Source organism: Hibiscus syriacus, unplaced genomic scaffold (assembly GCF_006381635.1).
Source record: "Hibiscus syriacus cultivar Baekdansim isolate YM2019G1 unplaced genomic scaffold, ASM638163v2 tig00109926_pilon, whole genome shotgun sequence".
Taxonomy (NCBI): domain Eukaryota; kingdom Viridiplantae; phylum Streptophyta; class Magnoliopsida; order Malvales; family Malvaceae; genus Hibiscus; species Hibiscus syriacus.
The window spans coordinates 1,243,973-1,298,862 of NW_024062532.1; the positions used below are offsets into that span (position 1 = coordinate 1,243,973).

A 54,890-nucleotide genomic window follows, 5' to 3' on the forward strand; every position below is an offset into this window, starting at 1 on the left:
CTAGATTAGAGCCAATGCGATAATTATGTTTTTTCTCTCGTAGTTTATATTTCTTCTTTGTTATGTATAGACTTATTAATTATTAAGTTGAATCTTTTTTATGTTTTATTTATATTATGGATTATTGAATTTTATATTTTGAACTTTTAAATTCTATGTTTGGAAGTTGGACTATGTAATTAGACATTTAAATTTGTGTTTTTTAATTAATATTTTCAAAATTGAAAACAAAAGGAACCGGGTATCCGGGTACCCACATTACCCGGGTCGGGATACTATCCGAAAATTTTAGTACCCGAAGACCCGGGTATCCGGATTTGAACACCCCTACTAACAATGGCACAAAACGACCTGTTTCACTTTTATTTGGAAAAAACAAAGGCTAAGTGTTGTTAAAATAATTACTATAATACCCCAAATTTTGACTACCGACTAAATTGTAAGTTTTGAAAGTTTATTGATCAAAGTATAAAATTGGAAACGTTCAAGGACTAAAGAGATAATTTTCCCAAAAAATTATTTCATAAATGAATAGTTTATCCTTAAATATGGAGTTTTCATGAAATTCAGATTTCGATTCTGGATGAGTAGAAAAAATTATAAAGAAATAAAGTTCGGTAAGGGAATCAAATAATCGGATCGAGTCGGAATTTCACGAAAATTTGAAGGATGTTATAAAATGATTGAAAATATTATTTCCATATTTTATATCAGATAAATTTAGCTCAAATTAGTGTAATTTTATAGATTTGGCCGAACAGTGGAATTTTAGTGACTAAAATGCAATTTTTGAAAATTGTATTTCCAAAGTGGAAAAACAAGCCAAGTTAATATATTTTTTACTAAGGAATATTTTAATGGGGAAAATGGAAATGTCAAATGGTAATATTTAGGATTCATTAATGGCCAAAATGGAATTTCTCAAAAGTTGAATTAAAAATTCAATTAAATTAGTTTTTAAGCCAAGTGTAAGATTAAATTACACTAGAATATTGAGAAATCTTTACAATTTCAGCTACCTTTCTCTCTATGGCCGAAAGCTCTGTTGTTCAAGGTGAGAAAACTTTGTTTTAATTTTTAAAGCTTTTTGAATGATTTTTGGACTATATTGTGAAATAGAGAATTATTTTACATGAAATTTTCTATCAATCAGTATAAATATTGCTTGATAAAGATGCTTGTGTGTTGAGATTTGGGTCATTAGGGTTTATGTAGGGTCGGTGGTTTTGAATAATTGATTAAAGATTTTTATGTTTTTAAGGTTGGAGATCAATTCTAAAGCATGTATGATGATTATAATTATTTGTACAAACTTATACAAGGTTTGGCCATACTTCGGGTTTTAGAAGATTGTTTGGTTTTGGTTTATTTTGATGTTGTGATGATTGGAAATGCATGAATTTAATCATAGGAGGTTGAATTCATGCTTAGAATTGAACAAAAAGTCACCATGGGAAACTTGGAGCATTTGGCCATAGGGGATTAATTAGGAGGAAAATATTGAAAAAATTTCCTATGGTCTAGAATGAATATTTGAAGTGTTTTATGTGACTTGACGATCATTTTGGAAGCTTGAATAATGAAAAGGGCTAATATACAAGTTTTTCAATTATTTCTAAACGATTATATATTTAAACCTAGAAGAACTTGTTACCGAGATTCAATTTTTTTCATTTTTTATTTCAAGTAAATAACTGTTAAAAATAATATTATTTTAATAAAACTCGTTACCTTGAGGTGACGAGTTCCTTAGAAATTAATTAAATAATAATCACATAATATAAAAACAATATCATTCAAAACTCGTCACCTCGAGATGACGAGTTCCATGTGTATTATAGAAATTCTCGTAGATCCCAAAATAATTTTTTTTTCATTTTTCATTTTATCTTCAAAATTTATTGTTTTCCATCTTAATCTTTCCTTATTAGACCAGCCTATACATTGGGTGGCTTACCCAAAATTTTGTACAAATATGATTTAAATAAATTTGGGCCTGAAAATCAGATCATAATTTGGGCCTGAGTGAGTTAGATTTTTTTTAAATCAGACTTTCCATGAAAATCTATAGTCCAAATAAAATATAAAACTTTTATTTATTAATTTAGAGTGTTACAAGTAATAATATACGTTTAAAAGACTCTTAACCATCTGACAATGAACGCTCAAATATCATATACAATGTTCGATGCTCTAACCAAAACCTTCAAAATTTACAATCATTCTTTTGACCACAGAAATCGCTTAATTTATGCAAATAAAATACAAAACTTAAAAAATCCCATTTTATGTTTTTACACATTTGTTTTATAATATTTGTGCAAATATTATAACTGAAATATATTTGTAAATACTATTATTTGATAAATTTCATTTCTTTTATTTAGTAACATATAGAAGTTGGACTCCTTAAATTAACCTTTCCTCAATATGTAAGGCTTCTCTCTTTTTCTTTAATTTAAATTTTCTCACTATTTTTTTTGTCTCGTTCCTCTCTTTTTTTTTGATTTTATTTAGCCATCAATAATATTAATTTTAATATTAGTTATCGACCACCGATGATTATTATTTTTGATTCTATGTCATTTGTTTTCTTTTTATTTCTCTTGAGTTTTTTTTTAAATTTTAAATAAGAATTTTTGTCCTTGTTACACACTTTTCTTTGCTCTTGTGGCACGTTTTTTCTCTACTTTTGTGGCACGTTCCTTATAGCTTTCGATAAGCTTTTCGAATACATATGTGGTCATTTGGTGCTTGCACAAAGATTCTCACGACATTTGTTTTATAATTGGTTTGTATGTGGTCACGTATTGTCAGATCCCTTCTTTGGTAAAAGGTTATTTGTTGATATGAACAGAATTGTGTAGCGAAACAGTCTGTCAAGTGGTTTGGTTAGCTCAGCACTCATTTATCATTTCGTAAAGCATCTCGTTCAACAGAGATAAGAAGTTTTATAAAGGTTATTGAGTTCTTTTGATGTTGGACATTCTCAATGGAAGGTTTCGTTTTTTTTCGTATCTTTGTGTTTAATATTTTTTGTTTTATTATGAGTTTTCTGATGACTATTGTCTTTAATTTTCTCTCTAGATGCATTATAATTTTGATTCCTTCCATTATGTTAATAATAAAATTCAGTTCCCATTGTTCGGAAAAAAAAATCATTCCTCAAACCAAAGAAATTAAATTTAAAACCAGCATGCATGTGCCCAGGAAACAAAGCTCTACTCAACTAGCATTACCCCATTTCTTAATTATTCTCCTTTTTGTCACTAAACATAATTTAAAACCACTAATCCATGTTGGCATTTTAAAACCCCATTAACCAAATGCCAAGGTTTCTAGACATGTTGCCCTACGAATATTACCTCAAATGTCTTCACATGATCCCATAAAACATATATTTATTATTTTTCAAATAAACTATCGGGTAAACTATGTATCTAGTCTTTCACATATTCTCACAGTTTCGTTTTAATTATTCAACTATTTTTTTTAAAAACATGACATAACAATTATATTTTACTTTCATTTGTCACCCGTCGTTAAATTTTTAATGGCGGGTGAATAAAACGGGAAAATATAATCAAGAGAATATGCAGGTAACTTACCCTAAACTATTTTAAAAGTAAAGAGTTTTCTACATATCTAATTGGATTATTGGCTAATTGTAGCCCCAAAATCCAAGTTTATTTGCATGATTTTCTGATCCATCTGTAAACGTATTTGTTTATGGAGTCCACCAAATGAAATTACATTGATTAATATCCACAGCTAATCTGCATTATAGGTTTTTAACTTATATAAATACAAAGGAAATGATCCTATGCAAGGGTGGGCTAGCAAGCAAGAACAGAAACCCTAGTTGCACTTTGCTTGTTTCCATGTGTACATTGTGGGCAACCCCAAATAATATATATATATAAATCATTTGTTTAATATGACTGTAGTAGCCTGACATATACAGATCATCCATCCTATTCCATCGGCACTAACTTATAAAAACCGTGTCCAAATCACAAACTGAAAGCAATGGGACTGTACAGTGACAAACTCCAACAAGTTATCTTTTCCACATATAATATATATACACACATACATATATAAATTAGAGTTTGGATGTAGTTTGACTAACCAGTGACATTCTTCGTGGTTAAACTCCGAACTTCAAGGAATAACAACAATTGTTTTAATGCTGAGATCGCTTGATTCGTGTTGATATTCTTTGTTTTATAATTATTTTATATTCATGGTATTTGAACTCAGAACCTAATTAGGTGGTAAACACATGGACTAGACTGTAAATGAACATTATTGATTTGGATGAAATTAGCTGGAAAAAAAAAGTGATTCAATTGAACAAATACTTTGCATCTGTCACTGAAAATTAAAGAAGAAAATGAAAGTAGTAGAACGTAAAATAAGAAAAGCAAAGGAAGAAAAAAGGAGAATCATGAAAGTGGAGGTAAAGGAGGACTGTGTTGGATTGTAGGGGGGGGGTAACAGTGAGTGGGTTACATGACTCAAATTATTATTATTTATTAGGGTAAATTATGCGTTTAATATCTAAATTATCAGTTTTTGTCTATTTTAGTACTTAAACTTTTATCTTTTTTAAAATCATACTTAATGTTTAGTTTTATTTTATTTTAGTACATGCGGTTAAAGCTTAATGGATGTGCAGGCCTGTTGACCACTGCGTTTACAGTCGTCGCCCGTCATATTTGTCGGTAGATGAAGCCCGAACTTTTTCATCCCACACCTTTTTGACCCCTGAATGTGATTCAAGTCTTCATTTCACCGGGAAACGTCTCAAACTCTCCAAATCGATGATGGACTCTTCGATTTCTTCATCCTCCGATCTCCATGGTCCATTGTCTGATGGGCCTGAAACTAGACTATGTTGGTCGACTCATAATTCTCTCGTGGTCCACCACTCGGATTGGTCATCTGTCGACCAAAACTATGCCACGTCAACTCATCTATTAAATTTTTAGCGGTGGAGTACAAAAATGAAATATAAACCAAACCAGATATGTTTAAAAAAAAGTTGAGATAAAACGGATAGTTTAGATTATTTTGGTTTGCTGCAGCAATCAAACGCTCAAAAAAGTATGGCATTTGGATGCCATTCCCCTTGTTTGCCAGCACAGGATTTGCCCTTGCCTACGTCCCCTTCACGAGGATGCACCATTTTCCAACTTGTTTTTTTTCTTCTCTTCATCTCTTTGTCTTCTTCTCCCCTTGAAATGTGTGTAGGATACGCTCTTTCTTCTTCATTTCCCACCCCTTTTCTTAACAATGAAAAGGGATATAATAGTTTGATATAATTAACTTTTGGGTATATATTTTGTTCACTGAAGGATGAAATCTGTAAAACCATCACGAAGGGCTCTCTTTCAATGCAAATCTCAAACATTTTTATTCCTTCCATAACTATCTTTTCACACCAAAAGTTTTTAACTGGATATAATTCAAGTTTTATACACCACTCTCAAGGTACCAAAACATCGATATTATAACTATATAGGGCAGGCACCATGATCAATTGAAATGTTGTTGCTCAAGCCATGGCCAAAACCCGGTTTGATCTTCAATGTTGCAGAACATGTTGCTGAGGCTTTCTTCTTTAACCATTTGATCCATTCTCGACGACGAGGTCTGAATAGTTGTGCACCACCGCCGCCGCCGCCGCCTGCCGGTCTAACATTGGATGTGGGGAAGAAGGTTATGCTTGTCGGATGAGTCGATAAAGGGCTGTCAATAGCCGGTGTCCTAGAGATATCCAGCTTTATATCTGAGCTGTTTTCACTTCTGTTACTGCAAGAACCTTCGGTTTCTTTGTTGAGGTTGATAGACTCAGTTGGTTCCCTGCTTTTCAGTGCCATTATCTGCATCCAATCAAAGATGAAGACTTTTTCTCAACATAAAACAAAGACTTTTGGTTAAGATTAATAATACCTGATCATGGAGCTTTTGGTTCTGAGCTTGGAGTGCATAATTATCAGCCTTGATGGCTTCGTACTGTCTCTTGAGGAGATCATAGTCTTTCTCAAGTTGCTTGGTTTTCCACCTAGCTCTTCTGTTTTGGAACCAAATGGCTATCTGCCTCGGGTGCAGCCCAAGGGCTCGAGCCAGCTGCATTTTTCTCTCGGGTTCAAGCTTGTTCCCCAGCTCAAAGTTCTTCTCAAGTGTCTTCACCTGTTCCATGTTCAGCCTCCTCTTCTTTTCTCCCGCCTGTGAACCCTCATCTGACAGATCCTCCTCCTCATTTGCTTCTTCACACACTTCTATCCCTGAAAACGACATTGATCTCTTCCCCAGAAACGATGACACTCCTTAAACCAAATCAAAACCACATCATCAATCATATACATGCATACATACATACATACACACATACATAGTTTCATCAGTATCAGATGAAAGATGTATACAAATACCATGGAAGTCTTGGGGAGGGCAAGAAGGGAGCATTTGATTGATAGAAGTTGAGGGTTGATGATCTTCGTCCCGAGGGGTTTGGAGCATGAAATTTGCTGGGAAAAAAGCCATCCCACCATTGCAAGACATGAACAAGCAGGCGGGGGTTCTAATAAGCCTTTTCCAATACTATTAACAGAACTGTATATTCATCCTCGGATTGGACACGGAGTTTAATGCAAGAAAAGCAAAACATAGATTTGATTTTGATGTTAAGGGGGAAAAAGGAACTGGAAATTCTTGAATTGGAAGGGTGATGCAGTGATTTGTTAAAAGGGGATAGCTTATATACCTTATCAAAGGGAAAAGAAACTCTCTTTCTTATATGCTGAGAGAGAGAGAGAGAGATGCATGAATGATTAATAGTTCACTTCTCTTTATATGAGGATCGATTCATTTGATTTAAAAGGAAAAAAAAATACTTTTAATTTATATGTTTATTACTTAAATTATTACTTTATGTTCCATTTTAGTACCTAAATTTTATTTTATTTTAAATAATGCCTAATATTTATTTGGGTAAAGTATACAAATGATCCTTTAACTATAGGGTACCGCTTTATCAAGTTCTTTTACTATTAAAAGTTATAAAATGATCCTCCAATTAAAGAACGTTGCTTTGTTGAGTCCTTCGACTATTAAAAGCTATAAAATTGTCATCTGATTATTCATTTTGTTCCAAACTCATCCTTTTCCGTTAAAAAATTGACGATATTCTGAGCTGAACATTAACCTACTGACTGTTATATGATAAAATCAAATCCCAAAATCTGAAAAACTATCATATCCCATTCATTATGTTAACATCCAACTCAGACGACCGCCAATTTCTTAACGAAAAAGGACGAGTTTGGATTATAATGAATAGTCGGGTGACCATTTTGTAACTTTTAATAGTCGAGGGATCCAATAAAGCAACACTCTATAGTAGGAAGATCATTTTTTAACTTTTCATAATCGAGAGATTTAATAAAGCAATAATGCATAGCCGAGAGACCATTTATGTACTTTACCCCATTTATTTTAGGTTTCAATTTGGTACCTCACTGTTAAAAAGTTAGCAGATCTGCTGATGTGAATTTTTTTTATTTTTCTCAATGATGATGTGACATTATCACTAGTGCATGCCAATATTACTGTTAAGTTTTTAACGGTAAGATACCAAAACGAAATACAAACTAAATGTTAGGTATGATTTTGAAATAAAATAAAGTTTAGATATCAAATGGAATAAAAGTAATACCCTTAAGTTTATTTTCTTTATAGATATACGACTTTGCTGGGAGAAGCTAACTTTTTTAGCACAAGAGAGAGGAGGGGAAGTCTAACGTGGTAGCTTTAATATATGGTTAAAGAAATGCGTTATCGATTTTATTATTATTTTTTTAAAATTTCAAGTAAAAAATTACCTAAAACATTATTATTTCTACCGGTTTTGTTATTATTGGGTGCTTTACCGGTTTTGTTAACATATCCGGTAAAGTGTTACCTAAAACATTATTTTTTTTCTACCGATTTTGTTATTATTGGACACTTTACCGAAAATGTTAAAAAACATTAATGTTTTACGTATAAATAATAATGTTTTAGATATTTTTTTACAGGAAACGTTAAAAAATAATAATAAAACTGGTAACACCTTTCTTTAACCGTATATTAAGATTATCGCACGGTATAATTTCTCGAGAGAGGAAGGATGGTTAAATTTTTTTAACTTTTTCTTTTCCCACAATTGGGAGACAAACAGTGGAGTTTTCTTAAGCAAGACAGCTGTCTTGAAATACAAGGAAATGTTAAAATTTTCAAGAAGCTTGATTCCATCCATAGCTATATGGCGTATTTCATACTTTAATAATGTGAAGTGGGTGACTTTGAGGGAGAAAGAGGAATATTGTAATAATATACATGGGCTAAACGGATCTGATTTTATATTGTTTAACCAAATGAAGTAGGGTGTTCATACGGGTAACAAGCGTTTAGGGTTTTGTAATGTTTAGGGGTCGAAGGATGTCGGGAACATAATACGTCTTTGGGAAGACACGACGATCACAATGCGTCTTCTGCTTTGTTCTTATGGTAATCTTAGGCATTTTAGCTGCGTGAAAAATGGAAAAGGATGAGGCGTCTTCTCCAACATTATAGTGATCACACCATCTCAATAAATAATTCCGACGAGATCCTATACTAGTCAATTATTTTTTTCCAACACCCCATGCGAGTAATTTAATCGGGTTTAGGGTTACTCAAGAGAGAATAGAACGGACTAAAGTTAAAAACAAAGATAAGGTTTTATGTTAAGAGGACGAACTTATAAAATTTTAATAAAATAAAATAAAAATTAATAAAATATATAATAATTTTAAATTTTTAAGAAAACAACTCATACCCGTAGGGTAATCCATTCCGGACCGTAGGTAAAGGAATCTAGGGAATGGGACCAAGGGAGGGCAGGGACTGAGACTGCCACCTAACCACCAACAGGGATCATGGCATCATCAGGGCCTCTTTCCCCCCAATTTCAGTCCTCTGTATGTGAATGCGTATCCATTCCAAACTATATTATATATTGTTTTATTAAATATTGAACTCTTCGATTGAGAATTTTCACATCATTCAAAATTGAAAAGCCGAAACAAAAATGGACCCAACAAGAGCTGGTCTGTTTTGTCTTTGAGCCCTCGTCTCTATCCCAATCCTCATTTCATGTCCTGTCGTCGTCTTCCCTTTCTCCATTCCATTTATTTCGTTCCACCATCTTTTTCATGTGTCACATGGGTTATATACGATTCATCTTTTTTAATTTGAACATAGAATCATAATTAACGATGATACGATAACATTAACGATAAAGAAATAAAGGAGAATCTTCAGAAAAAGAGTCCAAATGTAACATCTCAGTTTTCCATGTCATAAGGGTTTATGCACTGATCTATTAGGAATTTGTAACCTGAAAAAAAATCAAGCGATATTAACGTAAAAAAGATCACCCGTCTGTTAATCCGGTCGCGTTGCGTTTATCGTGATTACAACAATAGTGGATGTTATTGTGGTCGTTACGAGTATCACGGTTGTAAAATAACGGTTCCAAATGACATATTTATCTCTACATAACGGTCACTATTCTGACAGCGAAAAATTTAAATCTCTGATCTATCTATACACTTTTTTGTAAGCCTTATACCTTCTTTAACATAGTTTATCACCTCAACTTCACCTTCACTTATAGGGGTGACCCGCATCATTTATGATGTCAAAATAAGTAGTTTTAATCCCAATAAAATGAATAAGAATAAGTAGAATAGTCAGAGTAAGGGTCGATCCATAAGGACTAGAAGTTTGATGATTTCTTCGCTTTTGATCTGACTTTAGGCGTGATTTGTAAAAGAAATTAGAGTGGGAATTTTGCAGAATTAAAGCGAAATAATAAAATTGATCGAAATAAAACAAAATAGTAAATAAAGAAAATAAAATTCAATTGGTAAAAATCAGCCTTTAACTAAAGCTTTTGCCTAACCCCTATAACTTTTTTTTCTCCCAAATGAATCGAGAGTTGAAATGAAATCGCCTTGATTATAAAAAGATGATCAATTATTGATCTTTGATTTTCGAAAACTAAAAATGTAACCCTTTAGGGTATGAAGCGCTTTTCGATTTTCACGACTTAGAATCAAGTATTGGCTATAGAAAATTTAGCTAAGCATGGTAGAAAAAAAAATTAAAGTAACTTGAAATGTAAAAAGAAAGAAAAACTTTTATAAATTTAAAGGAAGGAAGAAACAAGAGTTGAATGAATTCTGAACGAAAATCGATGCATTGAGGTTTACCCAATGGGGTATTTATAGTCTTAAAAAATCTAGAAAACAACTTAAAAAAAGATAACTCCTAAAGATAATTCTTAAAAATAAAAATAAGATAAATTCTAATTTAGAATTAAAATTCGGCTAAGTCTCCTTTTCCATGACACTATTGATTGGATCATCTAGAAGCCGCTACCTGGGTCTTCTAAAAACTGTTGACTGAGCACCACGTCACCTGCCACGCCAGCTACCACGTCATCGCCACATTAGCTAACACATCATCGCCACATTAGCTACAACATCAGCCGCTGACTAGATGCTATGTCGGGTGTGTCATGTCCCAAGTCGTGTCCACTAATCCGACCATGAATCCAAAAAAAAAAATTATACGATTTTGTTGTTCTTAGCATAATTTCTGGAATTCAATGTTTTGCATCGAAAATGAATGAAAATACCCAAATTAGCAACTAAAATTATCTAATCAATGAATAATTAATCATAAAATAATATATAATTTAAACACTAATCAAGGGGCAAACTCGCATTTATTTTACGGGGATAATCTAAAGCAACAAAAACAATGATTGCCTCACTTTTCATTTTTAACAGCTTTTCGAAACACCACTCATATGAGGTCTGAGGGCTTTCCCTTGCAAGTGTATTTTGTATAAACAAAACTAGAGAAGCCTTGTTCCGACAATGAATGTAAACACTAGATGTTTAAACCAATAGTTTACAATGCTAAAAACTACTGAATGAACAAGCCTTAATATGCCAGCATGAACTAGTTGTGTGTTGGACCAATGCATTATCCTTGAATCTTTTCAAGAATATAGGGTACCTTATACTTACTCATGATGAGTTAAGGATATGAAAGATATGAAGGATTTGACTTGGTTAGGGTGTGTTTTCAGGTCCATATAGACAGAGACGGTCACAAGATTTTATATTAAAGGGAACTTATAAAATTTTAGTACGGAGTGAATATTTTTATCCGTTCCATTCGATCCATTCATAAAGAGGGATATGTGCGTAAGGAGATAGGGATGCCATTGCCAATCAATCTGCATATTGGTGATGGTTTGATTGGGTCCATTGCTTGCCTTTAAATGACTTAGCATTCCAATGCTTTCTCTCTCCAAGGGAGAATTAATATACTAAAAAAGTTTGGGGGGAGGGGGACAGAAGAGGAGGCCATGTGATATGCAACTTGATGCACTACTTCCCTTCCCTTACTCTTCACTTTTGCATTTCCTGTGCTTAACTTTTTTCTCATAACGATAGATCCAGGGATGGACCAAGGGGTGGATTGGGACTGTCGTCCGAATTTTAAAATTACTATATATTTTAGATTTTTTTATTTTTTTATTAAAAATATGTTTTCGTACCCCCCTAGAATTTTACAAGTTCAAGTTCGTCCCCTTAAAATTTTAAAAGTTCAAATTCGTTTCCACATAAAATCTTACGTTTACGTCCATCTCTAGGTGCATGGTCGCAACCGTCCGGATTCGCTGCAAATCACATGAGCCTTTTTTATTTGGAGTTTATAATGGAATAAATATACTACAGTAACAACGGGAAACAAAATAGTATCGGGTGTTTTGTTTTTGGAACAAATTTGTTGATGGGTAATAACGAGAGACGAATGCAAGATTTTATGTAATAAAGTGTGAACTTAAAATTTATTGATGGAAACAAGTTTGTTTCTCGACTGTTGGAGGTTTACCCCTTCTGATTTAGATGGAGAGTCGTGATCGATGAGAAGATGATCATTGGTAAGTGTTTTTATCTTAAAGAGAGTCGGTCATGGAAGATGAAAAAGATAATACATATGTTGTGATGGTTTTAACCTTTCTCTCGAAAGTGTTGAGGGGTATAGTAACCTTATAGTAAACTTAGTCTGGCGTTGTCGGATAAAGGATAATTATAACTATATGTTGGTTAACAGAGTGAATAGATGTGATTATCAGATTTTGAATTTCACTCTGGTCAATCTAATGGATTTGTCAGAAATCTTGTCTATATACTATGTTTGACATGAGGGCCTATACCCAAAGGATGTGGGTCAATGTGAAAACCTTGAGTGACGGAGAATTGGCAAATCTGTAGGTTATGTCGAGAGGAGGCTTCGAAGGTTTCAAAGGTATAACAAGTCCCCTGTTATTCAAGGGAATGTCATAAACTGGTTTGACTCGGAACTTGTTCAATATCGGGGGCATCTTGGCGCCAGTAGAGGAGTAGGAGCAACTCTTATGAGAACGAAAGAGATATTTTTGGAAGCATTGGTTCATTCGGAGGATTAAGGGCATATCCACATTTCGACACTTCGTTAGATTGGAGACTCCATCTTTCGGTTGGTTTCGGGACGTAAGAGAGACGTCTCGACACTTTTTGAACAGGTAGAGGATGTTACCCTGTTTGCCGTGATAGCTGCGGAAGCATTAGCAGACATTACAGTACAGTCGAACCATAGAAATAGGAATCACCTACTTGAGTGATGGACAATGAAGGCATCATCCGACCCTAATCAAACCCACAGTTTCTGCACATCATCACATGCCATCCAGAAATACCAACCCCAAAACAGCTATGCTGCCCACTTATACTGAAACAAGAGTTGCTTCGAAACTACTAACGCCAATGGATGCTCACCGAAGTAACACCCAACAAGCTATATACTAATGCTGCTAAATCATCCATGTCATTAAATACCAAATGCTTGATGTTAATGAGAATTGATCTTTATAACGGTAGATATTCTACAAATTGAGTTCTCAAAGTAAATTAGACACCAATCACGCTGTGAATGTGTATATCCTTTTCAATATAGTGATTGGAAATTTACACTCTACATGCAGTACGTGTATCCACAAAAAGTGGGTTGGGGGGGGGGATGAATGAAAATGGATATGTAATGCTCATCTTCTTTATGATAAGAAAATTATACATACCAATGACGATAGCCATCTTCTGAAACTAAACGGTAACATTTCAACGTTTCTGAGCATCTTATACAGAGTGGTTGTCGCCGTTTTACTCTTCAGCCAAAATGATGACTTATCAAATTCCATACCCGTGGAAGAACAATTGCAAGGTTCAGAACTCCAATTGCCAATCCTGCACAAACATACAAATTGTTACAATTTTCTGAATTTGACAACTGTGGTAAGAAGCACTTGCTATAGACAACAAATGACTTACGAACCTTGGCCACCACCAGAATCGGCAGTCAACTCTGCTGTAACAGAAAATGGAACACTATAGGTAATCTGCAAGAATAGAACAAATAAATGAGCAAAAATACAACATTTTTAAACAAACACTTGAGCATATAGAAATTTACTGCGAGTCATTTGAAACATACAGCTAGAGGAAAGCCAAGAAGTGCAAATATAATCAAAGCGGCAATCTTGATTGCTCCACTTCCTCCTAATACGTGTTCAATCCCTTGAGAATATTCTCTTACAGACACCAAACTAATGATAGCTGTAACACTCACACAGACAAAGACTGTATAGTTGCTCATCGCCCAAACAAGTCTCGACCCCATCTTTTGACACATTGGTTGAATAAAGAAAGAACCTATGGAAGATGAGCAGAATTTTTGTAGGACTTTATTTAATTATTGTAGTCTCTGCTAGAAGGGACCTATGGAAGATGAGCAGAATTTTTATCAAAATCCTAAAAATGAATTTCTTAAACAATAAGCATAAACACACGTGGATAAGTGAAGAACTCTACGTGTGCTATATTTACTTGAAGCAGGAGCATAATTGAACGGTTTATTAGCCGCCATATTTTCTAATAGTCTCTTAACATGTACCTTTGGTCGTTTGGATTTGACACGGTAGCAAATAGCTGCAATTGTTGTATTTTCTTGACCCTTCACGTTAATTGCGTCTTTTATTTTTTTCCGTCAATTTAATTTAAAGTTAAAAATAAAAAAAATAGACGTAATAAAAAATGGTAACTTCTTCCTAACATTTTTTTTAATAATCGAGAATATTTATTTTTCATAACATTTTCAATTCAACCGTAGATATTAGAAAAATATATATATATTTTAGGTTACGTCAATCAAAAATATTATACTTTCTTTAATATTTTCAGTTAAATTTATTACATATCGTTCCTCGACCTTAAATTAAGTTATCTTATCACAAAATTATGCGAATTTTTCGTTTGTCAAAGTTTTTAAAGTTCCAAAAAGTTATAAAATTTCATATCCTTTAATCGGTTTTCATTCTTTGATAGGATCATTAATTAATTTATGTGACCTATTAGAATTAAATTTATTATATGACAGGTCTATTTAGTTTGTTAATTTATAAATAATCATTGTTATTACAATAAATCTAACACCTAAAAACGGTAAATTATGCTTTTAATACCTAAATTATCAATTTTGATCTATTTAGTACCTAAACTTTAATTTTTTTAAACCATACCTAAATTTAATTTTTTGTTTCATTTTAATACCTCATTTAAAATTTAAAGTTAAATATTAAAAAATTGAAAATTTAGATATTAAAACGGTCCAAAACTATAATTTAGATACTATATACGTTAAGTTTTTAACGATGGGTCTAAAATAAAATAAAAACTTAACATTATATATGATTTTGAAAAAATTAAAAGTTTAGAATAAATACGTAGTTTATCCTATTAAAAACTTATATAAACCATCATACAAAGTTAGGAAAAAAGAATTAGACTCACAATTTCTCTCAACATATCTCAATATTGTTTTTTTCAAAGCGTCTATTCTTTATTTTCTTCACAAATTCAACAGCTACAGAACAAATAAATCATAATTAAATACTTTGAACACCAGCTAAAGCTTAAGCATTTTAACAATAAAGTAAATGATAGGTTATCCACATCAATCTCAAACTATAGTGGAATTCCATTTCCTCCGTAATCCATCCTGTCGTCCACTACATAGCAAGGGATTTGTGAATCGTAAGTGCAAATCCACTCGCATTTGATACGATACCCACCAAAGCATATATATTTTCAAACTTTCAAATGGATATTATACATGTACAGCTCTCTCCATTCCTTTTTAATGTCCTGTTTTCAGAAAATATATATATATATATGCATGTATGTATGCATGTATGCAAAGGTGCTTATCTACAATACCAAGACCTGTATGCATGTATTGCTATCAAAAAATTACTGATGAACACTGTGATTACCCAAGTCAGCTGCTGCTTTAGCTGCCCGTTCTAATGCACCCGACACCCAAAGAGCTCCCTGGGAAAGTAGCTGCTGCTGACTACAGTTTTTCCAGCGGCTGCAGCGGTTCTTCCTGCAGCAGAAATGGCGGATTTGGTGTTCTCTGATACATGGTATTTCTCATCCACAGATCTAACAGTGCCAACACCCGCACGAAGTTTATCTGTGAGGCCAATCCTCTCACTTAATTCAGCAACTTTAGCTGCAGCGGTTTCCGAAACTTGATGAGATTCATCAAAGGCTTTGGCTTTGCTTAAAGCATCTTTGCCTAACACATATCCATTGGCCAACATGGCTTTCACAGCATCCTGAGCGAATGAAACAGCTTCTCCAGCATGAGATACAAATTGGCTTCTCAGTGGAGGTTGCTACAAAAGGGGGCAAAAAAATGAGAAGATAGAATACCATTTACTAAAGTAAAATTTCCACAAGGATCAATTCAGGAGCACAAAAAAGATAAGTCACGTACCCATGAATTTGCTTCCTCTTCTTGGCTTCTTGAAGGGCCACTAAAATCAAACTCCTCTTCATATTGCCCCCAGCGAGATATGAATACGCGTTGATCAAGAAGTGTCGCACCCTAAAATGATAAGATATTTTAAGAGCAAAAATACAAACAGATTATACAATCATCGTGATGGAGTGGTAATCATAATTCATGAATTAGATTCATATTGAACACATATAGTAGCATAGGAAAAGTAATGGAACTAAATAGATAAATGAGATATACTTCATTCAAAAGTTTAATTGATGCTGTTATAGGTAAAAATGCCCAAAGATTGATATAACAAAAAAATACAGAAATAAAGAGATCAAAAGAGAGAACACATCAACAGGATAATTGTCAGTTTTAAAAAGAACACCATGATCATAACTGCAGGAAAAAACTGTACCTATATCAATCCAATATGAAGTTATGAACCCCCCAAATACAATTTCCTCAAAACATGAATGGACATATATTCTGAGTTCAAGGTAATACTCCCACTATTGAACCAAAGTAGAATACTTCTTCCCTTTTGGTATTATCACCTGTATCTGATATATTGGCCAACTAATCCAGATTGGGTATTGAAGAGACTCATTATAAGCGACCCTCTAAACCCAGTTTGTTCCATTCTCAATGCCAGGATTACAACTATTGAGTATTGACCGGGACCTAACGCCTCATCCTCCTATACCAACTTGTAGTTGGTAAAGTAGAATACTTCTTTTAATTGTTTATATTCACTTATTATCCATTTGCCATGTAATATCGATTTTTAAAACTACAATTATAAGTTCAATACTTTAAAACGCCTCCCATAAAGTGCTCATATATTCTCTTGAATTCACTTCATATATAATCAATTCAATAGTATCCATTTCATACACAATTAATCTACACCAGTCAGTCAAATAAAGTTAAACTTTACCTATACCAGAAAAGTGATGTCGGCAGCAATACATTTCATGATAAAATAGGTAGATTTATAGATGCAAAGATGAAAGCTGCCGTGAAGGCAAGAATCTAAAAGGCAATCTAAAGCTTCTGAATGAAATTATCGGAATGCATACACTAAGCAAGATGGCAGTCTCCTGAGAATAAGCATTCCCGAATGTCACATAGGCAGTACTCGCATATTCACCAGACCTGCTTTCATCCATAAAAACATCCAAATGAAAACATTCAAGAAGATGCAAATGGGAAGGATAAATATAACAACACGGTTAAATATGATTCAATAATCCAAGGACCTAACAATTTCAACATGTTCAATGGCACCAGAGAAGGCGAAAAAATCATAAACATCTTTCTCAGTAGCTTTGGGAGACAGGCCAGTCACTTCTACAGTATATCCAAAATCATTCATTTCTACAAGAAAGACAGCTGATCCAGGATTTCAACCTAGTCAAAAAGATCACCAAAATTGAGCTTTAAAACAAGACAATTGATTTCGTAAATAATTGAGGGAAAAAATCGAACCTGATGATATGAGAGATTGAGATTTCGAATGAGGAGGAAGAAAGGGGAAGCGCGTGGACTCGGGTTTTACTAATCAGAAGAATGAAGAAGCCGGTTTGGTGATTGCTTCAGTTTTGAAGGCGGTTTTTAGCCCCTTCTTACTTTCATATCTAATTTGGGTAGTTTTGGCCCCTTTTATTAGAATTAAAAAAGCGTAAATTACGTATTTAATATCTAACCTATCAGTTTTGATCTATTTTAACACTTAAATTTTCAATTTTTTTAAACCATACTTAATATTAGTTTTTTTTTCATTTTAGTACTTCGTCATTAAAATTTTAACAGGTGATTCGCACATGACACCTTTTATATGGAAAAATTACATCATTCATCACTCAACTATCTTCTAATTTCTATTTTGGTCACTAAAATTTACTTTTTAATTTAATTACTTAACTTTCAAATTACTCCTAGTTTAATAACTCTTACTTTCAAATTTATTTTTTATTGTTAATTATATATCAATAAAATAATTAGAAATGTCTTGTCATAAAAACTATTAATAAAATAAATTAGAGTGATTAAAATAGGAGCAATCTGAAAGTTGAGTGGTTAAATTGAAATTTTTTAAACTTTAATATCAAAATAGGAGTGAGAATATAGTTGAGATATTAATGATGTGATTTACCCATAAAAATATTGTGTCAGATTTTACCTTTTAACGACGAGGTACTAAAAAGAAACAAAAACTAAAAATTAAGTATGATTTAAAAAATTAAAAGTTTAGATATTAAAATAGACCAAAACTGATAGTTTATATAATAAACATGTAATTTACCTTAAAATAAAGAAAAAAAAAACTATTTTATATCATTGAAATTGAACTTTGTCCGTTGACTCGTGTACATCATTGAATTTAAATTTTAATAATTATAAAATTAAAATTTAGTTTTATATTTTTTTATTAAATTAAGGTGATTACAAAGTAATATTTATTTTAAATATTTTCTACCATTGGACAATGAACGCTCAATCACCTTACTGCAACTGCTCAAATCCATGAGCTTTAGAAATAACAACAATTTATTGTAACCACTGAGGTAAATTGGTTTATGCTACATTCAATTATATCAATTTATCATTAAATAAGTAAAAGAAGATGACATGACTAACAATTACTGACGTTACTTATCATACCCCAAACGACATCATTTTGATGTGATTGTTTTGATGTCTAAAATAACATCGTTTTGTAAACTAAACTTTATATGTGTATCAAATTTACCATAATTTGTAAATAATTTTCTTTTCTAAATTTTATATGTATTGATTTTTAGCATAATATTTATATAATTTTATTTTTTAATATTTTGTTTTTTGTTCGTCGTCGGCAATCAAACATTATCTTTCATCGATCATATTTTGCGATAAAATTAATATTAGAATATCCATATCTCATTCTTTTTTTTCTTTTTTAAAATTGATTTTTCATGAAATTCAATTTTAATCGAGGGATGAACATAGGTCCCGTTTGGTGTGACTTTTTAAAAGGACTTTTAGCTAAAAAGTCTGTTTTGATAGCAAAATCAATGTCAAACGGATAAAAAAAGGGAAAAAATTATGATGGAAACGGTAGGTTCAAACCAACCGTAAAAGCTAGAATTTATAGCCTTTTCATTTTAACTTTGTGTTTAGGAACAAATTATAATTTTACCCTTATTAATGCATGAGCTCCACTTACATTTTATTTTAATAATTTAATATTAACATCCTTAAAAAATAATTTATTACTTAATAATTTATTTTAATTATTTAAAAGTAAATAAAATTCATGGTTTATATATTGAAATATTAATAAAATATTTTATATCCATGTGTTAAAAAGTATTGATAATATATTTTTCTTAATAAATATTTTATTTATAAAAATGTTATTAATGAGTTATCTTAAAATATTTTTTTATATTTTTATTATAGTTTGAGTGATGTATTTTATATATCATAGTATTAATAAGTGTAAATATAATTTAAATTTTATATTTTTAATTTACAACATAATATTTAAAATGAACATTTTATCTTTTCAAACTCATTTTTTTACAATAATCTCAAACACTTAAATTTTAAACAACACATGTAAAAATTATTTTCTGTCGTACTTTTAAAAATCACTTTTCAAAAACCCGACAAATTGGTCCATAATCTTACCCTTACCAACCCTTAAATAGAAAAGGCACCTTGGGCCTTTCAAATAAAGCAAGTCACAATTGTGTAGGAAAAGAAGAATGTTGAGTGAAGCCCACCTTAACAGATAGAGAGGACATCCTTAACTGAAGTGCCCTAAAACAAAAACAGCAAACACCCTTTCACAATTTAGAGAAAATTACAAAACTCATCCCTCAAATTTGTTGTTTGCACAGACAACATTAATTGTGTTCAATGGTACACCTACAATGTTATCCCAACTCTTTACCACACCCTTACAGAAAGTTTACACCCAATACGAAACTCTAGAGGAAGGAAAAGAAGTATTCTTGATGAGTTTAAAACTCATGACCTAAAAAAATATAAAATAATAAAGAGATGAACAGTTTAGCCTTAACTGAGCATACGTGCCAACATCTGCTCTGCTCCCTCTTTGAAGAATTCAAACAAAATAACTTATATAAAGGAAACAAAATAACTCTCAACTATTTGATTTTGAACGCTCACACCCTGACATTCTTCGTGCTTGAATATGGGACCTCAAGGAATAACAACAATTCTTTTACCATTGAAGTTGCTTGGTTCATGTGCCCCTAGAATTCTATAAATTCAAGTTCACCCGATAACTAGATTTTAACAAGTTTAAGTTCGATCCTGATAAAAAATCATGTGTCTTCTTGTAATCAGTCATCCATTAACATTTAATACCAACTTAATTCGAAACTTTGACCACTATTACCCTCCTCACCATCAATAAACCAACCATATTCTTCATGGAAACAAAAGCATTGAATGTGCTCAATTATTATATCAATATATGAGAATAATATACAAAGTCTGCTGATGACAAGAATCATATCCTTGTTGTCTGCATTACTACTACTGATGAAACATCATCAAACCCTTAGATATGGAAATACTTAATAAATTAAAAAAATAAAAAACGAAAGGTGCTGTATTATTACATAAGTAAGCTTCTGATAATGGGGATATATGCAAAGAAGACCCATGAAAAATGGGAATGGAATGTTATAAAGAAGACGGGAATTGAAGCTGAGAGCCTGAGAAGAAGAGTTAACCCAGGAGAAGGAGAGAAGAGAAGTGCGTGGAAGAACACCGTGGGTTATGATGGTGTGGCACCCTACTGGATCAACTGATTGTTGATAAAATTCCTCTTTTTACCATTATTTCCATGTAATTTTTTAATAAAATGATTTTATATAACTATTATATGTAAATAATGAAATCTTTTATTTTTATATTGTTTAAATTTAAATATTACTAAACTATAGTACAAACCAACCGACTTCGTCAATGATTAAGAGATTTGTTATTATTTTTTAAGACCCAAATTTAAAAACCATATATAATATATGAACATTTAAATAATTGACAGTATTTGAATACATACTACCTTATATTCACCCTAAATTTATAAAAAAAAAATTACTAAAAATGTGAAAGAGAGTGATGTATTAAGTAATACTAAAATTTCAAAATGATAATTAAAGATAAAAAGTACTATTTGTTAAAATACCATCTTACCCTTATCCTGATTTTTATTAGATATTTTATATTCAGATATTCCATATTTAGATTTTCAGAGACCTTTCAGAGTATATCTTAAATCATCTTTAACGCGTATGTACTGTTATGGGCCTTATTATATATTCAGTCGCAACTCTTTTAAAACTCCGTATTTTGTATTATGTAACGGATGTATTTCGAAAGCACCTCATTATTTGTAATCCCATATTATTATTATGTTTTTGTATTACTTTATGGATGTCTAAATTTCAGAGATTTACAAGTCATTTTAAAAGAAAATTTTTGGGTCACTATTTCGATAGTCCCGTATAACATTATAATTCATGGATCTTCGGATCTAATTGGACTAGGGTGTTGCAGAATTAGTCCATCTCTAACTTTTAATGGTTAAGATACCCTTAACTAAATAAAAAAATATTCATTTAAACTATTTATTATTCCTAGATTCTAAAAAGTTCAATAAAATAGAAATACTACATAAAAATTAAGCTAGTTTTAGTTCATGCAAATTCACACATCAACTTAATTTTTACAAGCTTAACCATGTTGTGAAACATAAATCCCTCATTGTATTCTTGTAGGTGCCTGATGGTGACACAACTTCACTAGGTCAACAACAATTATTATTTCTCACAACGCCATGCTCTCGGCACAAGATCAATTAAAAGCAAAACCAAAGGAATTCAGGTCAAGATACATTTTCTTTCATTCTTTTCGAACCAGCTAGGTGCAAAGTATACAACACTTTTCTGGTCAACAAATTTCTACCAGAATTGGTACCTGTAATGCTGTCTCTGACTTTATTCAATAGCAAGGTCTTGGCCATTTCCTTTTCCGATCCACCTGTTGTTTAGACGTTCAAGGGAAGCATTTCATTCGCTGCAACGGCACAGTATTAGTTGAATCTTACCGACAGAAAATTAAATGGTACTGATTTTAATTACAAAGCAATGAGGACTCCTAAACACCTCACCTGTCGTTCAATTTCGACAGCAGATGCAGCAAGCCTTCGCTTCAAGATACCCCTTTCCTTTTGGCAGCTCTCCAACTCGGTATCTAAAATCAATTAGAATAACAGCAAGATTAAAAATGTGTAACGACAGAATTTCAAAATCAATGATATTCTCGTTTCCATGTCAAGCTTGAGCAGATATAACACTATGAGCAGGCTACGTTAACTTGTAGCAACATTCTCCATTGGCAAGTTGTATTCGAGTCTTTTCTTTTGTTTTTATAAGTAAAGCTTTATTAATCTGATTAGGAACTAGTCGGTACTTAAAACCTGCCTGCCCTGCTTCCCATGTAATCGAGAATTCTTTTCTTGGTAAACAAAATACCATAGGATTTCCAATCCAATTTGAGGATAATGACCTCAGGGATTTGCTCTTAATATTCTCAGTCAGCCATGCTAATTCAACCTTCCAGATTTGGAGATTAAGGACTTTCTCACAAGCTGGATCCACAAATTAGACACTCAATAGGAGTAGAGAGACCCCAACCTTGATGTTTGCTTCAAGTAGGCAATCTGCCTAGAAGTGCAAGCCAAGAAAAAAAAGTCTTGTGGAACATTAAACCAACTTATCAGTTTATGTTAATCATTAGAATTGACAACTAAGTATTAACACATGCAGTTGTAATGAGTCAGCTTGTTGTAAATTGGTTATGCCGTTAGTAGCAGTTAGCTGATTACAGTTTACAGCTGAAGCTGCTTGATATATATACACAATTAAGTACATTGGAATAGAGCAAATCAACCAGATTCATCAATAGCTTTGCATCTTTAATACTTTCTCTTGTTTCTTGTCCTTTCCTGAGAAATTTACAAACTTTCTTACATTTTATGCCAAATTACTTTCTTCTGCTTGTGCTGCCAAGTGTTCCACATTGCTGCTAAATTCTAGTGGGTTACATTCCAGCACCCTTCTAGTCTTGTCCCCTGTATAGTTATGGGGAAGGAACACTTCCAATTTCTAAATACCCTTAAAGACAAACTGCATCCTTGCTTGGAGGAATACCCAAGATGCTTCTCCCTTTTAAATTATACTTTTCTACCCATGTTACAAATAGAAAGCCTGCTAAGGAGACGATGTATATATTCCCAATAAACAGATCTTATCCCAAATCTAAAAATTCCTCAGTTCTAGGCCTCCCTCAGTCTTTTGAATGGCATATAACTTCCCAGGTCATTCTACGTTATGATTTATTGTAATAGATAATTCAACTCATCAAAGGAAGACTAAAATATTATGACTCGTTAGAGAAAGGCCTATATCTCTCTAAGATTTTTTAATAGAAATTTTAAGATTTTATTATTTGATAAGACCATTTAACTAAGGACCAGCCTTATTTCATTAATAGAAACCTACTCATTGGGGGTTCTCTTATAGGCTATGACCAAACTTCCTCGACCAACTTCAAACAATCGGGTTGATCAACCAGGGCTTGGGAGGAGAGAACTCTTCAGACTTGAGTAAACTCGAACAATAATCTAACATACCAAGGATTAGAAAAGAAACTTTGGAGGTTGGGAATGCCTCATACCAACTGGGGTTGGCTAGCACTCTATCCAACTTTCTGGGAAGTGTTCCTTCCAACCTTTGGTTACAACATGGAAAGAAGGAACAAGAATGACGATGGTCAATGAAGCCTAGCTAAGAAAGATACTAGTTAACCTTCAGATCTTGTTACACAAACTACAAGGTCTAAAGAGTGAACCTTCGCTACAAAAGTAAGGTTACACGATTGTTACACAAACCAAAAAGTCTAACCAGGAGAGTAAAACTCGATGCATAACTGAGGTTACAGGATTGTGATCCTAGAAGTGACAGACTCAGGTTGTGAGACAACCTCTAATAACTGGAAATTCCAAATCCAACAATGTGAGAGCCTCATGCATTGAGAGGCTTTTCTTTTTACAGAATTTTTGACCTGGTATGGGAAGTTTGGAACCCTATTTATCATGTGAAACTCATAAAATTTTGCATTCAAGAACTCAAGCCATGCATGCTATGAATTGTTTTGAGACCTGCAAGTTGATTGGTTTGATCCAGGTAATAAAGTTACTTCTAGAATCCACATACTCTAGTTTGAAAATGAAAGTTTCACATGGTAGATACAAAGAATAACTAGGTTAAGCAATTTCCTAGTGTTATGATTCTTCTAGGTGTAGGCAAACATTAATATTTAATGATAATGAATCTTCTAGCAATATACCCTTAGATCCCAAGCAGGGGCAGAGGGAGTCCTGGGCCTACCTAGGCCATGGCCCCCAATGCCAAGAGGAAAAAATAATTATATAATTTTTAAAATTTTCAATTATATTTTCACTTAATCAAAATTAAACTAATTATAGTCTTATTTAATTTCAAATTTAACTATAATTTTTTCTCTTCATAATCTTAAACTAAGAGCTACCTTCTTATAACGTATATATTGTGATGCTCTTTCTTTCTTATTTATTTATATTCATTATGTGCTGTTTAAATTCAAAGAATTCTTTTTAAAGCCTGAAGGTAATTGAATATTTTAACTGAAATTTTAAGTTTTGATGTTTTCTGTAAATTTTTATTACTTTTTCTGAATTTTCATACTTTATTATTATTTTGTTCATTAATTACTTATGAACTTGTGGTGTTATTAGAGTTTAGTTTAGCAATTTTTCAACATCACCTACAAGATTATAATAAAAAATTAAAAGGTATTCCTCATATGTTATTTTACTCGATCAAAATTATTCAATATTTCTTTGTGTCGATCATAGATGATTTTGGTTTTATGAAAAAAAGAGTTATCTTAATCGATGAAAATATTATATTTAGAACCATGTATTTTTTACATAAATTTAAAAGTTCTTTTAGAACATGTATTATACTAATTTTAGTTGTTATTAAATTTTTATATTGAAAGATTATATATATGAGTAATATTAGATAAAAAATTTATTATATTTATATTGGCCCAGTCAATAACATTTTTCTGGATTCGCCACTTATCTCAAGGATTACTACTCATTAAACTAGTAATATTAAAATGCATCAGCTGAGTATTTCGTAAGAAGGTGAAAAGTAAACTATTTTGGATGTGAATTTAAATTCTATATGGATGGATGAGGTGAAAAACTCATTGTGTAGGCCATCCAATTATGCCAGTCACAGTATAGCCGTCATCCAAGGTAGTTTTTCCTTTTGGCTAGTGTTAATCAAGGCGGTTCTTTGTTCACTTCCTACATATTATCTTTCCATATTTAAAATTCCAGCTTCGGTTCTAAAAACCCTTAACTCTATCATGTCAAATTTCCTATGGGGAGGGGGAACTGGCATTAGAAAAATCCACTGGGTTAGCTGGTCCAATGTTTGCAAGCCGAAGAGTGAAGGGGGCTTAGGAGTTCTTAATCTCAACTTGATGAATAGAGCGCTTTTAGGGAAATGGACTTGGAGGTTTGCCAATGATAGGGACGCAGTTTGGAGGGAAGTTGTTTGTGCCAAATATAGACTCGATTCTTCAGTTTTAACTCTTGACAGTAAGGTACCTCCTAAAATATCCTGGATTTGGAGATCATTGCTTAATAATTATTTTAAAGAAGACTTCTTTGGCACTAAATTTAGAAGCATGTGTAGTTTTCATGTTGGTGATGGTAAAAATATTCGGTTTTGGCAAGATATTTGGGCTGTGGATTATCCACTTGTTGTCATTTTCCCAAGACTATTTATTATTTCCTTAAATCAGTTTGGGAAATTATCTGAATTCGGTGAGTATATCTCTTCCGTTTGGACTTGGGATGTTAAATTTAGAAGAACTCTTCATGACTGGGAACTTGAACGATGGTCTAACTTGCTGGCTATCATTTCGAATTTTTCGCTCTCTTCGGATTTTCCTGATCGTGTGCTTTGGAAAGGGGCTGGAGATGGGGTTTTTACTATTAGATCAGCTGTTAATCTATGTTCATCGGAGACTTTGGGATTGGATGAGGTACTTTTCTGGAAGAAGTTTATTTGGAGAGGCCTACTGCCTCCAAGAGTAGAGTGTTTTCTTTGGCAGATCGCTCATGGGAAGCTGGCTGTTAGGACTGAACTTGTCAAAAGAGGTGTTCAGGGAATTGAAGATGTATTATGTCCCCTATGCAAGATGTCGGATGAGTCTCCCTCTCATTTGTTTTTCTCTTGTTCGTTGGTGTGGTCCCTTTGGAATAAGTTTTTAAGTTATTGGAGGATTTGTTCTGTTTTACCAGCGGATGCTAAAAGTTTCTTTCTAGCTTGGGATGGATTAAAGTCAAACTCTTTGATGTGGCCTTTTATTCCAGGGGTCATTCTTTGGACCACTTGGAAAATGAGGAATTTCGTGGTGTTTGAAGGGGGAAAGTTTGATAAGGCAGAATTCTTCTTTTTAGCTAGATTTAGGCTTGCTTCTTGGTTCTTAGAAAAGTATAAAGAAGTTCCTATCCCTAAGGACTCACTCATTTCCGATCCTTCTCTTGGGGACTTAGTTTCTATAAACTCGAGTAAGATTACTTCCTCTTTGCCTTGGTCTCCTCCTCCGTTAGGTTTGTTAAATTAAATGTTGATGTTGCCACTACATGGGATTGGAAGAAAAGCGGACTAGGAGGTGTTTTAAAAGATTCATCAGGTTCTACTATAGCCTATTTCAAGGAAACTGCTGGTCCGGGACCTCCTACGTTGATGGAGTTAAAGGCTATTCTTATGGGGTTGTCTTTCTTTGCATCCCATCGAGAGAGGATCAAGGACCGTCTTATTATAGAGAGTGATAGTAAGGTCGCTGTGGATTGGATAAAGGGGGTTGAATTATGTCCTGTTGTATATGCCTTCTTGATTAAAGATATTGTTCATAGGCTTAAGGCCTTTGAAGGTGTTGTTAGATGGGTTAATAGGACAGCCAATTTAGAGGCTGATGCCTTAGCTAAAGAAGGCATAGGCTGAGTTAGTTAAGTTGTTGATGGTTGTTTAGAGTTGTTTCTTCTTTTTCTGTGTTTTGTTAGGGGGTTACTATTGTTGTTTTCGCTGTTTCTGTGTTTTTAGTTTGGATGTTTTATGGGTGTTTTCAGCTTATTTGGTTTTGTTGGGGTGTTTTCTTGGTTGTATTTTGTGTGGATCTTATGTAATTTTCTGTTTCAATAAAATCCCAAGGCACTCTTTTCCTCCTTCCGCTGATTAAGGAGCTTCCCTACAAACTCCATTAATCAAGAAGGGGTTTTTTAATGAGGCCTGAAATTCTTATAAAAAAAAAGTCCATTACACTACAAGCCTTTTCAATATTCACTTTAGCTTTAACCCTCAAATGGAACCATGCTGATCTCTCGAGAATCTATCTTTTCTCACTAACAAAAAGGTCCAAGAACTTTGTTCTTAGTTATTTCGAGAAGTCCCACAACTTTCTCTGTTTCTCTAGAACCAATCTCAGAAATTAGCATTCAAATATTGTTTCTTCCTGAAGCATGTGATTGTGCTTTCTTTAGCTAATAAAAGGATCAATGGGAGAAAGATAATGGATTGGTAGTAGAAGATCCCATAATGGATTATCTTATGCTACAATATTATTTTGTAAATTGCAGATGTTTGGTTCCTTCCAAGTGCAAGGTAACAACTGGTTGGAGTAATAATAGATTTCAGACCTAGCCAAAGTATATAAAGGGGAAATAACAAACCGAGCTTAGTGATTTTGTTGCAGATTAGTGAGCCTAATAACTTGTCAATGCTGTAAACAGAATTAAAACTGTACATTTTTAAAAACAGACAGATAACTGTACCATATCACCTGTTTGACAATATCCTGGAAAGCTAAAGTGCTCAAACTTTTTAATGCAATATAGTGATCAAAATTTTTCTAAAAAATTATATCACTTGCTTGACAATATCCTGTAAAACTAAAGTTCTAATATTTTCCGAATGCAATAGTGATTAAATTTTTTGTCCATGGATTAGTTTATGTTACTGTAAGGAATGACTGCATGGAAATAATGCAGCAATGAGTAAAAGCATGAATGTATCATAAACTAATCAGCCACAAAATGCCAAAAAGAGGCTATTTAATTCTCACCATAATAGTAGGATGAATGAATTGTGATGCGCTCCATAGGCTGGAAAAGATAAAAATAAATAAATTATATTTCACAGCAGATAACATGGACTAAAATCAGCCACAAATTGAAATAAGCATTGCTTGCATTCTAAATTCATATCAGACTAGTTGGATAGAGGATTATAGCAAAGGTAAAACTTTTAAGACATAATTTACGGGTACATGTACAAAGGAATAACAAAGACAGATACATAACAGGTTTTTGTGTATGCGTGCAGCGTGCTGAATAAGAAGATTATAACTGATCACCAAACTAGCTACATAAGCTCTATACATCAAGGTGAGAGTCATATAAGTATGTAACCGCCAGTTCCTGATTTAAACAGTACTTTTCTCATGTTAGTGTCTCCCCTCTTGCTTTATCTTTTTGTTTTCCCCCTTTAATGGATTATTTGAAAATAAAAAGAGGCAAATTCCCACTTTACGAGAATGAAAGAAACGGTTCCATAAAGGTGAAACAAGGATAGCTAACCATCAAGGAAACTAATGGATCAACCCTGGAAAGACATCCTGAATTTCCTATTGCATTACAAACGAAAACAGAAAGTGAGTCATATTTATACCATTACAAAGATCCCCTCACGACGGGTAGGAAGTTCCTCGAGCTTTCTCAAAGTCTCATCACCTTTCGTAACCTTACCAAATATTGCATACTGAAAAGATAGACAGAAAAAAGTATGTAATATTGAGGCTATATGTCATATAAGATTCAGAAATAATCATTGCAATGATGATCAGCAATTATGACTGGAATACCTGCCCATCAAGATGAGGGGCATCTCCAAGAAGTATTGAAAATGAAGACTGTGCACTGTCCGGATCAGAATATCTACGCCAGAGCAGAACTCGGTGACATATAAATACGTAGAAAATCGTATAAAATTAAATTAAACATGAACATTGAAACTAGTAAGGTCATTTTACCTCCCCATAGAAAGAATACCTCTCACGTGTTTCACATCACTAAATTCCCCAACAATCGTTTTTTCAGCTTCCCTTCTTTGCTCCTCATTCATGGGAGCTGATCGTCCACCTGCAACATCGGCCACTTGGGCAACAAAACCCTTATCAACCTACAACAATTCAAAATTAATAATATCATCCACACCCGCATCTTAAAATCACATTAATTAACTGACTTAGCAACCAAATTCCAAAACCCAAACTTTTTTTTTGGTTTAAAGTTTTAACACTTACTCTGAAGAAGTGATTGGTGTTATAGCAACCAAGACGCACAAGCTTAAAAATGTGATCAACAGTTTTGGGTGCAACACTTGGGTAAAATCCAAATTCAATATCTCCATAATTTGTCTGCATTTTACAACGAATAATTCTTCAAAAAAGCATCAACCCAACTCACAAATTAGATACATTTCAACTACTGGCATCAACAACAACAAAAAATCAACAAAGAAAGAACCTGGAAAACAACTCGAGGAGAGCTGAGCTGGGGTTCTTCAGAAAAAGAACCAACACTAACAATTCCAAACACTAAACAGACCCAGCAAAAGATCTTCATCTCTTCTTCTTCTCTAAGTCTTTAGATTCTTGGCGCTTGATCTAAATTTCAGTTTGTCAACTCCCAAAATGCATCTGTCTAGAAGGGAAACAATAAAGTGAGTCGGGTCGGGTCGAGTCTCATAGTGATGGACAGGTCGTAGTGAATGGTCGGTCCAATTTGCTTTTGCTTAAAAGATCCCAAAGGGCCCAAATGGGTGAGTTGTCGTGGCCCAATTGCTTAAAAGATAAAATCAATTTTATTTTTCTTTTATGACATTAATGCGATAATTAACGATGATGATGTAGTTCATAATAAAGGCATGGTCGTTTATTATACTAACATGACAGTTCATGATCTTAATATAATTTATGATATTAATGTGACAGTTCACATATAAATAATGACGTGGTAGGAGGATTTACTTAATTTTTCGATCAAGTTTGAAGGCATAATTATTTTTTTACTAAGATCAATAATATGATTAATTTTAATTTTAATTGAAATTTTGATAATTTATTTATTTATTAAATAATTTAAAAATATTAAAATTTATAAAAAAAATAAAAATAAAATATTCAATAAAAATATTAATAACAAAAAAATTATAGAATTAAGTAGTGATTACAATATAGTATTTGTTATAAAGATTTTCAAAAATTCTATTTTAATGGAAAATGATGAAAAATTAGAACATATAAATAGTCGGGTGATTATTTTTCGTTAAAAAATTAGAGGTCATCTGAGATGGACGTTAACATCATGACTGGGATATGATAGTCATTTGAGATTATAGAATCATATTTTATCATATCATAGTTAGCAGGTTGACGTTAAGCTCAGACTATCGTCAATTTTTTAACGAAAAATGATGTGTTTAGAACATATAAATAGGTGATCATTTACCATTTATTTAATAGTCGAGGGACACAACAAAATATATAAATGTACGAATAAAATCCCTACAATTACATGGTGACATGTATATTGTTTTTTTCAAATCATATTGTTCGTGACAAATATCATCATCTGAGCAGAAGAAAAAAATAATCAAATTGAATAAATTTAAATGATAAAAAAAACCTCCAATTAAACGGTGACATGTGTCGTCATTTGATTGGAGGATTAAATTAAAATTAAGACCAAATTGATATAATGTACAAATATCGAGGATCAAATATGTAATTATATCGATTTTTTTAACCGCGACATCATCACTTCTGTTAAAGTCTAACGGCAAGTGACTTGATTGAATATAATTAAATAGTTAATTGGTCTGATTGACAAATTTAAAAGATCGATAGTAAAAACAAAACGGGTAAACAGTTAAGAAATCACTGGTATAGTTTACCTACTGTTAAAATATAACAAATCAATAAGTTAGTTGCAGTTCCACTTAAGCAATGGGAAGAGGCACTAGATCCCTTAAGTAAAGTCAGATGTTCGAAATTTGACGTTTGTGAATAGAGCAAACTGGGTTGGGAGGGTTGCCCTCGTCTCTACAGTACTCGATTTGGATTAGTCAATCAATAGATTAGATACCAATAATTAATTCAAAATAAATTACTAACTTTGGTGCTTAAAATAATGGAATTGTAATACGAGAACATGTCTTCGTCAACTATAAAGAACACAAGGCTATTAATGAAGACAAAAGGTATCCTACTGTCTTTCCAGTTCCCAGAATAAAGCAGCAAATGGAGTTTTTTCTCAGGAAGTTTCCTTCTTTCACGTTCATGCATGCTTTAATGAAAGAGATAAAACCAGAGAATCCTATCCAGTTTTTTCTTAGCATAGGATTGGATTGAATGGGGAAGGCGGCCTTAATATACGATTAAGGAAATGTGTTATCGGTTTTGTTATTATTTTTTAATATTTCTGATAAAAAATTATCTAAAACATTATTATTTTTACCAGTTTTATTATTATTAGGCGTTTTATCGGTTTTGTTAACATATCTGATAAAACACTACCTAAAATATTATTTTTTTCTACTGATTTTGTTATTAAAGGGTGCTTTACTGAAAATATTAAAAACCCATTAATATTTTATGTAAAAATAATAATATTTTAGATAATTTTTTATTAAAAATATTAAATAATAATAATAAAACCAATAACGACTTTGTTTAACTGTGTGTTAAGATTCCCTCACGGTAAACTCCCTTTAGTGGATGCAATTGAATGCCTCTACTTTATAAAGATGACATTTCACAAAGCTACCAATGAGCTATGGACCAGTACGCATGTTGTTGGCATCTCCTTAGGCTATGAGAGCTGCCAAAAAAAAGTAACCAAAGAAAAAGTGCCCCTTGTTTAAGGGTTCTGTTCGATTTATTTGCTGCACCACAAGGATTCGAGTAACAGAGACGGACACATAATTTTCTGTTAGATCGGTGAATTTGAATTTATAAAATTATAAAGGGATGAATTTGTACTTATAAAATTTTAGAGATAAAAAAAATATTTTCAATAAAAAATACAAACATGGTAAATTAATATTTTGAATTGATGTAGAATAATTCATCTTACTTTAGAACATGGTAAATTAATATTTTTTTCCTTATAAATTTATTTTAAAATTAAACTTATAAAAGTAAAATTACCCAATTTTATAATATTGGGATGAATTTAATTTTCCCGTAGGACCTAAATGTTTGTATTTAGATTCTAGAGGCCATATTGAATAGGTGATTTTACCAAACTGACATCCTTTAATCGATTATCTCCCATTATAGCACCCTTTCACCTATATTTCCCGAAATAGCACCTTTGTGTTGAGATGGCGGAAGGCGCATCCACAGGGACGCGCTTTCCATGAATTTATGTGACTCAGGTGACACGTGTGAAAGGCGCATCCCCGGGGACGCGCCTTTCATTAAATGACTTTAATGCCCATTCGATTTTTCCCCAACTACCCCTCCTCCTCCCCCTATATAAACCCCCTCATTCTTCACACCAAAATCATTTTCTTCTCTCTTATATAATTCAAATTCTTCAAATCTTTGAGTTTTAAATTTCTTATTAGTGGTAAGAAATTTATTTTTAAGATAGTATTTTTTTACATAGTTATTATATTTTATATTAATATAATTATATAAATATTTTTTCATTAAAATAATATTTATATAAATTATTATTTATTTAAATTTATTAATTAATTATTTTTTGTGCTAATTATTTTTTTGTCTACAGTTATAATCGAAAGTGAAATGCTGCTGCAATTGGATGCTGACCATATCTCCAGACATTTTAGCGATATTATCATCAATAATTATTTACTATAATTTCTCAATTTATAATAATAATAACAGATTAAATGTGTAATTATACTAATTTTATTAACTTAGGCATCAATATTTGGTTAAATAATAATAACAGATGACTAGATTGATAATATTTAAATAATTAAGTGATAAAATTAATAGATTGATAATCAAAATAAAAAAATAATATAATCATACGTGTAATATAATAATTTTATACATTTTTCATATAACTATACTAAAATAAAAATTAGTTTTCATCTATTGTTCTATCCGATTAATGTGGATAATACACTCCACCTTTAACACACATTAAAAAAATTCATTCAATAATTATTAAATTATAGCCGAAACAATTTACATAATATATTACTAATTTATAATAATAATAAAAATAAAAATTTTATTATTAAAAACATACCACCGTGTCACCTGAGTCAGCAAAACCCCATGAAGGCGCGTCCCTGGGTATGCGCCTTTCACACGTGTCACCTGAGTCGGCATAAATTCATGGAAAGCGCGTCCCCGGGATGCGCCTTCCGCCACCTCAGCACAAAGGGTGCTATTTCAAAAAAATATAAGTGAAAGGGTGCTATAATAGGAGATAATCGGTTAAAGTGTGTCAGTTTGGTCAAATCGCCTATTAAATAAGAAAATGACATCATTATATTGCCAAACCCAACCCTCCCACTTTCTATCCAAGAATTTCCCATACCTAATGTAATTTATCTTTTAAAAATTTGGCAATATTATTTCAAGTTGAACTAGCTTTGAAGATGCTAGTTTTTTAGGATTTTAAATTCTTTTAAAATTTTAATTTTGCCTCTATTTTTTTTCTGATTAAGGTGGCTCTTAAATTAAGAAAAAAATTAATTTAACTCGTTGACTAATTATATTGAATATTAGTTATTATAATATATGTTGACGTGACAGCCCATATAATATGCTTAAGGGGTTAGATTGATTTTTTTAGAAAATTAAAGGATAGATATAATGTTTTTAAAAAAATAAAATTTAAATATGAAAATACTCAAATAATTAAAATATAAATATAGAAATATTAAAAATAAAAAATAAATTAAAATTATTAAATAAATATTATCTTGTAATCATCGGAGATATATTTATATTGTTACATAAAGGAGTTGTTATAGTCCCCAAACCCGTGAAGAAAAACAATACATTTAATTTATATATAAAATTTAAATATTTACGAGATAATTATATATTGTCCCACTCACTTTTAAAAAACTTACATTTTGTCCCTTCCGAGCTGAGATCCTTGTTTCGTCCTATAACCAGCCTAGATTATTCAATTTTAAAAAATAAAATAAAAATATTTCATAAATTATAAAATGATAATCTATTAATTATTTAAATATATAAATGTAACATATAGTCACGGATAAATTTTCAAATTAACAAAGTCAATATATTTTAATTCTATATACTTTCAATCATCACTATATATATGTGATATACTTTTTGATCATACATGTAGGCAGGACGGTAGATGAGCCTTAATAGGAGGGACCCTGGCCATGGCCCAAAATTTAATCAATATATAATTAAAAAATATTTACGTGATATATTTTAATTATTTTTTAATTATTACGTAATTATTCTTTTATTTTTTTTTAAAAAAGATGGAGATGTATGAAATTAAACTCTGATCCTTTTCTCTTAGAAGAGGGTTATGCTTGTTTTGTACGAGTAGTTGAGTGTTTAATGAATTTCTTAATATTTTTTATTTCAAATTATTGTATTTATTAGATAGTTTATTAAACATAATTAAAAATAAAATTTATAAGTAAATTAATTTATTTTTCTTACTCTTTAATAATAATTTTATGAATAGAATAATTTGCGCACAGGAATAAATTTCTAATGTTGAGCTCACAAGTTTAGTGTCACACTAATAACTATATTATACTACACGCGTTCATCATATGAGCGTGCTAGTAGCTATAGACATAAGTATACAAGAATAATAAACAGTTAAACACATATGCTGAGGTAGGCATCAAAGTATGGTTGGAGAGTTTGCTACATCTCAGGACTCACACAGCTCTAGCATACCTATGGTACCCTCAGATACTTAGGGTGAGATCTCGAATTCCTGCATCGAAAATGTACACCCTACTAACTTACTCCTCATGAGCACTCAGGGCGTCTGCGACCACCTAACAACTGAAGTGTCTTGGCACTAGCTGGTATATATCTAGATATTCTAATCAAACAAGATGATTGTCATACTTGTTAAAGTAATTCGGTTGTCCTTGTTATTTTCCAATTGTCATACAAGGGTTTAAGTTCTATGACATCTTACTTTATAATATTCTTAAACTAAAATTGGTTTTCTTACCCAATTTAGTGTGATAGTACCAATACTAAGCCTCTTATTATTATCAGTACTCACCCTTGACATCGATACCAATTTTGCATTTTGTGATATAATAAGACCTTACAATATCGATACTTCTCTATTAGGGTATCAATACCAATTTGAGATTCGATGTTTGAGAAAATAAATATGTATCAGTACCCTTACTTAAGGCATCGATGCTTATTCTTTGAGTAGTATTGATACTCCCTAAATATCGATGTCAAATATGATTATTGGAATTTATAATTTAATGATGGTACCGATACCCCGTCCTTGGGTATAGATACCAAAGAACAATATTGATACTCTATGAATAGAGTATCGATACTATATAGCTAGAAACCCCTTGTTTCGACTATATAAAGAATAATATCGGTATTGATCATCAAGTACCGAGACTCAAACATAAAATTTCTTTGTTTTACCTGAAAATGACACCCCAACTTCATCCTTAAGCCTCCATAAGGCCCCTCAAACGTTATTTAAGTCTCATGTAAGTCAAAAGGGGTCATGATAGATAAATTTACATGTTGTATAACATCACACACCACAATCCACCATGGATGCACTTACATGCTCTATAAGCGCGTACAAATTAACCAAGTATATACAATGATTTACAAGTGGTATAGGTAAGTTAGAAGTGTGTTACCTTTATCTTAAATTGTTGGAACAACTCAAGGTTCAACAAAAGTGCTAGCTTTTCCATGCCTTTGCTATTGGAACTTTCTCTAACTTCTTTCACTTATCAAAGACAAGTAACAGAGTTACTAACTTACTTGGGAACCTAAAACGAAGTTAAAAATGTTCGTTAAGGCTCAAAACTATATAAAAAAACACACAAACAGGTTTAGCAAGGGTTTCTAGAACCACACCAATGGTCACCATGGTCAAATCTTGATATTGAGAGCTTGAATAAAAGCCCTAGGGGAGAAAACTATGATTCTTACCTTCAGTATTTCGAACTAAGCTTGCAAGGCGACAAGGTTACTTCCTTTTCTCTAAGTTCCGAGGAAGAAGAAAAGATATTTTGAAATTAGGAGTCAATCCAAAACTACTAACCCGAGATTTAGGACGTTACAATACGATAATATGAACATCTTCAATCACATAGTCTATTAATGGATCTCAAATATGTAAATATTGTTATTTGAAGATTTAAAAGATTATAAATAATTTATTGATACAAGGGGAAAATAATATATAAAATGTTACCTTTTATGTTTTATTTATTTATTTGGAGAAAAATAAGTTTTTGTTTGTTTAGCGAGCATTTTTTTTTTTGCTGGTGGCCCCAAGGCAGCATAAAGTGAAGTGGGAGCTAAAAGTTTAGTGGTCACTATTCGGGGATTAAAATACCTTTTCATGCCTAAACAATAATGACCTGTGATTTATGTCCATCTTCCACTAATTGCAACAGCTAGATAATATTCACCTATATCGTAATGACTTTAGCAAGGGCTCAATATATATATATATATATATATTGAAAACAAATATAACTTAATATAATGAGTGGAACTCATCACGTGATTTCATTAATGGTAAAGATATGTTCATCTCATAGAGATTTTGAGTTTAAGTAGAGACGTCTATATGATGTGTGTTAAGAAAATTTTGAATATATTATTTTGTAATCATATTTAGGGATGGTAACGGGTCGAGTTAGGGTCGGTTTTTGGCTGACTCAGCTCGACCCAGAAAATATGCACTCACTACATGACCTGACCCGAAAAATAGATATCTTCCACCTGAATTTGATTCGACCTAATTTTTAGAGTATAAATCCAACTCGATCCGACCTGACACGGTATAAATTAAGAATTTAATTTAAAAAATAATAAATCTTTTTTTAAAAATTACATTATTATCCTCGGATCGTGTCAGAATTTTTTCACCCTCCACCCGAACCCGACCCGACTTGACTTCGCCCCTTAAAAAATTGGTCGGACCTTAACCCAAATTCTTTTTAAAAATATCTAACCCGATCGGGTTGAAACCCGTCAGATGCGGGTGAAATTACCTCCCTAATCACACTAGACCACTCAAAAAGAAGAAAAAAACGTCAAATAAGAAGTGAGATTTTGTTTTATAAACTTGGAGCGAATACAAAGTATCATATGTTCAAAGATTCTCAACCATTTGACAGTTGACGCTTATATTTATGACATATGTGATGTTCGACCGAGGACCTCAAGGGCTGATAAATCTGTTAATCATTGAGGTTGTTTGGTTGGTGCAAGAAGATGAATTATAAATACTTAATTACATTATTATTATTTAACTAAATTTTTAAATTAAATTTCTTTAAAATTCATCTTCAAACTTACAGACAACATAACATAATTAGATTCTCCAATGTAAAGTGCATATTCCACCCTTTTACTTTCACCCTTTAGTGTGTTCTTATCTTCTCCGGATTTCATTTTTATGTTGAGTGCAGTATCTCATGAGTGGATCCTTGATACCTTCAATCAAGTAATGATTATGAAATACATATATGCTACATATTCAAAGTTTTCATTAAGTTAAGGAAAACGTATTCCGAATGCAAAAGAAGAAGAAAAATCAATTATAATATGATACAACATTTGACTGATATGAACAAAGGTTATCGATCTAATAGAAATGTTGTTATACAATTCCTAAACTACGTTCAATCCTTCCAAACCCTTAAATTGGAAGTTATTATGATTAAGTTAAAGATTAATTAATACACTAACATGGGTTGATTCAAGTGGTAAGCAGGCTGATATCACTTAAGTAAGATCTCGATTTCGAGTCTTGAGTATGCAGAAAATCCTTGTTGGGAGACTCACCCACTAAAGTCAGGTGTGTGACGCGGGTTAATCCAGATTAGTCAAAGCGAAACCTTAGATCCCGAAGGGCAACTAAAAAATTAATTAATGACAGAATTATTCATATTAAAAACAAAAAAAACAAAAGAAAAGAGAATCAACAATCGACAACCAGTATCAAAATCGATGTCACTGTTGGCTAAACAAAATCAAAGAAAAAAATTAATATGATCTATAAAATCTGACACAAACTCTAAAGACAATTTATCATTCAAGTTTCTCGAGGTCATTGTCAATTAAGACAAGACATATAATTACATATTACATGTGCATCTATTGTCAATTGAAATAATCAAATGATTCAAATTTAGGTTATGAAGATGTTAGGTTGCCAATTCTAAAGTCAAACTCACCCAAATTTAATATTTAAAATTTAGGTTCACAGTACGAATTAAGTGACCTCGGTAATTAAGGGATTGTTGTAGACATCGGATTCATGCACTGCTTATGTAGGCGTGTATAAATATCCGTTGTTAAATTATTAAGAATCTTTAAACAGATATGTCTTATATTTACCCAGACTAATTAAAAACTTAGGTTTACATTACATGTTCTATTCTCCAAATAGTCAAATTTTAACAGTTGACAATATTGCTAATAACATCCCTTAATTATGAACCAATGGGAGAATAATAAAAATGTCAACTCTCCCTACTTGGTCATTAAGTTTTGGTGCACATATAGGGGCGTCTACTATGCTCCAAAGTTTTGAATGAGATATTTGAACCAACGTTTGTCATCTAAAAACTATTTTTCTTGTTTTGAATGGTCCAATCATGAAATAATATTGTTTATACATAAAAATATTTTCCTTAGAATCCAAATGAGCCTACCATTTGATTTTTGAGGATAGAAAATGTGTGCTAGGTTGTATATATTAATCATCTTTAGATAATACAAGGAAATTAAATACTATATTGGGTTTAGGGATGGGTGCTAAGTTGGTAGAATACAAGGTTCTTAATCTTGAGGTCGTGGAATCGAGTCCTACGGTGAGTAATTCATAATTTGGAGGTCTCCTACGGAAGCTGCTCTCAACCTGGTATTGGGGGCAGCCTACTATCCTACCTCCCCCTTACCCCATTATATATGGGAATAAGGGTCAGCTAATTTATGGGTCGGGTTTCCGACCAACCCGATTCGACCCGAAAATTTTATACATCCACCCGAAACCAAACCTTACCCGAGTTTAGAGTAATTCTACCCTACCCGAAATCTGGCCTGACTTTGGAGAAAAAAACTGACTCCAACCCGACTCAACCCAAAATAATATAAAAGTATTAATTTTATTTAATAAATAAGGACTTAATTGGAAAAAATATATAAAGAGGGTATTCTTGCAATTATCCCTTAAAATATAAGGTATTTTTATATTATTTTTTGGGTCGGTCGGATTTTTTTGCCTTAAACCCGAACTCGACCCGAATCCGAAATTAAAAAAAATCCAACTCGATCGAGTCGAGTCTGGTCGAAACCCATTCGGGTCCCGTGCCCATCCCTAATTGGGTTAAACAAGCACATATGGTCAGTTAATCAAATTGTTCATCTTTAATCTCTCTTATTCCCTTAGATCATGAATTTTAAACCCACTAAGAGCACTCTCATTCTTTCTCCTAGAGTACTTTCCCTCAACTCTAGCTACGATTAAGATTAGATTTAGAATTTGTAAAAAAATATTTTAGTACCTAAACTTTCATTTTTTTCAAAAACATATCTAAAGTTTAGTTTTTATTTCATTTTAATACCCCTGGTCAAAATTTAATGTTAAGTTTTAATTTTTTTTTTGAAATTTTAGGTACTAAAACAAAATTGGTATTTAGGTACTAAACGTGTTAGTTTTTTAATGACGAGTAATAATATAAAAAATTAAACATTAGGTATGATTTAGAAAAAATAAAAATTTAGATATTAAACGGACCAAAACTAATAGTTTAAGTAAATACTAAATGCGTAGTTTACTCTAGAATTAATCTGAAATAATAGATATCTACACATTTAACTATCAATAATAAGTATTAACATCATCCAAATATTTTCTCAATAAAATCATCCCAACATTGGAAAGTCCTTCCATTTTTCAGAAAATTTAAGCATAGACTAAACTTTTGCTTATAATTATCTTCTTATTATATGTATTTTTCCTTGGTCTAATCCATCCTCCATATGACATAAGGTATAGAGTATGTAATTAGGATTTTGAGTTTGACTTTCTCCCTTTTGAATGCTTGTTTAGTTTTGGGTTATGGGGAAGTATTATAAGAATCACTTAGGGTGCGTTTAGTTCATGGAATGTAAGATTATCAGTAGGAATAAAAGATTACCAGGGAATAGGATTACTGGGAATGTTGTATTTTGTGTTTGGTTGGTTTAGCAGGAATATAAGATTATCGTGTTTGGTTAAAGGAATAAAAGATTATTGGAATGTATATTTGACCAAATGTCCTTATATATTTTGTATAATATTACAATTGTAAAATATTTATATATTTTCTTTAAAAAATTAAATTCATAATATTATATAATTTTTTACAAAATTAAAATATAAAAAGGTTTAATGAAAGGGGTTTTTTTAATCACTGAACTTCATATAAAATTTTAATTATAGACTTTTTTGTAAATCTAAAATAATTTAAGGATAAATTTGTAATTTAACTTTCGTAGAATTTTATTATTCAATGACAGAAGAATGATATTTTTGAAAAAAAATAAAAATTTAAGGGCATTTTAGTCCAAAAAGCTTGTAATGTTACAATACCTAAGGGAATGGAGGTAATGACATTCCCAGTAATATACCCCAAAATATCTATTGGTAATAAAGCATTACCAGGAATGAGATTCCGATCAACTAAACATGGAAATGTAGGATTCCCGGTCAACTAAAATGGGAATGTGGGATTCTCATCCCATGGGAATCTCACAATCTTTGAACTAAATACTCCTTTAGGGTTTTGTGGTGGCACTTAAAGGTTTTAGGCAGGCCACCACAAAACCCTAGCTGACCATATCATTTTAACATATGTATATAATAAGATAAAATAGGGGATTTGGGGTATATTCCCAAAATCTTTAGGTGGCGTTTGGTTCGCAGGAATTCATTGGAATTAGGGGGAATTGGAATCCAATTCCACCATTTCCCATGTTTGGTTCAAGTTTTCAAATGGAATTGGAATCCCTCATGACTTCAACTTTCCATCAAATGAGGGAAAGTGAATTACATACATTCTATGATGGAATTCAATTCCTTTGTTTAAGGGAATTGAAATTTGACCATACTACCCTCATCAATCTTTGATAACTTATTCATTTATTGAATAAAATATTTTTTTATTATTTCGGTCGGGTTTCTAATTCATATTCGGGTCGGGTCGGATCGGGTGAAACTTTATTTTCGTCGGGTGGGTCAGTTTTTTAAGTGTGATATTCTGGTCGGGTCGAGTTCAGGTTTAGGGTGAAAAATACCCGACCCGACCCGAAAATATATATAATTTTACCTTATATATTTAGGAATAATATAATAATACCCCTCTATATAATTTTTTAATTAAGTCACTGTTTTTATTAAATAAAATATTTTTTTATTATTTCAGGTCGGGGGGTGAAACTTTATTTTGGTCGGATCATGTCGGTTTTTTAAGTGTGATATTCGGTCGATTTAGGGTGAAAAATACCGACCCGACCCGACCCAAAAAAATAATTTTACCTTATATATTTAGGAATAATTACAATAATATCCCTCTATATAATTTTTTTTCAATTAAGTCTTTGTTTTTATTGAATAAAAATACTTTTTTATTTTTTCGGGTCGGGTTTTAATTCATATATTCGGGTCGGGTCGGTGTGAAACTTTATTTTGATCGGGTAAGGTCTCGGATGGAGGTTCCTTTGTTATCGGTCAGGTCGGGTGGACCAAAAACCCGACCCATGGCCATCCCTAATTGGGATGTTTTAACTTATGATGTTTATTAGCATGATTTTTATAATTTATTGAAATGAATAATCAATTAATAAAATTAAAATTTAATATTTTTAAATTTTATAATATAACATGTAATTATAAAACAAACTAAAATTAAGCAAAAAAAATAAGAAGGGCAATCATGTCATTTTACATTGTTGAAATCAAATTAATCTAACATGTCTGCGAACCAAACAAAAATATGGAATTGGATTCCAATTCCTGACAGATTCCAATTCCTTCACATATTTCAATTCCTCATAAACATTCTAGCGAACCAAATGCCACCTTAGGGTTTTTGCAAATGCCACTAAAAACTTTTAGGATTTCAAATTTTCCCTCACTTTGCATTTATTTTGATTTAGCCCCTAAAATTTCTAAAATTACCAAAATAAAACCCCAAAATTTTAAATTTTACAATTTAGTCCAAATCCAATTAATCCTCAAAATCAAAATTTCACAATTTTGTCAAAACTTTTAGTTCTAGTTCCGGGTCGTGACATCCATCCTCATTTTTAAAACTTTAGCTAAGAGAGGAAATTTATGGATTTTTTTTTTTTTAAAAATGGTTTAATTTTACTTTGTAACTAAGGATTTAATATTTTCAAGTCACTATTATAATTTTTAAAGTTATACAATTTAATCCTTAAACCCAAAATTTTCGCAATTCTCGTTAGTAAGAACCTTGATTAAGTAGAAATTTGGCATAGAATCATTTGGGGTACTTTTTAATAAGTCGATGTTGTTAATATGGTGTTTTGACATGCTTTTATGGAGCTTGTTATTAAGTGATGAAATTGCCCTATGAATGTGTTTATTGTTTTGCTTAATCATATTACGTGGCAATAAGGCGCTTTGCACAAGTGGCATCTCACTCAGTAAAGGTGCATTCTGTAAAAATGTCTTATGCTTATGTGACAGGGGCTTCTACATAATGTCTCTCTTTTTAATTTTTTTTTAAAATAAATATTTTATAAAATATAATGTTAAATATAGTATAAATTAAATATAACATTTGATTATAACTAAAAATTTAATTCAAATAATATTAAATATCTAAAAGTTAATTCAGCTATAACTTTAAAATACTAAATTAATATAAGAATTAAAAAGATAAAACAATATAAACTAATGATGTCTTCTTTGTGAATTTATTCAATAGGGCGGTGGTTATCTATTTTGAGTGGGATTTCTTCGTATAGGTTGCTCTTCATCTTTATTCTCATTATCTTCATCGACGTCAATTTCATATTGTTAGGTCGAGTTGATGTCAAAGAAAGATCTCCATGGAATAACGAATGAGGAGTGTGTGATCAATAATCCCACCTCTCACTGAGAACTGTAAATATTATGAACAAAAAATGACATCGGTGACTGAGTTACATACCGTGGCGGTATTGGTGAAAAAGAACCATCTTTAAGATACAATACATATAAAAAAACATCAAGTATGTAGGAGTATAATATACTTAGAGTGGGGCTCGACATATGCCTCGACGGGCTCGACATGTAACCTAACAGGCTCGACATGCAAATTTACGGGCTCAACATGTAAATCAGTGGGATTGACATCAGTCCGTATGGTGGAAATTATGTTATTTCTGATAGTTGTTAAAGACGTGCTAGAAGCGTCTATTTATCTCGTCCCGCGTTAGTCGGGGATGATGATGTTGTCTTGGAGGACGTTTAGCCCAACGATGATGAATAAAATCGTCTCATTACCTCATCATAAAGTATGAATAAAATCTACAAAGCACACGATTATTCAGATGTCACTCACAATAACGTAAAAGATAAGAGACGCAGTCACATGACATATATCCAATGGACCACTTAGATCAGTGGGATGCAAGCCATAATTTCTATATTCAATTAAGACATCCAATTGGAACTACAAAAATATTTTCATTATCAATATTTAAATTTATAAATAAAATTATAATTATACAATTATTAAATACAAATTTAATAACTCACGATGATTTTCACTCAAAACCACCTATTTAGTATAAAATTATTTTAATTTATTTCATAATAAAAAATTATTTATAAAAAATTAGTATCGAAATTATTTTAGTAAGAAATAAAATGCAAATGTCTCGTTCCTGAATACATGTGATACCATGCTCATAATTGTAGAAGAAGGAAACGGTCGCCAATATATATTTTTCTATAGTTCGTCTACACATTTCTCTAAAGAGAAAGACTAAAACTATTGATCACAACTGAACGTATTCGTTTCATCAAAAACTATTACATCGTACAGACACTGTTATCTCTTTGTCTCTATCGTTGAGCTTTAATATATTTCATTTCAGCCTCATCTTCTTCTTTTTCAACCCTTTGATCCTCCTTCCGAAACCACAAAACTCTCAATCCAACGGTTGAAGATAAAATATACCATCTCATAAAGTCAGTCTAGGTTATTTTATTCAAATAAATTTCGATTACAACAATATTATTTGGAAAAAGAATATATACTTTTACTTTTTCCAGAATTTTTTAATTTTTAAAGTATTTTAAATATATTATAAATCACTTGTAGACTTCCCGATTTAAAAATATAACTTTTTTTTCTATATTCGAAGGGTAAACTAATCCGTTCATCACTCAATTATATTCTCACTTTTATTTTGGTTAATAAAGTTTAAAACTTTTCAATTTATTCACTCAATTTTAAAATTATTCATGTTTTAGTCACTCTAATTTGTTATTAATATTTTTTAATGATGTGAGATTCCTTTTTTTTTTCAAGTAGGATTAAAACAAAAAATAGAATCCCAACTTATATCCCTAAATCTCAAAATCAAACCTAAAACCTTAGACCCAAACCTTTAATCTCAAATTGCAACCCTCTTCCTACGCTCACCCTCAACGACATCATCTCCCATATGCTACACCTCATAGGGGTGCATGGCTTGCCATGTAGTTTGAAGGTACGGTTGCGGGTTATAAAACTGATGAATACCCTGTTGGCTCGACATCGACATCGATGAGAAACGAAAGCGTTAATACTTATTCAAGCTCAAAGTTGTCTTCGAAACTCTATAACAAGTTCTTGTCGTTGGAGCCACCATCGAGCAATAAGTATTTCTCAATACGTGGTTTGAGTATAACGATCCTGTCGAGCTTACTAACATCCCTCACGGTCAAGGGGTTTTTAAACATGGATTCTATTTGATGGTTATGGTTTTTTTTTTAATTTGATCCTTGGGCCATTGTCTCCACGTTGGTTAAGGTTGAAGGCACATGAAGGGAGGTAGGACATGAAGGTCCTCGTCGAAGGTGAGGGTAGAGGTTGTAATTTGAGATTTAGGGCTTTGGTTTAAGGTTTGATTTTAGTGTTTAAGTTTTGAGTCTAGGGTTTATAAAAATGTCATAATGTATAAAAATGACTGAAATAAGAGCGAGAAGATTATTAAACGAACGAGAAATAGTTGAATTTATCCATATTTAAGTAGACTTTCCGATTTAATTGTATAACTCGAAGTTTGAACAGATTTGGCCCACCCTCACAACTATTTATAAAATATTTACATTTTCATAAAATTAGTGGTATTAGATTTTTTTTAGCATTAAAATAGTTGGTTGCTTTATTGTTTTATGAACTCATTTTGACCGGCAACTCCACTTTCCTTTTTTTCTAACTCTTTCCACCTTCGCTCTCTCCTCTCATCCTTCCCTTCCACTTCTCTCCTCTGTCACGTTCAACTTCCCCAATGGACGAGCAGACGCCATTAAAGCGCCAAAGAGAAGAAACCCAGATCCCAGATGAAGAAACAAAACGCCATAAATCATACAATCACATCCTCTCTTTGCTCGAGTCAGAGGAAGACGAGCCGAACCAGGACTTGTCTTCTCTAATCACCGCTTTACAACACGAGCTCTCTTCAGACACCGTTTTAGATGATATCCTTGCCTTAGAAGCCGACCAAGAAAACCCCAGACCCGCAATCGCAACAGAGACGGCCGACGCCGTCACCGGCGCCGCAGACGGTGGAATCAGGATGATAAAGAGCAGGTCATACGGCATTTGCTTGAAGCCTCTGATGATGAGCTTGGGATTCCTAATAGGGAAGGTGGTTCTGAGTTGAACAAGGTTTTGCAATGGCGGAAATGGGTCTGCTTTGTGCGATAGGTTATGGGAGCTTGAAGACGAGGCTGCTAATTACTATACCTTGTTGCAGTCTGAACTTTTCCTGTAGTAATGGCTGGTGATGTGGCTTTTGTAGGAATGGAATTAGGTGGCAGAAAGTTATTCTAGGGTGAAAATTAAAAAAGAGGAAAACTATGGGGACTGTATTCGAAATTCGAAAATTGACGCCCTTTTTCTTTCGGGGTATTATTTTGATTTTAGAATTCCCCCATGAAAATATTTTGAATTTTCTCTGTTTCTCTGAGGTTTAGAAAACTATTTTTATTTATTTTTATTTATTTAAAGTAAATATAAAATAATATTTGTTCGAGATGGTTTTTAACCTTTTTAACATTAAATATTCAATTTTTTAGTATATTTAGTGTGGAATTTAAATCTTCATAAAACAATAATAAATTTATATTTTTTCTTTATATCTTTCATTCTTTTTAAAATAACGTTATCATTTCCTTGATCATATATCTTTAAAAGTACGTAAGTAATCAATAAAAACATAAATTATGAGATAACGGAGTGCATTAAACATTATTAATAATAAATACTTAAATATTATGAAAATAATAGTATTTTCTTTATATCTTGGGGGACTCTTGAATTCGAACATAAGGATTAAAGTAAGAATCCCACTTTTAACATAATTATGCTATTATTCATTTTAATTTAGCATATAAAAAGAAGCTAATACCCTTTGATTTACCCCCAAAAAAAAAAACTATTATTCCCTTTAGCCTTTTTTCTTTATTAGGCATATAAATGAACTGAACGTTCAGCGAATCGTTCATGAACCGTACGGCGGGAAGTCGTTTATGTACGTTTATTTATTAAATGAACGAACATGAACAAAGATTTTTTGTTCGTTTAATTAAATGAACGAACACGAACATAGGTCTCGTTCGTTTATTTACGTTCATGAACGTTCGGTTATGTTCGTTCGGTTATGTTTGTTCGGTTATGTTTGTTTATGTTCATTCGGTAATATTCGTTTATGTTCATTCATTTATGTTTAACCCAATCTTCTTAAATCAATTTTGGTGACCAATTTGTAAGTATCTTAAAAATATTAATTAATCTGATATTCTGATAACCAACATAATTAACCCAATTTTATTTGGAGATTAAATCCAATATGTTAACCCGTGAGGCAGCTCGCACCTATTTCAGTCCCTTTTTTTTCAAAACCCTAGTATTCACTGGAGAGTGGAGACGATCGCTGAAAGCTTCAAAACAAGTTATATTATAGTACAATATGAAGTTTTACTGGTCTGTTTTTCTCTCTTTATCTGTTTTATTTGGCTTAATAGTTGATATGAAAGTTATTGCGGGTATCTTCACATCTAAACTCAATAAAACATCATACTTCTTTCTAGAATATATGTGAAGATAAAGGTAACATAGGAAGTATATGAGCATCAGTAAAGAGAAAATATATAGAATTTGTCAGAAAAATAAAACAAGGTTTCTATGCAATTTATGAAAAAGTGTGTAATAGCGGAAAATGATGTTCATATGTAATCATTGACCACTAAGATAATGTTATAGCTTAAATTAAAGTCGTGTGAATCATTTAATATCTTTAAAAAGATCGATAAAATATTTGATATATTTAAAACATTTCATCACTGCTAATCAGCTCTTACGCTATTTATCACTGTAGATTTGGTTGATTTGCATTGTCGACTATTTTTCATGAAAAAACATGGAAGGTAGGGTCTCCAACGTTTGTTCGTTATGTTCGTGTTCATTTATGTTCGTGTTCGTTTATGTTCGTGTTTGTTTATGTTCGTTTATTTATTAATGAACAAACATGAACAAGTTATTCCTTAATAAACGAACATAAACAAAAAAAAATTTGTTCATTTATGTTCGTGTTCGTTTATGTTCGTTTATTTATTAAATGAACGAACAGAACATACCTCTATTCGTGTGCGTTTGGTTCATTTACAGGCTTACTTATACTTTTTAAAGTATTAACCTTGGCAAGTTTCTCATAAATTAATATTAAATTTTGACATAGGATTATAATGTTGAGTAAATGGGTTTATGTAAGTCTAATTAAATATCATATGCATATGATAGAATTGACCAAATAATGTGGTAAATAATTTGGTTCAAGGTGCATGAGAAATTATTTTTTTGGGGTAAGATAAATTAATAATTGAATATAAAAGACGTATGAATCACATGACATCTTCACAAGATGCATGAAAAAGTGTACGTCTTCTCCTTGCTTCTATGATCGATGGCATGCACGCCTATGCCTTCCTAGTCTATGTACAATACGCCCACTGTTATGTGTATTTTTCTCAGACCATGCAAAAGACGTTTGGTGCCATTCAAAGTGACAGACATTTAGAGGAAACCCTTCACCTATCAGACATTCAAATCATTGCTTTCAAATATATCAATATAATTTTAATTTTATTGTACCTCCTTTAGACCTCTCTCATTTGATCAAAATATTCAGTACGTATGGTTCACAAAATAAGATTATTCGTGAGAATATAAGATTATTAGAGAATAAAATTACTAAGAATATTGTATTTTGTGTTTGGTTGGTTTAGCAGAAATATAATATTATCGAATTTGGTTAAAGGAATAAAAGATTATTAAATGTATATTTGATCAATTGTCTTTATTATATATTTGTTTTTTTTAACAAATTTGAAAATTTTATATTTCTTTAAAAAATTTAAATTCATAAAATTTATATTTTTTTACAAAGTTGAAAATATAAAAAGGTTTAAAATTTTATTTTAAACTTTGAACTTCATATAAAATTCGTTCGTGTGCGTTCGATTCAGTACAGGCTTACTTATACTTTTTAAAGTATTAACCTTGGCAAGTTTCTCATAAATTAATATTAAATTTTGACATAGGATTATAATTGGAGTTAATGGGTTATATAGGTAAGTCTAATTAAATATCATATGCATATGATAGAATTGACCAAATAATGTGGTAAATAATTTGGTTCAAGGTGCATGAGAAATTATTTTTTTTGGGTAAGATAAATTAATAATTGAATAGAAAAGACGTATGAATCACATGACATCTTCACAAAGATGCATGAAAAAGTGTACGTCTTCTCCTTGCTTCTATGATCGATGGCATGCACGCCTATGCCTTCCTAGTCTATGTACAATACGCCCACTGTTATGTTTATTTTTCTCAGACCATGCAAAAGACGTTTGGTGCCATTCAAAGTGACAAGACATTTAGAGGAAACCCTTCACCTATCAAGACATTCAAATCATTGCTTTCAAATATATCAATATAATTTTAATTTTATTGTACCTCCTCTAGACCTCTCTCATTGATCAAAACATTCAGAGTACGTATGGTTCATAAAATATAAGATTATTCGTGAGAATATAAGATTATTAGAGAATAAAATTACTAAAAATATTATATTTTGTGTTTAGTTGGTTTAGCAAAAATATAATATTATCGAATTTGATTAAAGGAATAAAAGATTATTGAAATGTATATTTGATCAAATTGTCTTTATTATATATTTGTTTTTTTAATAAATTTGAAAATATTTATATATTTTCTTTAAAAAATTTAAATTCATAAAATTTATATTTTTTTACAAAGTTGAAAATATAAAAAGGTTTAAAATTTTATTTTAAACCTTGAACTTCATATAAAATTTTAATTATAGATTTTTTTGTAAATCTAAAATAGTTTAAGGATAAATTTGTAATTTAATATTCATAGAATTTTTATTATTCAATGACAGAAAAAGAATATTTTTGAAAGAAAAAAAAAATTTAAGGACAATTTTGTCCAAAACACTGGTAATTCAACAATACCTAAGGAAATGGAGGTAATGACATTCCCGGTAATATAACCCAAAAATCTACTATTGGTAATAAAATTACCGGGAATGAGATTCCGGTCACAAAACATGGGAATGTGAATTTCATTCTCATGAAAATCTCACATTCCTTAATCCAAACACCCCTTAGAGAAAACCCTTCACCTATCAAGGCCTTCGAAGTTTGGTACCATTCAAAGTGCTACAATTACTTGATGTTGTCATTAATAATTTACTATATGATAATCAGATTTATTTATCTTATCGACTTATAAATAATAATTTACTATATGATAATCAAATTTATATAAGAAACTCAAAAGGAAAAAACTGTGATTAGAGAACAAGAATTTTACTAATATGAATTAAGAAATTTACTTTAATAGTTCCATATTTTTAATCAAATTAGGATTTTTTACTTTTTCAAATTTAAATATTAAGTAACTTGTGCAACTTTAAATTTGAATCAAACTGTAACAGCGATGATAAGAAACAAATTAAAAAGATAAGGTGCAATCGATCAGGACTAATTAAAGTGATAAATAATTTAATATTAATTAAACAAATTTTTAAATTTAAATCTTCGTATATATAAAAAATTATTATTAAAAAACTCACTAACAATAATTAAATGTACGACGTTGATCAATATAAATTAATCAACACCTAGTAATCGGGAAAAAAATGCAACTTGCCAACTTTAGGGACTTTGGGACATGGAAAAGTACTCTTCATGTCGCTGTTTGGACAGTGAAGATAAAGGGTCCAACATTTGATGTGAGATGCACATGGGGCATGCATTGTTTTGTTTCTGTATTTCACATCATATCAAATCAAATCACAATAATAACGATAGTGATGGATGGCATCTTGAGGAAATGGGAATGTGGAAATTTATCTACCCTCCGATCATCTTGGTTTATAATAGATGAGGACACGTGCTGTGTCTAATGATGGTTTGGCTATATAAATAAATGCCCTTGTTCCTTAATGTAATGGGAGTAAGAGAAGGTAAAATAATAGACTGTCTTCAATACTAGGTTAAGAATAGTTTTCGTAAGAGATATCTAAATTATGAAATGCTCGAGACTCAATCCCACAACCTCAAGATTAAGAACCGTAGCTATATGATCAAGATAAATGTACATCAGTTTTCAACACGTTTACGTCTAGAAACTCATTCTATATTTTTTTAGTATAATTCATTTTATTAAAAAATAATACAACACAATTTCATAATTAAAAATTTTATATAATTTAAAATAAAATAACCATCTTACTTGACAAAATTTGTTAAATAATATATCAAGATGTTTTTTCAAAAACGTCGAGTGATCCAAACGTCTTATCAAAAATATTAAATGATTCATGCGTCTTCCTAAAATTATTGTAGCAAACACCGTGTCCAACAAATAATTATTCCGACATCCTAAATGAACCGATCTTTTTTAACACATTATCTAATAATTTTTGCCGATCTAAATTAGTCGAAAAAAATCAAATACGCACAGAAATTAATATTGGCATTTAATAATAAACATCATCAATCTTAATACAATAATAAGATATGATAGCATATTGATGATTGAAGTTATCATAACTTAAACATGATACATCTGAGATAATTGTGAGCATTTATCATTATAAAATAATACAAAACATTGATAAATCAGAAAAATATCTACAAAATAGTGGTCGACTCATATTCATGCTCGTTTTCATGCAAATATGTGTCTTTAACATATTCCATACGTGTTTATTTTTAACAAAATTTGTATATTTTTTCTCATTTTTTTAATTCTTCTTTTTATTTCGACTTGAGTCCATATTATCGCATATAAAGGTGCTTACTAAAAACATGCTTTTAAAGATATTTCATGTTAAAAAAAACACTTTTAAAGGCTCTTCTTGCCAAAGAAAAAAAATTTACTCAATTACATCATTTTATATCTTACCCAACTTAAAACCCTAAACTATAAATCATAACCCCATGATCTATAAACTATAAACCCTAAATATAAATCTTAACTAATAGTTTATAATTTAGGATTTTAAATTAGAGGTAGGGTATAAACCATAACCCCCATAACCTATAAACCCTAAATCCTAAACCCTAAACCCTAACTCAAGTTTATAATTTAGGATTTTAAGTTAAGGGTAAGGTATGAAATTGTGCAATTGAGTAACTTTGAGGATTAAATTGATGCGAAAATACGATAGGAGCGAAAATGACAAATTGTGTCGGTTACAGTGGTAAAATTTACCCTTTTACCTAATTTTCATTTAAATGATATTTAGATAAAAATCAGTTTAAAAATCCAAAATCCTTTCTGAATCAAAAACCTATTTATTAGGTCTACAACCCTAAATTAATTTTGTTGCAAAAATGATTTCTTAGAAAATCTTAGGTATATTTCCAATAGGTAAATGTAAAGATTTAAATAATAAAATTACGATTTTATATTTTATTTTATGAGATATTGACAACAATATATCATATGCTTAAAATGATTAAGTAATTGGTGAAAAAACAATACTCAAAATAAGCTACTTTTGAATTATGTTGAGAAAAATGGAAACTTTATATCCAATGAACTAACTTAGATGTTGTAGAATGTACAAGACAAGACTCTGACTCATGTGATCGCACAGAGGGGGGTGTAAATAGGTGCAAATTCGAACATGATAAAATCGAGAGGTTAAGACATAAAAAAATTCTCTATTTCCAAAGAGTTTTGATGATGGAGAAAGACAAAGTTAATGTTCATTGATCATTACAATCGTGTTATTGTTGTGCTCATCTCGTCGTTGTATCTTGAAAGACAATAGACTAATATTTTTCAGTATCGTAGGGGCAAATGAGTTTATATTAAGGAAACCGTGTAAATAGGCCTCAACGAACTCTACACATCTGATTTCATGGTTACAGACGAGTAAATAGTTTCTTATTATATTTTGTTTTTCTTATGTGCTTTGTTCAATTTAATAATAATAATTGTTATTTTCTTTTTATTTCTCAGATCATCTTTTATCTAGCAATCTTAATATAAGCTCTCATTTTTATATGAGACGAACAATGTGAAGTCATAATCTGGAGCATTGATATCTACTTAGGCTTCAAATCAAAATTTAACGGAAAAAATTAACGGAAGTTTAAAATATAATCGGTTAATATAAAATTAAAAATGTTACAATCGGTAGTAATAAAAAAATTTACAAAGTGCATAATTTTCTAGGGTAAATTAAATAATATTTTAGGTTGAAATTAAAAATTGTATGTTCTCCATGATAAATCATGCAAATTGCATAATTATATTATGATTGTAACATAAAACGTTATTGTCAATAAACTCATGTAATATTTTCGGTTGTAACCAAAATTGTTACCAATTGTATAACAGTTTAAGGTAGACATGATAACATTTTAAATTAAAATGAGTCGCAATATAATATTTTCGATTGTAACCGAAATTTTTATTAATTGTCTAATTTTTTTAGAATAAATAAAATAATATTTTAGATAAAACTTCGTACGAGATTAACATTAATTTTCTCCTCCGTGTAGTAGAACTATAAAAAAATGTATCTCGTAAAATATATCTTTCAAACGATTTAACTAATAAGATATATTTAATATATATGATAAAAATAAATATTATTTAATAAATAATTTTGAGACTTTTTATTTTTATAAATATTTTTTTGAAATATTATACATGGGTAATGGAGCAGATATATGCACTTACTTATTTTTGTACAATTTGAAAGTTATTATGAATTTTATTTTATTTTAATGTGCAAAAATATTGTCAAATTTTATTAAATATATCAACACTTATAGGTTACAAACATCATGACATGTAGGCATGATGCCCAGAGGCAGGTAGTAGCCTTTAAACTCCCACCCACCAAAAAAAGGTAAAATCACTTTTAGATCCTTCAATAATTATAACTTAGAAATCAATAAAAATATAAAATTATATTTTAACCCGAAAATTATAATTTAATTTTGACTTCACGATATAGAATTATTTGTTGGATTTAAAAATTTAATTAAGAATTTATAAAAAAATAATTATCATTAATCAAATGATATATTATAAATTATTTTATTATTTGTATAAATTATTTTATTATTTGTAGGCACGTGGACTATTGCCTTGAATAACAATGAACATAACAATTTTTTTTATCAAGTCTACTAGATCAATATATTAAAAGTTAAATGAAAATTCCAAATCTGGATTTTGTGTGTTGTCTAAATCTCCAAGTGGGTCTACTCTATAGGAAATGATTACGTGTGGCAGTAATAATATACGATTAAAATAAGATATTGTCGGATTTATTATTGTTTAAATAATAAATTCAGTAAAAAATGACCGGAAACATTATAAGGTGCTACCAGTTTTATTATTATTGGGCGTTTTACCGGATTTTGTAAAGCTCTACATGTTTTGTTATTTTTTCTACCGGATTTGTTATTGTTGAGTAATTTTACTGGATATGTTAAAAAAAATTAATGTTTTAGGTAAAAATAAAAAAAATTTAGGTAATTTTTATCGATTTTATTATTGAGAAAACCGGTAACATTTTATTTTAGTCTTATATTAAAGTGTCGTACTATAAAACTTATCTCTTTA

The 54,890-nt window shown here is 31.2% G+C and overlaps 3 protein-coding genes, 1 long non-coding RNA gene and 1 pseudogene across 4 annotated transcripts; 1 reads left to right on the top strand and 4 right to left on the bottom strand.

The window, feature by feature from the left end:
- Positions 1–5,434: 5,434 nt before the first annotated feature.
- On the bottom strand, positions 5,435–6,624 carry LOC120210688 (homeobox-leucine zipper protein ATHB-13-like). Its single transcript, XM_039209392.1, is given in 4 exon segments — positions 5,435–5,688; positions 5,691–5,888; positions 5,959–6,335; positions 6,441–6,624. Coding segments are annotated over 4 exon segments (852 nt in total). The 5' UTR covers positions 6,571–6,624; the 3' UTR covers positions 5,435–5,541.
- A 6,708-nt stretch (positions 6,625–13,332) lies between these two features.
- On the bottom strand, positions 13,333–13,720 carry LOC120210599. Its single transcript, XR_005524517.1, has 3 exons — positions 13,642–13,720; positions 13,483–13,546; positions 13,333–13,394 (listed from the first exon to the last, which is right to left on the bottom strand). It is a non-coding gene; the product is annotated as an uncharacterized LOC120210599 (long non-coding RNA).
- A 1,550-nt stretch (positions 13,721–15,270) lies between these two features.
- Positions 15,271–17,617, bottom strand: LOC120210690 (annotated as a pseudogene).
- A 4,208-nt stretch (positions 17,618–21,825) lies between these two features.
- LOC120210691 (peptidyl-prolyl cis-trans isomerase CYP23-like) lies at positions 21,826–37,228 on the bottom strand. The gene is made up of 9 exons (XM_039209393.1): positions 37,213–37,228; positions 29,732–29,835; positions 29,509–29,622; positions 29,236–29,384; positions 29,068–29,140; positions 28,875–28,964; positions 28,270–28,309; positions 22,193–22,275; positions 21,826–22,098 (listed from the first exon to the last, which is right to left on the bottom strand). The coding sequence occupies exons 2-9, from the start codon at positions 29,828–29,830 to the stop codon at positions 22,078–22,080; spliced, it is 669 nt and encodes a 222-aa protein (XP_039065324.1). The 5' UTR covers positions 29,831–29,835; positions 37,213–37,228; the 3' UTR covers positions 21,826–22,077.
- Positions 37,229–45,993: 8,765 nt separating this feature from the next.
- On the top strand, positions 45,994–46,479 carry LOC120210757. The gene is made up of 2 exons (XM_039209447.1): positions 45,994–46,295; positions 46,413–46,479. The coding sequence occupies exons 1-2, from the start codon at positions 45,994–45,996 to the stop codon at positions 46,477–46,479; spliced, it is 369 nt and encodes a 122-aa protein (XP_039065378.1).
- Positions 46,480–54,890: the final 8,411 nt, after the last annotated feature.

Excerpts from the sequence above, each read along its gene's own strand:
- LOC120210691 (XM_039209393.1), bottom strand. The coding sequence starts at position 29,830 with ATGAAGATCTTTTGCTGGGTCTGTTTAGTGTTTGGAATTGTTAGTGTT. Across the intron at positions 29,623-29,731 it reads CTCCTCGAGTTGTTTTCCAG|ACAAATTATGGAGATATTGA; the intron begins GTTCTTTCTTTG and ends TGTAAAATGCAG. Across the intron at positions 29,385-29,508 it reads ACACCAATCACTTCTTCAGA|GTTGATAAGGGTTTTGTTGC; the intron begins GTAAGTGTTAAA and ends GAATTGTTGTAG.
- LOC120210757 (XM_039209447.1), top strand. The coding sequence starts at position 45,994 with ATGGACGAGCAGACGCCATTAAAGCGCCAAAGAGAAGAAACCCAGATC. Across the intron at positions 46,296-46,412 it reads ATCAGGATGATAAAGAGCAG|GTTATGGGAGCTTGAAGACG; the intron begins GTCATACGGCAT and ends TTTGTGCGATAG.